Raw genomic sequence first — 70,701 nt, forward strand, 5'->3', positions numbered from 1 at the left:
CAGATTCCAGAACTTTCTGCCACAGAAATGTGAGGAACATGTGTTTTTTTAGCCAAATTTTGAGGTTTGCAAAGGATTCTGGGTAACAGAACCTGGTCCGAGCCCCGCAAGTCACCCCTCCTTGGATTCCCCTAGGTCTCTAGTTTTCAGAAATGCACAGGTTTGGTAGGTTTCCCTAGGTGCCGGCTGAGCTAGAGGCCAAAGTCTACAGGTAGGCACTTCGCAAAAAACACCTCTGTTTTTTTCCAAAATTTAGGATGTGTCCACGTTGCGCTTTGGGGTGTTTCCTGTCGCCGGCGCTAGGCCTACCCACGCAAGTGAGGTATCATTTTTATCGGGAGACTTGGGGGAATGCTGGGTGGAAGGAAATTTGTAGCTCCTCTCAGATTCCAGAACTTTCTGCCACAGAAATGTGAGGGACATGTGTTTTTTTAGCCAAATTTTGAGGTTTGCAAAGGATTCTGGGTAACAGAACCTGGTCCGAGCCCCGCAAGTCACCCCTCCTTGGATTCCCCTAGGTCTCTAGTTTTTAGAAATGCACAGGTTTGGTAGGTTTCCCTAGGTGCCGGCTGAGCTAGAGGCCAAAATCTACAGGTAGGCACTTCGCAAAAAACACCTCTGTTTTTTTCCAAAATTTAGGATGTGTCCACGTTGCGCTTTGGGGTGTTTCCTGTCGCCGGCGCTTGGCCTACCCACGCAAGTGAGGTATCATTTTTATCGGGAGACTTGGGGGAACGCTGGGTGGAAGGAAATTTGTAGCTCCTCTCAGATTCCAGAACTTTCTGCCACAGAAATGTGAGGAACATGTGTTTTTTTAGCCAAATTTTGAGGTTTGCAAAGGATTCTGGGTAACAGAACCTGGTCCGAGCCCCGCAAGTCACCCCTCCTTGGATTCCCCTAGGTCTCTAGTTTTCAGAAATGCACAGGTTTGGTAGGTTTCCCTAGGTGCCGGCTGAGCTAGAGGCCAAAGTCTACAGGTAGGCACTTCGCAAAAAACACCTCTGTTTTTTTCCAAAATTTAGGATGTGTCCACGTTGCGCTTTGGGGTGTTTCCTGTCGCCGGCGCTAGGCCTACCCACGCAAGTGAGGTATCATTTTTATCGGGAGACTTGGGGGAACGCTGGGTGGAAGGAAATTTGTAGCTCCTCTCAGATTCCAGAACTTTCTGCCACAGAAATGTGAGGGACATGTGTTTTTTTATCCAAATTTTGAGGTTTGCAAAGGATTCTGGGTAACAGAACCTGGTCCGAGCCCCGCAAGTCACCCCTCCCTGGATTCCCCTAGGTCTCTAGTTTTCAGAAATGCACAGGTTTGGTAGGTTTCCCTAGGTGCCGGCTGAGCTATAGGCCAAAATCTACAGGTAGGCACTTCGCAAAAAACACCTCTGTTTTTTTCCAAAATTTAGGATGTGTCCACGTTGCGCTTTGGGGTGTTTCCTGTCGCCGGCGCTAGGCCTACCCACGCAAGTGAGGTATCATTTTTATCGGGAGACTTGGGGGAACGCTGGGTGGAAGGAAATTTGTAGCTCCTCTCAGATTCCAGAACTTTCTGCCACAGAAATGTGAGGAACATGTGTATTTTTAGCCAAATTTTGAGGTTTGCAAAGGATTCTGGGTAACAGAACCTGGTCCGAGCCCCGCAAGTCATCCCTCCTTGGATTCCCCTAGGTCTCTAGTTTTCAGAAATGCACAGGTTTGGTAGGTTTCCTTAGGTGCCGGCTGAGCTAGAGGCCAAAATCTACGGGTAGGCACTTCGCAAAAAACACCTCTGTTTTTTTCCAAAATTTAGGATGTGTCCACGTTGCGCTTTGAGGTGTTTCCTGTCGCCGGCGCTAGGCCTACCCACGCAAGTGAGGTATCATTTTTATCGGGAGACTTGGGGGAACGCTGGGTGGAAGGAAATTTGTAGCTCCTCTCAGATTCCAGAACTTTCTGCCACAGAAATGTGAGGAACATGTGTTTTTTTAGCCAAATTTTGAGGTTTGCAAAGGATTCTGGGTAACAGAACCTGGTCCGAGCCCCGCAAGTCACCCCTCCTTGGATTCCCCTAGGTCTCTAGTTTTCAGAAATGCACAGGTTTGGTAGGTTTCCCTAGGTGCCGGCTGAGCTAGAGGCCAAAATCTACAGGTAGGCACTTCGCAAAAAACACCTCTGTTTTTTCCCAAAATTTAGGATGTGTCCACGTTGCGCTTTGGGGTGTTTCCTGTCGCCGGCGCTAGGCCTACCCACGCAAGTGAGGTATCATTTTTATCGGGAGACTTGGGGGAACGCTGGGTGGAAGGAAATTTGTAGCTCCTCTCAGATGCCAGAACTTTCTGCCACAGAAATGTGAGGAACATGTGTTTTTTTAGCCAAATTTTGAGGTTTGCAAAGGATTCTGGGTAACAGAACCTGGTCCGAGCCCCGCAAGTCACCCCTCCTTGGATTCCCCTAGGTCTCTAGTTTTCAGAAATGCACAGGTTTGGTAGGTTTCCCTAGGTGCCGGCTGAGCTAGAGGCCAAAATCTACAGGTAGGCACTTCGCAAAAAACACCTCTGTTTTTTTCCAAAATTTAGGATGTGTCCACGTTGCGCTTTGGGGTGTTTCCTGTCGCCGGCGCTAGGCCTACCCACGCAAGTGAGGTATCATTTTTATCGGGAGACTTGGGGGAACGCTGGGTGGAAGGAAATTTGTAGCTCCTCTCAGATTCCACAACTTTCTGCCACAGAAATGTGAGGAACATGTGTTTTTTTAGCCAAATTTTGAGGTTTGCAAAGGATTCTGGGTAACAGAACCTGGTCCGAGCCCCGCAAGTCACCCCTCCTTGGATTCCCCTAGGTCTCTAGTTTTCAGAAATGCACAGGGTTGGTAGGTTTCCCTAGGTGCCGGCTGAGCTAGAGGCCAAAATCTACAGGTAGGCACTTCGCAAAAAACACCTCTGTTTTTTTCCAAAATTTAGGATGTGTCCACGTTGCGCTTTGGGGTGTTTCCTGTCGCCGGCGCTAGGCCTACCCACGCAAGTGAGGTATCATTTTTATCGGGAGACTTGGGGGAACGCTGGGTGGAAGGAAATTTGTAGCTCCTCTCAGATTCCAAAACTTTCTGCCACAGAAATGTGAGGAACATGTGTTTTTTTAGCCAAATTTTGAGGTTTGCAAAGGATTCTGGGTAACAGAACCTGGTCCGAGCCCCGCAAGTCACCCCTCCTTGGATTCCCCTAGGTCTCTAGTTTTCAGAAATGCACAGGTTTGGTAGGTTTCCCTAGGTGCCGGCTGAGCTAGAGGCCAAAGTCTACAGGTAGGCACTTCGCAAAAAACACCTCTGTTTTTTTCCAAAATTTAGGATGTGTCCACGTTGCGCTTTGGGGTGTTTCCTGTCGCCGGCGCTAGGCCTACCCACGCAAGTGAGGTATCATTTTTATCGGGAGACTTGGGGGAACGCTGGGTGGAAGGAAATTTGTAGCTCCTCTCAGATTCCAGAACTTTCTGCCACAGAAATGTGAGGAACATGTGTTTTTTTAGCCAAATTTTGAGGTTTGCAAAGGATTCTGGGTAACAGAACCTGGTCCGAGCCCCGCAAGTCACCCCTCCTTGGATTCCCCTAGGTCTCTAGTTTTCAGAAATGCACAGGTTTGGTAGGTTTCCCTAGGTGCCGGCTGAGCTAGAGGCCAAAGTCTACAGGTAGGCACTTCGCAAAAAACACCTCTGTTTTTTTCCAAAATTTAGGATGTGTCCACGTTGCGCTTTGGGGTGTTTCCTGTCGCCGGCGCTAGGCCTACCCACGCAAGTGAGGTATCATTTTTATCGGGAGACTTGGGGGAACGCTGGGTGGAAGGAAATTTGTAGCTCCTCTCAGATTCCAGAACTTTCTGCCACAGAAATGTGAGGGACATGTGTTTTTTTATCCAAATTTTGAGGTTTGCAAAGGATTCTGGGTAACAGAACCTGGTCCAAGCCCCGCAAGTCACCCCTCCCTGGATTCCCCTAGGTCTCTAGTTTTCAGAAATGCACAGGTTTGGTAGGTTTCCCTAGGTGCCGGCTGAGCTATAGGCCAAAATCTACAGGTAGGCACTTCGCAAAAAACACCTCTGTTTTTTTCCAAAATTTAGGATGTGTCCACGTTGCGCTTTGGGGTGTTTCCTGTCGCCGGCGCTAGGCCTACCCACGCAAGTGAGGTATCATTTTTATCGGGAGACTTGGGGGAACGCTGGGTGGAAGGAAATTTTTAGCTCCTCTCAGATTCCAGAACTTTCTGCCACAGAAATGTGAGGAACATGTGTATTTTTAGCCAAATTTTGAGGTTTGCAAAGGATTCTGGGTAACAGAACCTGGTCCGAGCCCCGCAAGTCATCCCTCCTTGGATTCCCCTAGGTCTCTAGTTTTCAGAAATGCACAGGTTTGGTAGGTTTCCTTAGGTGCCGGCTGAGCTAGAGGCCAAAATCTACGGGTAGGCACTTCGCAAAAAACACCTCTGTTTTTTTCCAAAATTTAGGATGTGTCCACGTTGCGCTTTGAGGTGTTTCCTGTCGCCGGCGCTAGGCCTACCCACGCAAGTGAGGTATCATTTTTATCGGGAGACTTGGGGGAACGCTGGGTGGAAGGAAATTTGTAGCTCCTCTCAGATTCCAGAACTTTCTGCCACAGAAATGTGAGGAACATGTGTTTTTTTAGCCAAATTTTGAGGTTTGCAAAGGATTCTGGGTAACAGAACCTGGTCCGAGCCCCGCAAGTCACCCCTCCTTGGATTCCCCTAGGTCTCTAGTTTTCAGAAATGCACAGGTTTGGTAGGTTTCCCTAGGTGCCGGCTGAGCTAGAGGCCAAAATCTACAGGTAGGCACTTCGCAAAAAACACCTCTGTTTTTTCCCAAAATTTAGGATGTGTCCACGTTGCGCTTTGGGGTGTTTCCTGTCGCCGGCGCTAGGCCTACCCACGCAAGTGAGGTATCATTTTTATCGGGAGACTTGGGGGAACGCTGGGTGGAAGGAAATTTGTAGCTCCTCTCAGATGCCAGAACTTTCTGCCACAGAAATGTGAGGAACATGTGTTTTTTTAGCCAAATTTTGAGGTTTGCAAAGGATTCTGGGTAACAGAACCTGGTCCGAGCCCCGCAAGTCACCCCTCCTTGGATTCCCCTAGGTCTCTAGTTTTCAGAAATGCACAGGTTTGGTAGGTTTCCCTAGGTGCCGGCTGAGCTAGAGGCCAAAGTCTACAGGTAGGCACTTCGCAAAAAACACCTCTGTTTTTTTCCAAAATTTAGGATGTGTCCACGTTGCGCTTTGGGGTGTTTCCTGTCGCCGGCGCTAGGCCTACCCACGCAAGTGAGGTATCATTTTTATCGGGAGACTTGGGGGAACGCTGGGTGGAAGGAAATTTGTAGCTCCTCTCAGATTCCAGAACTTTCTGCCACAGAAATGTGAGGAACATGTGTTTTTTTAGCCAAATTTTGAGGTTTGCAAAGGATTCTGGGTAACAGAACCTGGTCCGAGCCCCGCAAGTCACCCCTCCTTGGATTCCCCTAGGTCTCTAGTTTTCAGAAATGCACAGGTTTGGTAGGTTTCCCTAGGTGCCGGCTGAGCTAGAGGCCAAAATCTACAGGTAGGCACTTCGCAAAAAACACCTCTGTTTTTTCCCAAAATTTAGGATGTGTCCACGTTGCGCTTTGGGGTGTTTCCTGTCGCCGGCGCTAGGCCTACCCACGCAAGTGAGGTATCATTTTTATCGGGAGACTTGGGGGAACGCTGGGTGGAAGGAAATTTGTAGCTCCTCTCAGATGCCAGAACTTTCTGCCACAGAAATGTGAGGAACATGTGTTTTTTTAGCCAAATTTTGAGGTTTGCAAAGGATTCTGGGTAACAGAACCTGGTCCGAGCCCCGCAAGTCACCCCTCCTTGGATTCCCCTAGGTCTCTAGTTTTCAGAAATGCACAGGGTTGGTAGGTTTCCCTAGGTGCCGGCTGAGCTAGAGGCCAAAATCTACAGGTAGGCACTTCGCAAAAAACACCTCTGTTTTTTTCCAAAATTTAGGATGTGTCCACGTTGCGCTTTGGGGTGTTTCCTGTCGCCGGCGCTATGCCTACCCACGCAAGTGAGGTATCATTTTTATCGGGAGACTTGGGGGAACGCTGGGTGGAAGGAAATTTGTAGCTCCTCTCAGATTCCACAACTTTCTGCCACAGAAATGTGAGGAACATGTGTTTTTTTAGCCAAATTTTGAGGTTTGCAAAGGATTCTGGGTAACAGAACCTGGTCCGAGCCCCGCAAGTCACCCCTCCTTGGATTCCCCTAGGTCTCTAGTTTTCAGAAATGCACAGGTTTGGTAGGTTTCCCTAGGTGCCGGCTGAGCTAGAGGCCAAAGTCTACAGGTAGGCACTTCTCAAAAAACACCTCTGTTTTTTTCCAAAATTTAGGATGTGTCCACGTTGCGCTTTGGGGTGTTTCCTGTCGCCGGCGCTAGGCCTACCCACGCAAGTGAGGTATCATTTTTATCGGGAGACTTGGGGGAACGCTGGGTGGAAGGAAATTTGTAGCTCCTCTCAGATGCCAGAACTTTCTGCCACAGAAATGTGAGGAACATGTGTTTTTTTAGCCAAATTTTGAGGTTTGCAAAGGATTCTGGGTAACAGAACCTGGTCCGAGCCCCGCAAGTCACCCCTCCTTGGATTCCCCTAGGTCTCTAGTTTTCAGAAATGCACAGGTTTGGTAGGTTTCCCTAGGTGCCGGCTGAGCTAGAGGCCAAAATCTACGGGTAGGCACTTCGCAAAAAACACCTCTGTTTTTTTCCAAAATTTAGGATGTGTCCACGTTGCGCTTTGAGGTGTTTCCTGTCGCCGGCGCTAGGCCTACCCACGCAAGTGAGGTATCATTTTTATCGGGAGACTTGGGGGAACGCTGGGTGGAAGGAAATTTGTAGCTCCTCTCAGATTCCAGAACTTTCTGCCACAGAAATGTGAGGAACATGTGTTTTTTTAGCCAAATTTTGAGGTTTGCAAAGGATTCTGGGTAACAGAACCTGGTCCGAGCCCCGCAAGTCACCCCTCCTTGGATTCCCCTAGGTCTCTAGTTTTCAGAAATGCACAGGTTTGGTAGGTTTCCCTAGGTGCCGGCTGAGCTAGAGGCCAAAGTCTACAGGTAGGCACTTCGCAAAAAACACCTCTGTTTTTTTCCAAAATTTAGGATGTGTCCACGTTGCGCTTTGGGGTGTTTCCTGTCGCCGGCGCTTGGCCTACCCACGCAAGTGAGGTATCATTTTTATCGGGAGACTTGGGGGAACGCTGGGTGGAAGGAAATTTGTAGCTCCTCTCAGATTCCAGAACTTTCTGCCACAGAAATGTGAGGAACATGTGTTTTTTTAGCCAAATTTTGAGGTTTGCAAAGGATTCTGGGTAACAGAACCTGGTCCGAGCCCCGCAAGTCACCCCTCCTTGGATTCCCCTAGGTCTCTAGTTTTCAGAAATGCACAGGTTTGGTAGGTTTCCCTAGGTGCCGGCTGAGCTAGAGGCCAAAGTCTACAGGTAGGCACTTCGCAAAAAACACCTCTGTTTTTTTCCAAAATTTAGGATGTGTCCACGTTGCGCTTTGGGGTGTTTCCTGTCGCCGGCGCTAGGCCTACCCACGCAAGTGAGGTATCATTTTTATCGGGAGACTTGGGGGAACGCTGGGTGGAAGGAAATTTGTAGCTCCTCTCAGATTCCAGAACTTTCTGCCACAGAAATGTGAGGGACATGTGTTTTTTTATCCAAATTTTGAGGTTTGCAAAGGATTCTGGGTAACAGAACCTGGTCCGAGCCCCGCAAGTCACCCCTCCCTGGATTCCCCTAGGTCTCTAGTTTTCAGAAATGCACAGGTTTGGTAGGTTTCCCTAGGTGCCGGCTGAGCTATAGGCCAAAATCTACAGGTAGGCACTTCGCAAAAAACACCTCTGTTTTTTTCCAAAATTTAGGATGTGTCCACGTTGCGCTTTGGGGTGTTTCCTGTCGCCGGCGCTAGGCCTACCCACGCAAGTGAGGTATCATTTTTATCGGGAGACTTGGGGGAACGCTGGGTGGAAGGAAATTTGTAGCTCCTCTCAGATTCCAGAACTTTCTGCCACAGAAATGTGAGGAACATGTGTATTTTTAGCCAAATTTTGAGGTTTGCAAAGGATTCTGGGTAACAGAACCTGGTCCGAGCCCCGCAAGTCATCCCTCCTTGGATTCCCCTAGGTCTCTAGTTTTCAGAAATGCACAGGTTTGGTAGGTTTCCTTAGGTGCCGGCTGAGCTAGAGGCCAAAATCTACGGGTAGGCACTTCGCAAAAAACACCTCTGTTTTTTTCCAAAATTTAGGATGTGTCCACGTTGCGCTTTGAGGTGTTTCCTGTCGCCGGCGCTAGGCCTACCCACGCAAGTGAGGTATCATTTTTATCGGGAGACTTGGGGGAACGCTGGGTGGAAGGAAATTTGTAGCTCCTCTCAGATTCCAGAACTTTCTGCCACAGAAATGTGAGGAACATGTGTTTTTTTAGCCAAATTTTGAGGTTTGCAAAGGATTCTGGGTAACAGAACCTGGTCCGAGCCCCGCAAGTCACCCCTCCTTGGATTCCCCTAGGTCTCTAGTTTTCAGAAATGCACAGGTTTGGTAGGTTTCCCTAGGTGCCGGCTGAGCTAGAGGCCAAAATCTACAGGTAGGCACTTCGCAAAAAACACCTCTGTTTTTTCCCAAAATTTAGGATGTGTCCACGTTGCGCTTTGGGGTGTTTCCTGTCGCCGGCGCTAGGCCTACCCACGCAAGTGAGGTATCATTTTTATCGGGAGACTTGGGGGAACGCTGGGTGGAAGGAAATTTGTAGCTCCTCTCAGATGCCAGAACTTTCTGCCACAGAAATGTGAGGAACATGTGTTTTTTTAGCCAAATTTTGAGGTTTGCAAAGGATTCTGGGTAACAGAACCTGGTCCGAGCCCCGCAAGTCACCCCTCCTTGGATTCCCCTAGGTCTCTAGTTTTCAGAAATGCACAGGTTTGGTAGGTTTCCCTAGGTGCCGGCTGAGCTAGAGGCCAAAATCTACAGGTAGGCACTTCGCAAAAAACACCTCTGTTTTTTTCCAAAATTTAGGATGTGTCCACGTTGCGCTTTGGGGTGTTTCCTGTCGCCGGCGCTAGGCCTACCCACGCAAGTGAGGTATCATTTTTATCGGGAGACTTGGGGGAACGCTGGGTGGAAGGAAATTTGTAGCTCCTCTCAGATTCCACAACTTTCTGCCACAGAAATGTGAGGAACATGTGTTTTTTTAGCCAAATTTTGAGGTTTGCAAAGGATTCTGGGTAACAGAACCTGGTCCGAGCCCCGCAAGTCACCCCTCCTTGGATTCCCCTAGGTCTCTAGTTTTCAGAAATGCACAGGGTTGGTAGGTTTCCCTAGGTGCCGGCTGAGCTAGAGGCCAAAATCTACAGGTAGGCACTTCGCAAAAAACACCTCTGTTTTTTTCCAAAATTTAGGATGTGTCCACGTTGCGCTTTGGGGTGTTTCCTGTCGCCGGCGCTAGGCCTACCCACGCAAGTGAGGTATCATTTTTATCGGGAGACTTGGGGGAACGCTGGGTGGAAGGAAATTTGTAGCTCCTCTCAGATTCCAAAACTTTCTGCCACAGAAATGTGAGGAACATGTGTTTTTTTAGCCAAATTTTGAGGTTTGCAAAGGATTCTGGGTAACAGAACCTGGTCCGAGCCCCGCAAGTCACCCCTCCTTGGATTCCCCTAGGTCTCTAGTTTTCAGAAATGCACAGGTTTGGTAGGTTTCCCTAGGTGCCGGCTGAGCTAGAGGCCAAAGTCTACAGGTAGGCACTTCGCAAAAAACACCTCTGTTTTTTTCCAAAATTTAGGATGTGTCCACGTTGCGCTTTGGGGTGTTTCCTGTCGCCGGCGCTAGGCCTACCCACGCAAGTGAGGTATCATTTTTATCGGGAGACTTGGGGGAACGCTGGGTGGAAGGAAATTTGTAGCTCCTCTCAGATTCCAGAACTTTCTGCCACAGAAATGTGAGGAACATGTGTTTTTTTAGCCAAATTTTGAGGTTTGCAAAGGATTCTGGGTAACAGAACCTGGTCCGAGCCCCGCAAGTCACCCCTCCTTGGATTCCCCTAGGTCTCTAGTTTTCAGAAATGCACAGGTTTGGTAGGTTTCCCTAGGTGCCGGCTGAGCTAGAGGCCAAAGTCTACAGGTAGGCACTTCGCAAAAAACACCTCTGTTTTTTTCCAAAATTTAGGATGTGTCCACGTTGCGCTTTGGGGTGTTTCCTGTCGCCGGCGCTAGGCCTACCCACGCAAGTGAGGTATCATTTTTATCGGGAGACTTGGGGGAACGCTGGGTGGAAGGAAATTTGTAGCTCCTCTCAGATTCCAGAACTTTCTGCCACAGAAATGTGAGGGACATGTGTTTTTTTATCCAAATTTTGAGGTTTGCAAAGGATTCTGGGTAACAGAACCTGGTCCAAGCCCCGCAAGTCACCCCTCCCTGGATTCCCCTAGGTCTCTAGTTTTCAGAAATGCACAGGTTTGGTAGGTTTCCCTAGGTGCCGGCTGAGCTATAGGCCAAAATCTACAGGTAGGCACTTCGCAAAAAACACCTCTGTTTTTTTCCAAAATTTAGGATGTGTCCACGTTGCGCTTTGGGGTGTTTCCTGTCGCCGGCGCTAGGCCTACCCACGCAAGTGAGGTATCATTTTTATCGGGAGACTTGGGGGAACGCTGGGTGGAAGGAAATTTGTAGCTCCTCTCAGATTCCAGAACTTTCTGCCACAGAAATGTGAGGAACATGTGTATTTTTAGCCAAATTTTGAGGTTTGCAAAGGATTCTGGGTAACAGAACCTGGTCCGAGCCCCGCAAGTCATCCCTCCTTGGATTCCCCTAGGTCTCTAGTTTTCAGAAATGCACAGGTTTGGTAGGTTTCCTTAGGTGCCGGCTGAGCTAGAGGCCAAAATCTACGGGTAGGCACTTCGCAAAAAACACCTCTGTTTTTTTCCAAAATTTAGGATGTGTCCACGTTGCGCTTTGAGGTGTTTCCTGTCGCCGGCGCTAGGCCTACCCACGCAAGTGAGGTATCATTTTTATCGGGAGACTTGGGGGAACGCTGGGTGGAAGGAAATTTGTAGCTCCTCTCAGATTCCAGAACTTTCTGCCACAGAAATGTGAGGAACATGTGTTTTTTTAGCCAAATTTTGAGGTTTGCAAAGGATTCTGGGTAACAGAACCTGGTCCGAGCCCCGCAAGTCACCCCTCCTTGGATTCCCCTAGGTCTCTAGTTTTCAGAAATGCACAGGTTTGGTAGGTTTCCCTAGGTGCCGGCTGAGCTAGAGGCCAAAATCTACAGGTAGGCACTTCGCAAAAAACACCTCTGTTTTTTCCCAAAATTTAGGATGTGTCCACGTTGCGCTTTGGGGTGTTTCCTGTCGCCGGCGCTAGGCCTACCCACGCAAGTGAGGTATCATTTTTATCGGGAGACTTGGGGGAACGCTGGGTGCAAGGAAATTTGTAGCTCCTCTCAGATGCCAGAACTTTCTGCCACAGAAATGTGAGGAACATGTGTTTTTTTAGCCAAATTTTGAGGTTTGCAAAGGATTCTGGGTAACAGAACCTGGTCCGAGCCCCGCAAGTCACCCCTCCTTGGATTCCCCTAGGTCTCTAGTTTTCAGAAATGCACAGGTTTGGTAGGTTTCCCTAGGTGCCGGCTGAGCTAGAGGCCAAAATCTACAGGTAGGCACTTCGCAAAAAACACCTCTGTTTTTTTCCAAAATTTAGGATGTGTCCACGTTGCGCTTTGGGGTGTTTCCTGTCGCCGGCGCTAGGCCTACCCACGCAAGTGAGGTATCATTTTTATCGGGAGACTTGGGGGAACGCTGGGTGGAAGGAAATTTGTAGCTCCTCTCAGATTCCACAACTTTCTGCCACAGAAATGTGAGGAACATGTGTTTTTTTAGCCAAATTTTGAGGTTTGCAAAGGATTCTGGGTAACAGAACCTGGTCCGAGCCCCGCAAGTCACCCCTCCTTGGATTCCCCTAGGTCTCTAGTTTTCAGAAATGCACAGGGTTGGTAGGTTTCCCTAGGTGCCGGCTGAGCTAGAGGCCAAAATCTACAGGTAGGCACTTCGCAAAAAACACCTCTGTTTTTTTCCAAAATTTAGGATGTGTCCACGTTGCGCTTTGGGGTGTTTCCTGTCGCCGGCGCTAGGCCTACCCACGCAAGTGAGGTATCATTTTTATCGGGAGACTTGGGGGAACGCTGGGTGGAAGGAAATTTGTAGCTCCTCTCAGATTCCAAAACTTTCTGCCACAGAAATGTGAGGAACATGTGTTTTTTTAGCCAAATTTTGAGGTTTGCAAAGGATTCTGGGTAACAGAACCTGGTCCGAGCCCCGCAAGTCACCCCTCCTTGGATTCCCCTAGGTCTCTAGTTTTCAGAAATGCACAGGTTTGGTAGGTTTCCCTAGGTGCCGGCTGAGCTAGAGGCCAAAATCTACAGGTAGGCACTTCGCAAAAAACACCTCTGTTTTTTCCCAAAATTTAGGATGTGTCCACGTTGCGCTTTGGGGTGTTTCCTGTCGCCGGCGCTAGGCCTACCCACGCAAGTGAGGTATCATTTTTATCGGGAGACTTGGGGGAACGCTGGGTGGAAGGAAATTTGTAGCTCCTCTCAGATGCCAGAACTTTCTGCCACAGAAATGTGAGGAACATGTGTTTTTTTAGCCAAATTTTGAGGTTTGCAAAGGATTCTGGGTAACAGAACCTGGTCCGAGCCCCGCAAGTCACCCCTCCTTGGATTCCCCTAGGTCTCTAGTTTTCAGAAATGCACAGGGTTGGTAGGTTTCCCTAGGTGCCGGCTGAGCTAGAGGCCAAAATCTACAGGTAGGCACTTCGCAAAAAACACCTCTGTTTTTTTCCAAAATTTAGGATGTGTCCACGTTGCGCTTTGGGGTGTTTCCTGTCGCCGGCGCTATGCCTACCCACGCAAGTGAGGTATCATTTTTATCGGGAGACTTGGGGGAACGCTGGGTGGAAGGAAATTTGTAGCTCCTCTCAGATTCCACAACTTTCTGCCACAGAAATGTGAGGAACATGTGTTTTTTTAGCCAAATTTTGAGGTTTGCAAAGGATTCTGGGTAACAGAACCTGGTCCGAGCCCCGCAAGTCACCCCTCCTTGGATTCCCCTAGGTCTCTAGTTTTCAGAAATGCACAGGTTTGGTAGGTTTCCCTAGGTGCCGGCTGAGCTAGAGGCCAAAGTCTACAGGTAGGCACTTCTCAAAAAACACCTCTGTTTTTTTCCAAAATTTAGGATGTGTCCACGTTGCGCTTTGGGGTGTTTCCTGTCGCCGGCGCTAGGCCTACCCACGCAAGTGAGGTATCATTTTTATCGGGAGACTTGGGGGAACGCTGGGTGGAAGGAAATTTGTAGCTCCTCTCAGATGCCAGAACTTTCTGCCACAGAAATGTGAGGAACATGTGTTTTTTTAGCCAAATTTTGAGGTTTGCAAAGGATTCTGGGTAACAGAACCTGGTCCGAGCCCCGCAAGTCACCCCTCCTTGGATTCCCCTAGGTCTCTAGTTTTCAGAAATGCACAGGTTTGGTAGGTTTCCCTAGGTGCCGGCTGAGCTAGAGGCCAAAATCTACGGGTAGGCACTTCGCAAAAAACACCTCTGTTTTTTTCCAAAATTTAGGATGTGTCCACGTTGCGCTTTGAGGTGTTTCCTGTCGCCGGCGCTAGGCCTACCCACGCAAGTGAGGTATCATTTTTATCGGGAGACTTGGGGGAACGCTGGGTGGAAGGAAATTTGTAGCTCCTCTCAGATTCCAGAACTTTCTGCCACAGAAATGTGAGGAACATGTGTTTTTTTAGCCAAATTTTGAGGTTTGCAAAGGATTCTGGGTAACAGAACCTGGTCCGAGCCCCGCAAGTCACCCCTCCTTGGATTCCCCTAGGTCTCTAGTTTTCAGAAATGCACAGGTTTGGTAGGTTTCCCTAGGTGCCGGCTGAGCTAGAGGCCAAAATCTACAGGTAGGCACTTCGCAAAAAACACCTCTGTTTTTTCCCAAAATTTAGGATGTGTCCACGTTGCGCTTTGGGGTGTTTCCTGTCGCCGGCGCTAGGCCTACCCACGCAAGTGAGGTATCATTTTTATCGGGAGACTTGGGGGAACGCTGGGTAGAAGGAAATTTGTAGCTCCTCTCAGATTCCAGAACTTTCTGCCACAGAAATGTGAGGAACATGTGTTTTTTTAGCCAAATTTTGAGGTTTGCAAAGGATTCTGGGTAACAGAACCTGGTCCGAGCCCCGCAAGTCACCCCTCCTTGGATTCCCCTAGGTTTCTAGTTTTCAGAAATGCACAGGTTCGGTAGGTTTCCCTAGGTGCCGGCTGAGCTAGAGGCCAAAATCTACAGGTAGGCACTTCGCAAAAAACACCTCTGTTTTTTTCCAAAATTTAGGATGTGTCCACGTTGCGCTTTGGGGTGTTTCCTGTCGCCGGCGCTAGGCCTACCCACGCAAGTGAGGTATCATTTTTATCGGGAGACTTGGGGGAACGCTGGGTGGAAGGAAATTTGTAGCTCCTCTCAGATTCCACAACTTTCTGCCACAGAAATGTGAGGAACATGTGTTTTTTTAGCCAAATTTTGAGGTTTGCAAAGGATTCTGGGTAACAGAACCTGGTCCGAGCCCCGCAAGTCACCCCTCCTTGGATTCCCCTAGGTCTCTAGTTTTCAGAAATGCACAGGTTTGGTAGGTTTCCCTAGGTGCCGGCTGAGCTAGAGGCCAAAATCTACAGGTAGGCACTTCTCAAAAAACACCTCTGTTTTTTTCCAAAATTTAGGATGTGTCCACGTTGCGCTTTGGGGTGTTTCCTGTCGCCGGCGCTAGGCCTACCCACGCAAGTGAGGTATCATTTTTATCGGGAGACTTGGGGGAACGCTGGGTGGAAGGAAATTTGTAGCTCCTCTCACATTCCACAACTTTCTGCCACAGAAATGTGAGGAACATGTGTTTTTTTAGCCAAATTTTGAGGTTTGCAAAGGATTCTGGGTAACAGAACCTGGTCCGAGCCCCGCAAGTCACCCCTCCTTGGATTCCCCTAGGTCTCTAGTTTTCAGAAATGCACAGGTTTGGTGGGTTTCCCTAGGTGCTGGCTGAGCTAGAGGCCAAAATCTACGGGTAGGCACTTCGCAAAAAACACCTCTGTTTTTTTCCAAAATTTAGGATGTGTCCACGTTGCGCTTTGAGGTGTTTCCTGTCGCCGGCGCTAGGCCTACCCACGCAAGTGAGGTATCATTTTTATCGGGAGACTTGGGGGAACGCTGGGTGGAAGGAAATTTGTAGCTCCTCTCAGATTCCAGAACTTTCTGCCACAGAAATGTGAGGAACATGTGTTTTTTTAGCCAAATTTTGAGGTTTGCAAAGGATTCTGGGTAACAGAACCTGGTCCGAGCCCCGCAAGTCACCCCTCCTTGGATTCCCCTAGGTCTCTAGTTTTCAGAAATGCACAGGTTTGGTAGGTTTCCCTAGGTGCTGGCTGAGCTAGAGGCCAAAATCTACGGGTAGGCACATCGCAAAAAACACCTCTGTTTTTTTCCAAAATTTAGGATGTGTCCACGTTGCGCTTTGAGGTGTTTCCTGTCGTCGGCGCTAGGCCTACCCACGCAAGTGAGGTATCATTTTTATCGGGAGACTTGGGGGAACGCTGGGTGGAAGGAAATTTGTAGCTCCTCTCAGATTCCAGAACTTTCTGCCACAGAAATGTGAGGAACATGTGTTTTTTTAGCCAAATTTTGAGGTTTGCAAAGGATTCTGGGTAACAGAACCTGGTCCGAGCCCCGCAAGTCACGTCCTCCTTGGATTCCCCTAGGTCTCTAGTTTTCAGAAATGCACAGGTTTGGTAGGTTTCCCTAGGTGCCGGCTGAGCTAGAGGCCAAAATCTACAGGTAGGCACTTCGCAAAAAACACCTCTGTTTTTTTCCAAAATTTAGGATGTGTCCACGTTGCGCTTTGGGGTGTTTCCTGTCGCCGGCGCTAGGCCTACCCACGCAAGTGAGGTATCATTTTTATCGGGAGACTTGGGGGAACGCTGGGTGGAAGGAAATTTGTAGCTCCTCTCAGATTCCACAACTTTCTGCCACAGAAATGTGAGGAACATGTGTTTTTTTAGCCAAATTTTGAGGTTTGCAAAGGATTCTGGGTAACAGAACCTGGTCCGAGCCCCGCAAGTCACCCCTCCTTGGATTCCCCTAGGTCTCTAGTTTTTAGAAATGCACAGGTTTGGTAGGTTTCCCTAGGTGCCGGCTGAGCTAGAGGCCAAAGTCTACAGGTAGGCACTTCGCAAAAAACACCTCTGTTTTTTTCCAAAATTTAGGATGTGTCCACGTTGCGCTTTGGGGTGTTTCCTGTCGCCGGCGCTAGGCCTACCCACGCAAGTGAGGTATCATTTTTATCGGGAGACTTGGGGGAACGCTGGGTGGAAGGAAATTTGTAGCTCCTCTCAGACTCCAGAACTTTCTGCCACAGAAATGTGAGGAACATGTGTTTTTTTAGCCAAATTTTGAGGTTTGCAAAGGATTCTGGGTAACAGAACCTGGTCCGAGCCCCGCAAGTCACCCCTCCTTGGATTCCCCTAGGTCTCTAGTTTTCAGAAATGCACAGGTTTGGTAGGTTTCCCTAGGTGCCGGCTGAGCTAGAGGCCAAAATCTACGGGTAGGCACTTCGCAAAAAACACCTCTGTTTTTTTCCAAAATTTAGGATGTGTCCACGTTGCGCTTTGAGGTGTTTCCTGTCGCCGGCGCTAGGCCTACCCACGCAAGTGAGGTATCATTTTTATCGGGAGACTTGGGGGAACGCTGGGTGGAAGGAAATTTGTAGCTCCTCTCAGATTCCAGAACACTCTGCCACAGAAATGTGAGGAACATGTGTTTTTTTAGCCAAATTTTGAGGTTTGCAAAGGATTCTGGGTAACAGAACCTGGTCCGAGCCCCGCAAGTCACCCCTCCTTGGATTCCCCTAGGTCTCTAGTTTTCAGAAATGCACAGGTTTGGGAGGTTTTCCTAGGTGCCGGCTGAGCTAGAGGCCAAAATCTACAGGTAGGCACTTCGCAAAAAACACCTCTGTTTTTTTCCAAAATTTAGGATGTGTCCACGTTGCGCTTTGGGGTGTTTCCTGTCGCCGGCGCTAGGCCTACCCACGCAAGTGAGGTATCATTTTTATCGGGAGACTTGGGGGAACGCTGGGAGGAAGGAAATTTGTAGCTCCTCTCAGATTCCAGAACTTTCTGCCACAGAAATGTGAGGAACATGTTTTTTTTAGCCAAATTTTGAGGTTTGCAAAGGATTCTGGGTAACAGAACCTGGTCCGAGCCCCGCAAGTCACGTCCTCCTTGGATTCCCCTAGGTCTCTAGTTTTCAGAAATGCACAGGTTTGGTAGGTTTCCCTAGGTGCCGGCTGAGCTAGAGGCCAAAATCTACAGGTAGGCACTTCTCAAAAAACACCTCTGTTTTTTTCCAAAATTTAGGATGTGTCCACGTTGCGCTTTGGGGAGTTTCCTGTCGCCGGCGCTAGGCCTACCCACGCAAGTGAGGTATCATTTTTATCGGGAGACTTGGGGGAACGCTGGGTGGAAGGAAATTTGTAGCTCCTCTCAGATTCCAGAACTTTCTGCCACAGAAATGTGAGGAACATGTGTATTTTTAGCCAAATTTTGAGGTTTGCAAAGGATTCTGGGTAACAGAACCTGGTCCGAGCCCCGCAAGTCACCCCTCCTTGGATTCCCCTAGGTCTCTAGTTTTCAGAAATGCACAGGTTTGGTAGGTTTCCTTAGGTGCCGGCTGAGCTAGAGGCCAAAATCTACGGGTAGGCACTTCGCAAAAAACACCTCTGTTTTTTTCCAAAATTTAGGATGTGTCCACGTTGCGCTTTGAGGTGTTTCCTGTCGCCGGCGCTAGGCCTACCCACGCAAGTGAGGTATCATTTTTATCGGGAGACTTGGGGGAACGCTGGGTGGAAGGAAATTTGTAGCTCCTCTCAGATTCCAGAACTTTCTGCCATAGAAATGTGAGGAACATGTGTTTTTTTAGCCAAATTTTGAGGTTTGCAAAGGATTCTGGGTAACAGAACCTGGTCCGAGCCCCGCAAGTCACCTCTCCTTGGATTCCCCTAGGTCTCTAGTTTTCAGAAATGCACAGGTTTGGTAGGTTTCCCTAGGTGCCGGCTGAGCTAGAGGCCAAAATCTACAGGTAGGCACTTCGCAAAAAACACCTCTGTTTTTTCCCAAAATTTAGGATGTGTCCACGTTGCGCTTTGGGGTGTTTCCTGTCGCCGGCGCTAGGCCTACCCACGCAAGTGAGGTATCATTTTTATCGGGAGACTTGGGGGAACGCTGGGTGGAAGGAAATTTGTAGCTCCTCTCAGATGCCAGAACTTTCTGCCACAGAAATGTGAGGAACATGTGTTTTTTTAGCCAAATTTTGAGGTTTGCAAAGGATTCTGGGTAACAGAACCTTGTCCGAGCCCCGCAAGTCACCCCTCCTTGGATTCCCCTAGGTCTCTAGTTTTCAGAAATGCACAGGTTTGGTAGGTTTCCCTAGGTGCCGGCTGAGCTAGAGGCCAAAATCTACAGGTAGGCACTTCGCAAAAAACACCTCTGTTTTTTTCCAAAATTTAGGATGTGTCCACGTTGCGCTTTGGGGTGTTTCCTGTCGCCGGCGCTAGGCCTACCCACGCAAGTGAGGTATCATTTTTATCGGGAGACTTGGGGGAACGCTGGGTGGAAGGACATTTGTAGCTCCTCTCAGATTCCAGAACTTTCTGCCACAGAAATGTGAGGAACATGTGTTTTTTTAGCCACATTTTGAGGTTTGCAAAGGATTCTGGGTAACAGAACCTGGTCCGAGCCCCGCAAGTCACCCCTCCTTGGATTCCCCTAGGTCTCTAGTTTTCAGAAATGCACAGGGTTGGTAGGTTTCCCTAGGTGCCGGCTGAGCTAGAGGCCAAAATCTACAGGTAGGCACTTCGCAAAAAACACCTCTGTTTTTTTCCAAAATTTAGGATGTGTCCACGTTGCGCTTTGGGGTGTTTCCTGTCGCCGGCGCTAGGCCTACCCACGCAAGTGAGGTATCATTTTTATCGGGAGACTTGGGGGAACGCTGGGTGGAAGGAAATTTGTAGCTCCTCTCAGATTCCACAACTTTCTGCCACAGAAATGTGAGGAACATGTGTTTTTTTAGCCAAATTTTGAGGTTTGCAAAGGATTCTGGGTAACAGAACCTGGTCCGAGCCCCGCAAGTCACCCCTCCTTGGATTCCCCTAGGTCTCTAGTTTTCAGAAATGCACAGGTTTGGTAGGTTTCCCTAGGTGCCGGCTGAGCTAGAGGCCAAAGTCTACAGGTAGGCACTTCTCAAAAAACACCTCTGTTTTTTTCCAAAATTTAGGATGTGTCCACGTTGCGCTTTGGGGTGTTTCCTGTCGCCGGCGCTAGGCCTACCCACGCAAGTGAGGTATCATTTTTATCGGGAGACTTGGGGGAACGCTGGGTGGAAGGAAATTTGTAGCTCCTCTCAGATTCCAGAACTTTCTGCCACAGAAATGTGAGGAACATGTGTTTTTTTAGCCAAATTTTGAGGTTTGCAAAGGATTCTGGGTAACAGAACCTGGTTCGAGCCCCGCAAGTCACCCCTCCTTGGATTCCCCTAGGTCTCTAGTTTTCAGAAATGCACAGGTTTGGTAGGTTTCCCTAGGTGCCGGCTGAGCTAGAGGCCAAAATCTACGGGTAGGCACTTCGCAAAAAACACCTCTGTTTTTTTCCAAAATTTAGGATGTGTCCACGTTGCGCTTTGAGGTGTTTCCTGTCGCCGGCGCTAGGCCTACCCATGCAAGTGAGGTATCATTTTTATCGGGAGACTTGGGGGAACGCTGGGTGGAAGGAAATTTGTAGCTCCTCTCAGATTCCAGAACTTTCTGCCACAGAAATGTAAGGAACATGTGTTTTTTTAGCCAATTTTGAGGTTTGCAAAGGATTCTGGGTAACAGAACCTGGTCCGAGCCCCGCAAGTCACCCCTCCTTGGATTCCCCTAGGTCTCTAGTTTTCAGAAATGCACAGGTTTGGTAGGTTTCCCTAGGTGCCGGCTGAGCTAGAGGCCAAAATCTACAGGTAGGCACTTCGCAAAAAACACCTCTGTTTTTTCCCAAAATTTAGGATGTGTCCACGTTGCGCTTTGGGGTGTTTCCTGTCGCCGGCGCTAGGCCTACCCACGCAAGTGAGGTATCATTTTTATCGGGAGACTTGGGGGAACGCTGGGTAGAAGGAAATTTGTAGCTCCTCTCAGATTCCACAACTTTCTGCCACAGAAATGTGAGGAACATGTGTTTTTTTAGCCAAATTTTGAGGTTTGCAAAGGATTCTGGGTAACAGAACCTGGTCCGAGCCCCGCAAGTCACCCCTCCTTGGATTCCCCTAGGTCTCTAGTTTTCAGAAATGCACAGGTTTGGTAGGTTTCCCTAGGTGCCGGCTGAGCTAGAGGCCAAAATCTACAGGTAGGCACTTCGCAAAAAACACCTCTGTTTTTTTCCAAAATTTAGGATGTGTCCACGTTGCGCTTTGGGGTGTTTCCTGTCGCCGGCGCTAGGCCTACCCACGCAAGTGAGGTATCATTTTTATCGGGAGACTTGGGGGAACGCTGGGTGGAAGGAAATTTGTAGCTCCTCTCAGATTCCACAACTTTCTGCCACAGAAATGTGAGGAACATGTGTTTTTTTAGCCAAATTTTGAGGTTTGCAAAGGATTCTGGGTAACAGAACCTGGTCCGAGCCCCGCAAGTCACCCCTCCTTGGATTCCCCTAGGTCTCTAGTTTTCAGAAATGCACAGGTTTGGTAGGTTTCCCTAGGTGCTGGCTGAGCTAGAGGCCAAAATCTACGGGTAGGCACTTCGCAAAAAACACCTCTGTTTTTTTCCAAAATTTAGGATGTGTCCACGTTGCGCTTTGAGGTGTTTCCTGTCGCCGGCGCTAGGCCTACCCACGCAAGTGAGGTATCATTTTTATCGGGAGACTTGGGGGAACGCTGGGTGGAAGGAAATTTGTAGCTCCTCTCAGATTCCAGAACTTTCTGCCACAGAAATGTGAGGAACATGTGTTTTTTTAGCCAAATTTTGAGGTTTGCAAAGGATTCTGGGTAACAGAACCTGGTCTGAGCCCCGCAAGTCACCCCTCCTTGGATTCCCCTAGGTCTCTAGTTTTCAGAAATGCACAGGTTTGGTAGGTTTCCCTAGGTGCCGGCTGAGCTAGAGGCCAAAATCTACGGGTAGGCACTTCGCAAAAAACACCTCTGTTTTTTTCCAAAATTTAGGATGTGTCCACGTTGCGCTTTGAGGTGTTTCCTGTCGCCGGCGCTAGGCCTACCCACGCAAGTGAGGTATCATTTTTATCGGGAGACTTGGGGGAACGCTGGGTGGAAGGAAATTTGTAGCTCCTCTCAGATTCCAGAACTTTCTGCCACAGAAATGTGAGGAACATGTGTTTTTTTAGCCAAATTTTGAGGTTTGCAAAGGATTCTGGGTAACAGAACCTGGTCCGAGCCCCGCAAGTCACCCCTCCTTGGATTCCCCTAGGTCTCTAGTTTTCAGAAATGCACAGGTTTGGTAGGTTTCCCTAGGTGCCGGCTGAGCTAGAGGCCAAAATCTACAGGTAGGCACTTCGCAAAAAACACCTCTGTTTTTTCCCAAAATTTAGGATGTGTCCACGTTGCGCTTTGGGGTGTTTCCTGTCGCCGGCGCTAGGCCTACCCACGCAAGTGAGGTATCATTTTTATCGGGAGACTTGGGGGAACGCTGGGTAGAAGGAAATTTGTAGCTCCTCTCAGATTCCAGAACTTTCTGCCACAGAAATGTGAGGAACATGTGTTTTTTTAGCCAAATTTTGAGGTTTGCAAAGGATTCTGGGTAACAGAACCTGGTCCGAGCCCCGCAAGTCACCCCTCCTTGGATTCCCCTAGGTTTCTAGTTTTCAGAAATGCACAGGTTTGGTAGGTTTCCCTAGGTGCCGGCTGAGCTAGAGGCCAAAATCTACAGGTAGGCACTTCGCAAAAAACACCTCTGTTTTTTTCCAAAATTTAGGATGTGTCCACGTTGCGCTTTGGGGTGTTTCCTGTCGCCGGCGCTAGGCCTACCCACGCAAGTGAGGTATCATTTTTATCGGGAGACTTGGGGGAACGCTGGGTGGAAGGAAATTTGTAGCTCCTCTCAGATTCCACAACTTTCTGCCACAGAAATGTGAGGAACATGTGTTTTTTTAGCCAAATTTTGAGGTTTGCAAAGGATTCTGGGTAACAGAACCTGGTCCGAGCCCCGCAAGTCACCCCTCCTTGGATTCCCCTAGGTCTCTAGTTTTCAGAAATGCACAGGTTTGGTAGGTTTCCCTAGGTGCCGGCTGAGCTAGAGGCCAAAATCTACAGGTAGGCACTTCTCAAAAAACACCTCTGTTTTTTTCCAAAATTTAGGATGTGTCCACGTTGCGCTTTGGGGTGTTTCCTGTCGCCGGCGCTAGGCCTACCCACGCAAGTGAGGTATCATTTTTATCGGGAGACTTGGGGGAACGCTGGGTGGAAGGAAATTTGTAGCTCCTCTCACATTCCACAACTTTCTGCCACAGAAATGTGAGGAACATGTGTTTTTTTAGCCAAATTTTGAGGTTTGCAAAGGATTCTGGGTAACAGAACCTGGTCCGAGCCCCGCAAGTCACCCCTCCTTGGATTCCCCTAGGTCTCTAGTTTTCAGAAATGCACAGGTTTGGTGGGTTTCCCTAGGTGCTGGCTGAGCTAGAGGCCAAAATCTACGGGTAGGCACTTCGCAAAAAACACCTCTGTTTTTTTCCAAAATTTAGGATGTGTCCACGTTGCGCTTTGAGGTGTTTCCTGTCGCCGGTGCTAGGCCTACCCACGCAAGTGAGGTATCATTTTTATCGGGAGACTTGGGGGAACGCTGGGTGGAAGGAAATTTGTAGCTCCTCTCAGATTCCAGAACTTTCTGCCACAGAAATGTGAGGAACATGTGTTTTTTTAGCCAAATTTTGAGGTTTGCAAAGGATTCTGGGTAACAGAACCTGGTCCGAGCCCCGCAAGTCACCCCTCCTTGGATTCCCCTAGGTCTCTAGTTTTCAGAAATGCACAGGTTTGGTAGGTTTCCCTAGGTGCTGGCTGAGCTAGAGGCCAAAATCTACGGGTAGGCACATCGCAAAAAACACCTCTGTTTTTTTCCAAAATTTAGGATGTGTCCACGTTGCGCTTTGAGGTGTTTCCTGTCGTCGGCGCTAGGCCTACCCACGCAAGTGAGGTATCATTTTTATCGGGAGACTTGGGGGAACGCTGGGTGGAAGGAAATTTGTAGCTCCTCTCAGATTCCAGAACTTTCTGCCACAGAAATGTGAGGAACATGTGTTTTTTTAGCCAAATTTTGAGGTTTGCAAAGGATTCTGGGTAACAGAACCTGGTCCGAGCCCCGCAAGTCACGTCCTCCTTGGATTCCCCTAGGTCTCTAGTTTTCAGAAATGCACAGGTTTGGTAGGTTTCCCTAGGTGCCGGCTGAGCTAGAGGCCAAAATCTACAGGTAGGCACTTCGCAAAAAACACCTCTGTTTTTTTCCAAAATTTAGGATGTGTCCACGTTGCGCTTTGGGGTGTTTCCTGTCGCCGGCGCTAGGCCTACCCACGCAAGTGAGGTATCATTTTTATCGGGAGACTTGGGGGAACGCTGGGTGGAAGGAAATTTGTAGCTCCTCTCAGATTCCACAACTTTCTGCCACAGAAATGTGAGGAACATGTGTTTTTTTAGCCAAATTTTGAGGTTTGCAAAGGATTCTGGGTAACAGAACCTGGTCCGAGCCCCGCAAGTCACCCCTCCTTGGATTCCCCTAGGTCTCTAGTTTTTAGAAATGCACAGGTTTGGTAGGTTTCCCTAGGTGCCGGCTGAGCTAGAGGCCAAAGTCTACAGGTAGGTACTTCGCAAAAAACACCTCTGTTTTTTTCCAAAATTTAGGATGTGTCCACGTTGCGCTTTGGGGTGTTTCCTGTCGCCGGCGCTAGGCCTACCCACGCAAGTGAGGTATCATTTTTATCGGGAGACTTGGGGGAACGCTGGGTGGAAGGAAATTTGTAGCTCCTCTCAGACTCCAGAACTTTCTGCCACAGAAATGTGAGGAACATGTGTTTTTTTAGCCAAATTTTGAGGTTTGCAAAGGATTCTGGGTAACAGAACCTGGTCCGAGCCCCGCAAGTCACCCCTCCTTGGATTCCCCTAGGTCTCTAGTTTTCAGAAATGCACAGGTTTGGTAGGTTTCCCTAGGTGCCGGCTGAGCTAGAGGCCAAAATCTACGGGTAGGCACTTCGCAAAAAACACCTCTGTTTTTTTCCAAAATTTAGGATGTGTCCACGTTGCGCTTTGAGGTGTTTCCTGTCGCCGGCGCTAGGCCTACCCACGCAAGTGAGGTATCATTTTTATCGGGAGACTTGGGGGAACGCTGGGTGGAAGGAAATTTGTAGCTCCTCTCAGATTCCAGAACACTCTGCCACAGAAATGTGAGGAACATGTGTTTTTTTAGCCAAATTTTGAGGTTTGCAAAGGATTCTGGGTAACAGAACCTGGTCCGAGCCCCGCAAGTCACCCCTCCTTGGATTCCCCTAGGTCTCTAGTTTTCAGAAATGCACAGGTTTGGGAGGTTTTCCTAGGTGCCGGCTGAGCTAGAGGCCAAAATCTACAGGTAGGCACTTCGCAAAAAACACCTCTGTTTTTTTCCAAAATTTAGGATGTGTCCACGTTGCGCTTTGGGGTGTTTCCTGTCGCCGGCGCTAGGCCTACCCACGCAAGTGAGGTATCATTTTTATCGGGAGACTTGGGGGAACGCTGGGAGGAAGGAAATTTGTAGCTCCTCTCAGATTCCAGAACTTTCTGCCACAGAAATGTGAGGAACATGTTTTTTTTAGCCAAATTTTGAGGTTTGCAAAGGATTCTGGGTAACAGAACCTGGTCCGAGCCCCGCAAGTCACGTCCTCCTTGGATTCCCCTAGGTCTCTAGTTTTCAGAAATGCACAGGTTTGGTAGGTTTCCCTAGGTGCCGGCTGAGCTAGAGGCCAAAATCTACAGGTAGGCACTTCTCAAAAAACACCTCTGTTTTTTTCCAAAATTTAGGATGTGTCCACGTTGCGCTTTGGGGAGTTTCCTGTCGCCGGCGCTAGGCCTACCCACGCAAGTGAGGTATCATTTTTATCGGGAGACTTGGGGGAACGCTGGGTGGAAGGAAATTTGTAGCTCCTCTCAGATTCCAGAACTTTCTGCCACAGAAATGTGAGGAACATGTGTTTTTTTAGCCAAATTTTGAGGTTTGCAAAGGATTCTGGGTAACAGAACCTGGTCCGAGCCCCGCAAGTCACCCCTCCTTGGATTCCCCTAGGTCTCCAGTTTTCAGAAATGCACAGGTTTGGTAGGTTTCCCTAGGTGCCGGCTGAGCTAGAGGCCAAAGTCTACAGGTAGGCACTTCGCAAAAAACACCTCTGTTTTTTTCCAAAATTTAGGATGTGTCCACGTTGCGCTTTGGGGTGTTTCCTGTCGCCGGCGCTAGGCCTACCCACGCAAGTGAGGTATCATTTTTATCGGGAGACTTGGGTGAACGCTGGGTGGAAGGAAATTTGTAGCTCCTCTCAGATTCCAGAACTTTCTGCCACAGAAATGTGAGGGACATGTGTTTTTTTATCCAAATTTTGAGGTTTGCAAAGGATTCTGGGTAACAGAACCTGGTCCGAGCCCCGCAAGTCACCCCTCCTTGGATTCCCCTAGGTCTCTAGTTTTCAGAAATGCACAGGTTTGGTAGGTTTCCCTAGGTGCCGGCTGAGCTAGAGGCCAAAATCTACAGGTAGGCACTTCGCAAAAAACACCTCTGTTTTTTTCCAAAATTTAGGATGTGTCCACGTTGCGCTTTGGGGTGTTTCCTGTCGCCGGCGCTAGGCCTACCCACGCAAGTGAGGTATCATTTTTATCGGGAGACTTGGGGGAACGCTGGGTGGAAGGAAATTTGTAGCTCCTCTCAGATTCCAGAACTTTCTGCCACAGAAATGTGAGGAACATGTGTATTTTTAGCCAAATTTTGAGGTTTGCAAAGGATTCTGGGTAACAGAACCTGGTCCGAGCCCCGCAAGTCACCCCTCCTTGGATTCCCCTAGGTCTCTAGTTTTCAGAAATGCACAGGTTTGGTAGGTTTCCTTAGGTGCCGGCTGAGCTAGAGGCCAAAATCTACGGGTAGGCACTTCGCAAAAAACACCTCTGTTTTTTTCCAAAATTTAGGATGTGTCCACGTTGCGCTTTGAGGTGTTTCCTGTCGCCGGCGCTAGGCCTACCCACGCAAGTGAGGTATCATTTTTATCGGGAGACTTGGGGGAACGCTGGGTGGAAGGAAATTTGTAGCTCCTCTCAGATTCCAGAACTTTCTGCCATAGAAATGTGAGGAACATGTGTTTTTTTAGCCAAATTTTGAGGTTTGCAAAGGATTCTGGGTAACAGAACCTGGTCCGAGCCCCGCAAGTCACCTCTCCTTGGATTCCCCTAGGTCTCTAGTTTTCAGAAATGCACAGGTTTGGTAGGTTTCCCTAGGTGCCGGCTGAGCTAGAGGCCAAAATCTACAGGTAGGCACTTCGCAAAAAACACCTCTGTTTTTTCCCAAAATTTAGGATGTGTCCACGTTGCGCTTTGGGGTGTTTCCTGTCGCCGGCGCTAGGCCTACCCACGCAAGTGAGGTATCATTTTTATCGGGAGACTTGGGGGAACGCTGGGTGGAAGGAAATTTGTAGCTCCTCTCAGATGCCAGAACTTTCTGCCACAGAAATGTGAGGAACATGTGTTTTTTTAGCCAAATTTTGAGGTTTGCAAAGGATTCTGGGTAACAGAACCTTGTCCGAGCCCCGCAAGTCACCCCTCCTTGGATTCCCCTAGGTCTCTAGTTTTCAGAAATGCACAGGTTTGGTAGGTTTCCCTAGGTGCCGGCTGAGCTAGAGGCCAAAATCTACAGGTAGGCACTTCGCAAAAAACACCTCTGTTTTTTTCCAAAATTTAGGATGTGTCCACGTTGCGCTTTGGGGTGTTTCCTGTCGCCGGCGCTAGGCCTACCCACGCAAGTGAGGTATCATTTTTATCGGGAGACTTGGGGGAACGCTGGGTGGAAGGACATTTGTAGCTCCTCTCAGATTCCAGAACTTTCTGCCACAGAAATGTGAGGAACATGTGTTTTTTTAGCCACATTTTGAGGTTTGCAAAGGATTCTGGGTAACAGAACCTGGTCCGATCCCCGCAAGTCACCCCTCCTTGGATTCCCCTAGGTCTCTAGTTTTCAGAAATGCACAGGGTTGGTAGGTTTCCCTAGGTGCCGGCTGAGCTAGAGGCCAAAATCTACAGGTAGGCACTTCGCAAAAAACACCTCTGTTTTTTTCCAAAATTTAGGATGTGTCCACGTTGCGCTTTGGGGTGTTTCCTGTCGCCGGCGCTAGGCCTACCCACGCAAGTGAGGTATCATTTTTATCGGGAGACTTGGGGGAACGCTGGGTGGAAGGAAATTTGTAGCTCCTCTCAGATTCCACAACTTTCTGCCACAGAAATGTGAGGAACATGTGTTTTTTTAGCCAAATTTTGAGGTTTGCAAAGGATTCTGGGTAACAGAACCTGGTCCGAGCCCCGCAAGTCACCCCTCCTTGGATTCCCCTAGGTCTCTAGTTTTCAGAAATGCACAGGTTTGGTAGGTTTCCCTAGGTGCCGGCTGAGCTAGAGGCCAAAGTCTACAGGTAGGCACTTCTCAAAAAACACCTCTGTTTTTTTCCAAAATTTAGGATGTGTCCACGTTGCGCTTTGGGGTGTTTCCTGTCGCCGGCGCTAGGCCTACCCACGCAAGTGAGGTATCATTTTTATCGGGAGACTTGGGGGAACGCTGGGTGGAAGGAAATTTGTAGCTCCTCTCAGATTCCAGAACTTTCTGCCACAGAAATGTGAGGAACATGTGTTTTTTTAGCCAAATTTTGAGGTTTGCAAAGGATTCTGGGTAACAGAACCTGGTTCGAGCCCCGCAAGTCACCCCTCCTTGGATTCCCCTAGGTCTCTAGTTTTCAGAAATGCACAGGTTTGGTAGGTTTCCCTAGGTGCCGGCTGAGCTAGAGGCCAAAATCTACGGGTAGGCACTTCGCAAAAAACACCTCTGTTTTTTTCCAAAATTTAGGATGTGTCCACGTTGCGCTTTGAGGTGTTTCCTGTCGCCGGCGCTAGGCCTACCCATGCAAGTGAGGTATCATTTTTATCGGGAGACTTGGGGGAACGCTGGGTGGAAGGAAATTTGTAGCTCCTCTCAGATTCCAGAACTTTCTGCCACAGAAATGTAAGGAACATGTGTTTTTTTAGCCAATTTTGAGGTTTGCAAAGGATTCTGGGTAACAGAACCTGGTCCGAGCCCCGCAAGTCACCCCTCCTTGGATTCCCCTAGGTCTCTAGTTTTCAGAAATGCACAGGTTTGGTAGGTTTCCCTAGGTGCCGGCTGAGCTAGAGGCCAAAATCTACAGGTAGCACTTCGCAAAAAACACCTCTGTTTTTTCCCAAAATTTAGGATGTGTCCACGTTGCGCTTTGGGGTGTTTCCTGTCGCCGGCGCTAGGCCTACCCACGCAAGTGAGGTATCATTTTTATCGGGAGACTTGGGGGAACGCTGGGTAGAAGGAAATTTGTAGCTCCTCTCAGATTCCACAACTTTCTGCCACAGAAATGTGAGGAACATGTGTTTTTTTAGCCAAATTTTGAGGTTTGCAAAGGATTCTGGGTAACAGAACCTGGTCCGAGCCCCGCAAGTCACCCCTCCTTGGATTCCCCTAGGTCTCTAGTTTTCAGAAATGCACAGGTTTGGTAGGTTTCCCTAGGTGCCGGCTGAGCTAGAGGCCAAAATCTACAGGTAGGCACTTCGCAAAAAACACCTCTGTTTTTTTCCAAAATTTAGGATGTGTCCACGTTGCGCTTTGGGGTGTTTCCTGTCGCCGGCGCTAGGCCTACCCACGCAAGTGAGGTATCATTTTTATCGGGAGACTTGGGGGAACGCTGGGTGGAAGGAAATTTGTAGCTCCTCTCAGATTCCACAACTTTCTGCCACAGAAATGTGAGGAACATGTGTTTTTTTAGCCAAATTTTGAGGTTTGCAAAGGATTCTGGGTAACAGAACCTGGTCCGAGCCCCGCAAGTCACCCCTCCTTGGATTCCCCTAGGTCTCTAGTTTTCAGAAATGCACAGGTTTGGTAGGTTTCCCTAGGTGCTGGCTGAGCTAGAGGCCAAAATCTACGGGTAGGCACTTCGCAAAAAACACCTCTGTTTTTTTCCAAAATTTAGGATGTGTCCACGTTGCGCTTTGAGGTGTTTCCTGTCGCCGGCGCTAGGCCTACCCACGCAAGTGAGGTATCATTTTTATCGGGAGACTTGGGGGAACGCTGGGTGGAAGGAAATTTGTAGCTCCTCTCAGATTCCAGAACTTTCTGCCACAGAAATGTGAGGAACATGTGTTTTTTTAGCCAAATTTTGAGGTTTGCAAAGGATTCTGGGTAACAGAACCTGGTCTGAGCCCCGCAAGTCACCCCTCCTTGGATTCCCCTAGGTCTCTAGTTTTCAGAAATGCACAGGTTTGGTAGGTTTCCCTAGGTGCCGGCTGAGCTAGAGGCCAAAATCTACGGGTAGGTACTTCGCAAAAAACACCTCTGTTTTTTTCCAAAATTTAGGATGTGTCCACGTTGCGCTTTGAGGTGTTTCCTGTCGCCGGCGCTAGGCCTACCCACGCAAGTGAGGTATCATTTTTATCGGGAGACTTGGGGGAACGCTGGGTGGAAGGAAATTTGTAGCTCCTCTCAGATTCCAGAACTTTCTGCCACAGAAATGTGAGGAACATGTGTTTTTTTAGCCAAATTTTGAGGTTTGCAAAGGATTCTGGGTAACAGAACCTGGTCCGAGCCCCGCAAGTCACGTCCTCCTTGGATTCCCCTAGGTCTCTAGTTTTCAGAAATGCACAGGTTTGGTAGGTTTCCCTAGGTGCCGGCTGAGCTAGAGGCCAAAATCTACAGGTAGGCACTTCGCAAAAAACACCTCTGTTTTTTTCCAAAATTTAGGATGTGTCCACGTTGCACTTTGGGGTGTTTCCTGTCGCCGGCGCTAGGCCTACCCACGCAAGTGAGGTATCATTTTTATCGGGAGACTTGGGGGAACGCTGGGTGGAAGGAAATTTGTAGCTCCTCTCAGATTCCAGAACTTTCTGCCACAGAAATGTGAGGAACATGTGTTTTTTTAGCCAAATTTTGAGGTTTGCAAAGGATTCTGGGTAACAGAACCTGGTCCGAGCCCCGCAAGTCACCCCTCCTTGGATTCCCCTAGGTCTCTAGTTTTCAGAAATGCACAGGTTTGGTAGGTTTCCCTAGGTGCCGGCTGAGCTAGAGGCCAAAGTCTACAGGTAGGCACTTCGCAAAAAACACCTCTGTTTTTTTCCAAAATTTAGGATGTGTCCACGTTGCGCTTTGGGGTGTTTCCTGTCGCCGGCGCTAGGCCTACCCACGCAAGTGAGGTATCATTTTTATCGGGAGACTTGGGGGAACGCTGGGTGGAAGGAAATTTGTAGCTCCTCTCAGATTCCAGAACTTTCTGCCACAGAAATGTGAGGAACCTGTGTTTTTTTAGCCAAATTTTGAGGTTTGCAAAGGATTCTGGGTAACAGAACCTGGTCCGAGCCCCGCAAGTCACCCCTCCTTGGATTCCCCTAGGTCTCTAGTTTTCAGAAATGCACAGGTTTGGTAGGTTTCCCTAGGTGCCGGCTGAGCTAGAGGCCAAAATCTACGGGTAGGCACTTCGCAAAAAACACCTCTGTTTTTTTCCAAAATTTAGGATGTGTCCACGTTGCGCTTTGAGGTGTTTCCTGTCGCCGGCGCTAGGCCTACCCACGCAAGTGAGGTATCATTTTTATCGGGAGACTTGGGGGAACGCTGGGTGGAAGGAAATTTGTAGCTCCTCTCAGATTCCAGAACTTTCTGCCACAGAAATGTGAGGAACATGTGTTTTTTTAGCCAAATTTTGAGGTTTGCAAAGGATTCTGGGTAACAGAACCTGGTCCGAGCCCCGCAAGTCACCCCTCCTTGGATTCCCCTAGGTCTCTAGTTTTCAGAAATGCACAGGTTTGGTAGGTTTCCCTAGGTGCCGGCTGAGCTAGAGGCCAAAATATACAGGTAGGCACTTCGCAAAAAACACCTCTGTTTTTTTCCAAAATTTAGGATGTGTCCACGTTGCGCTTTGGGGTGTTTCCTGTCGCCGGCGCTAGGCCTACCCACGCAAGTGAGGTATCATTTTTATCGGGAGACTTGGGGGAACGCTGGGAGGAAGGAAATTTGTAGCTCCTCTCAGATTCCAGAACTTTCTGCCACAGAAATGTGAGGAACATGTTTTTTTTAGCCAAATTTTGAGGTTTGCAAAGGATTCTGGGTAACAGAACCTGGTCCGAGCCCCGCAAGTCACGTCCTCCTTGGATTCCCCTAGGTCTCTAGTTTTCAGAAATGCACAGGTTTGGTAGGTTTCCCTAGGTGCCGGCTGAGCTAGAGGCCAAAATCTACAGGTAGGCACTTCTCAAAAAACACCTCTGTTTTTTTCCAAAATTTAGGATGTGTCCACGTTGCGCTTTGGGGTGTTTCCTGTCGCCGGCGCTAGGCCTACCCACGCAAGTGAGGTATCATTTTTATCGGGAGACTTGGGGGAACGCTGGGAGGAAGGAAATTTGTAGCTCCTCTCAGATTCCAGAACTTTCTGCCACAGAAATGTGAGGAACATGTTTTTTTTAGCCAAATTTTGAGGTTTGCAAAGGATTCTGGGTAACAGAACCTGGTCCGAGCCCCGCAAGTCACCCCTCCTTGGATTCCCCTAGGTCTCTAGTTTTCAGAAATGCACAGGTTTGGTAGGTTTCCCTAGGTGCCGGCTGAGCTAGAGGCCAAAGTCTACAGGTAGGCACTTCTCAAAAAACACCTCTGTTTTTTTCCAAAATTTAGGATGTGTCCACGTTGCGCTTTGGGGTGTTTCCTGTCGCCGGCGCTAGGCCTACCCACGCAAGTGAGGTATCATTTTTATCGGGAGACTTGGGGGAACGCTGGGTGGAAGGAAATTTGTAGCTCCTCTCAGATTCCAGAACTTTCTGCCACAGAAATGTGAGGAACATGTGTTTTTTTAGCCAAATTTTGAGGTTTGCAAAGGATTCTGGGTAACAGAACCTGGTTCGAGCCCCGTAAGTCACCCCTCCTTGGATTCCCCTAGGTCTCTAGTTTTCAGAAATGCACAGGTTTGGTAGGTTTCCCTAGGTGCCGGCTGAGCTAGAGGCCAAAATCTACGGGTAGGCACTTCGCAAAAAACACCTCTGTTTTTTTCCAAAATTTAGGATGTGTCCACGTTGCGCTTTGAGGTGTTTCCTGTCGCCGGCGCTAGGCCTACCCATGCAAGTGAGGTATCATTTTTATCGGGAGACTTGGGGGAACGCTGGGTGGAAGGAAATTTGTAGCTCCTCTCAGATTCCAGAACTTTCTGCCACAGAAATGTGAGGAACATGTGTTTTTTTAGCCAATTTTGAGGTTTGCAAAGGATTCTGGGTAACAGGACCTGGTCCGAGCCCCGCATGTCACCCCTCCTTGGATTCCCCTAGGTCTCTAGTTTTCAGAAATGCACAGGTTTGGTAGGTTTCCCTAGGTGCCGGCTGAGCTAGAGGCCAAAATCTACAGGTAGGCACTTCGCAAAAAACACCTCTGTTTTTTCCCAAAATTTAGGATGTGTCCACGTTGCGCTTTGGGGTGTTTCCTGTCGCCGGCGCTAGGCCTACCCACGCAAGTGAGGTATCATTTTTATCGGGAGACTTGGGGGAACGCTGGGTAGAAGGAAATTTGTAGCTCCTCTCAGATTCCACAACTTTCTGCCACAGAAATGTGAGGAACATGTGTTTTTTTAGCCAAATTTTGAGGTTTGCAAAGGATTCTGGGTAACAGAACCTGGTCCGAGCCCCGCAAGTCACCCCTCCTTGGATTCCCCTAGGTCTCTAGTTTTCAGAAATGCACAGGTTTGGTAGGTTTCCCTAGGTGCCGGCTGAGCTAGAGGCCAAAATCTACAGGTAGGCACTTCGCAAAAAACACCTCTGTTTTTTTCCAAAATTTAGGATGTGTCCACGTTGCGCTTTGGGGTGTTTCCTGTCGCCGGCGCTAGGCCTACCCACGCAAGTGAGGTATCATTTTTATCGGGAGACTTGGGGGAACGCTGGGTGGAAGGAAATTTGTAGCTCCTCTCAGATTCCACAACTTTCTGCCACAGAAATGTGAGGAACATGTGTTTTTTTTAGCCAAATTTTGAGGTTTGCAAAGGATTCTGGGTAACAGAACCTGGTCCGAGCCCCGCAAGTCACCCCTCCTTGGATTCCCCTAGGTCTCTAGTTTTCAGAAATGCACAGGTTTGGTAGGTTTCCCTAGGTGCTGGCTGAGCTAGAGGCCAAAATCTACGGGTAGGCACTTCGCAAAAAACACCTCTGTTTTTTTCCAAAATTTAGGATGTGTCCACGTTGCGCTTTGAGGTGTTTCCTGTCGCCGGCGCTAGGCCTACCCACGCAAGTGAGGTATCATTTTTATCGGGAGACTTGGGGGAACGCTGGGTGGAAGGAAATTTGTAGCTCCTCTCAGATTCCAGAACTTTCTGCCACAGAAATGTGAGGAACATGTGTTTTTTTAGCCAAATTTTGAGGTTTGCAAAGGATTCTGGGTAACAGAACCTGGTCCGAGCCCCGCAAGTCACCCCTCCTTGGATTCCCCTAGGTCTCTAGTTTTCAGAAATGCACAGGTTTGGTAGGTTTCCCTAGGTGCCGGCTGAGCTAGAGGCCAAAATCTACGGGTAGGCACTTCGCAAAAAACACCTCTGTTTTTTTCCAAAATTTAGGATGTGTCCACGTTGCGCTTTGAGGTGTTTCCTGTCGCCGGCGCTAGGCCTACCCACGCAAGTGAGGTATCATTTTTATCGGGAGACTTGGGGGAACGCTGGGTGGAAGGAAATTTGTAGCTCCTCTCAGATTCCAGAACTTTCTGCCACAGAAATGTGAGGAACATGTGTTTTTTTAGCCAAATTTTGAGGTTTGCAAAGGATTCTGGGTAACAGAACCTGGTCCGAGCCCCGCAAGTCACGTCCTCCTTGGATTCCCCTAGGTCTCTAGTTTTCAGAAATGCACAGGTTTGGTAGGTTTCCCTAGGTGCCGGCTGAGCTAGAGGCCAAAATCTACAGGTAGGCACTTCGCAAAAAACACCTCTGTTTTTTTCCAAAATTTAGGATGTGTCCACGTTGCACTTTGGGGTGTTTCCTGTCGCCGGCGCTAGGCCTACCCACGCAAGTGAGGTATCATTTTTATCGGGAGACTTGGGGGAACGCTGGGTGGAAGGAAATTTGTAGCTCCTCTCAGATTCCAGAACTTTCTGCCACAGAAATGTGAGGAACATGTGTTTTTTTAGCCAAATTTTGAGGTTTGCAAAGGATTCTGGGTAACAGAACCTGGTCCGAGCCCCGCAAGTCACCCCTCCTTGGATTCCCCTAGGTCTCTAGTTTTCAGAAATGCACAGGTTTGGTAGGTTTCCCTAGGTGCCGGCTGAGCTAGAGGCCAAAGTCTACAGGTAGGCACTTCGCAAAAAACACCTCTGTTTTTTTCCAAAATTTAGGATGTGTCCACGTTGCGCTTTGGGGTGTTTCCTGTCGCCGGCGCTAGGCCTACCCACGCAAGTGAGGTATCATTTTTATCGGGAGACTTGGGGGAACGCTGGGTGGAAGGAAATTTGTAGCTCCTCTCAGATTCCAGAACTTTCTGCCACAGAAATGTGAGGAACATGTGTTTTTTTTAGCCAAATTTTGAGGTTTGCAAAGGATTCTGGGTAACAGAACCTGGTCCGAGCCCCGCAAGTCACCCCTCCTTGGATTCCCCTAGGTCTCTAGTTTTCAGAAATGCACAGGGTTGGTAGGTTTCCCTAGGTGCCGGCTGAGCTAGAGGCCAAAATCTACGGGTAGGCACTTCGCAAAAAACACCTCTGTTTTTTTCCAAAATTTAGGATGTGTCCACGTTGCGCTTTGAGGTGTTTCCTGTCGCCGGCGCTAGGCCTACCCACGCAAGTGAGGTATCATTTTTATCGGGAGACTTGGGGGAACGCTGGGTGGAAGGAAATTTGTAGCTCCTCTCAGATTCCAGAACTTTCTGCCACAGAAATGTGAGGAACATGTGTTTTTTTAGCCAAATTTTGAGGTTTGCAAAGGATTCTGGGTAACAGAACCTGGTCCGAGCCCCGCAAGTCACCCCTCCTTGGATTCCCCTAGGTCTCTAGTTTTCAGAAATGCACAGGTTTGGTAGGTTTCCCTAGGTGCCGGCTGAGCTAGAGGCCAAAATATACAGGTAGGCACTTCGCAAAAAACACCTCTGTTTTTTTCCAAAATTTAGGATGTGTCCACGTTGCGCTTTGGGGTGTTTCCTGTCGCCGGCGCTAGGCCTACCCACGCAAGTGAGGTATCATTTTTATCGGGAGACTTGGGGGAACGCTGGGAGGAAGGAAATTTGTAGCTCCTCTCAGATTCCAGAACTTTCTGCCACAGAAATGTGAGGAACATGTTTTTTTTAGCCAAATTTTGAGGTTTGCAAAGGATTCTGGGTAACAGAACCTGGTCCGAGCCCCGCAAGTCACGTCCTCCTTGGATTCCCCTAGGTCTCTAGTTTTCAGAAATGCACAGGTTTGGTAGGTTTCCCTAGGTGCCGGCTGAGCTAGAGGCCAAAATCTACAGGTAGGCACTTCTCAAAAAACACCTCTGTTTTTTTCCAAAATTTAGGATGTGTCCACGTTGCGCTTTGGGGTGTTTCCTGTCGCCGGCGCTAGGCCTACCCACGCAAGTGAGGTATCATTTTTATCGGGAGACTTGGGGGAACGCTGGGTGGAAGGAAATTTGTAGCTCCTCTCAGATTCCAGAACTTTCTGCCACAGAAATGTGAGGAACATGTGTTTTTTTAGCCAAATTTTGAGGTTTGCAAAGGATTCTGGGTAACAGAACCTGGTCCGAGCCCCGCAAGTCACCCCTCCTTGGATTCCCCTAGGTCTCCAGTTTTCAGAAATGCACAGGTTTGGTAGGTTTCCCTAGGTGCCGGCTGAGCTAGAGGCCAAAGTCTACAGGTAGGCACTTCGCAAAAAACACCTCTGTTTTTTTCCAAAATTTAGGATGTGTCCACGTTGCGCTTTGGGGTGTTTCCTGTCGCCGGCGCTAGGCCTACCCACGCAAGTGAGGTATCATTTTTATCGGGAGACTTGGGGGAACGCTGGGTGGAAGGAAATTTGTAGCTCCTCTCAGATTCCACAACTTTCTGCCACAGAAATGTGAGGAACATGTGTTTTTTTAGCCAAATTTTGAGGTTTGCAAAGGATTCTGGGTAACAGAACCTGGTCCGAGCCACGCAAGTCACCCCTCCTTGGATTCCCCTAGGTCTCTAGTTTTCAGAAATGCACAGGTTTGGTAGGTTTCCCTAGGTGCCGGCTGAGCTAGAGGCCAAAATCTACGGGTAGGCACTTCGCAAAAAACACCTCTGTTTTTTTCCAAAATTTAGGATGTGTCCACGTTGCGCTTTGAGGTGTTTCCTGTCGCCGGCGCTAGGCCTACCCACGCAAGTGAGGTATCATTTTTATCGGGAGACTTGGGGGAACGCTGGGTGGAAGGAAATTTGTAGCTCCTCTCAGATTCCAGAACTTTCTGCCACAGAAATGTGAGGAACATGTGTTTTTTTAGCCAAATTTTGAGGTTTGCAAAGGATTCTGGGTAACAGAACCTGGTCCGAGCCCCGCAAGTCACCCCTCCTTGGATTCCCCTAGGTCTCTAGTTTTCAGAAATGCACAGGTTTGGTAGGTTTCCCTAGGTGCCGGCTGAGCTAGAGACCAAAATCTACAGGTAGGCACTTCGCAAAAACACCTCTGTTTTTTTCCAAAATTTAGGATGTGTCCACGTTGCGCTTTGGGGTGTTTCCTGTCGCCGGCGCTAGGCCTACCCACGCAAGTGAGGTATCATTTTTATCGGGAGACTTGGGGGAACGCTGGGTGGAAGGAAATTTGTAGCTCCTCTCAGATTCCACAACTTTCTGCCACAGAAATGTGAGGAACATGTGTTTTTTTAGCCAAATTTTGAGGTTTGCAAAGGATTCTGGGTAACAGAACCTGGTCCGAGCCCCGCAAGTCACCCCTCCTTGGATTCCCCTAGGTCTCTAGTTTTCAGAAATGCACAGGTTTGGTAGGTTTCCCTAGGTGCCGGCTGAGCTAGAGGCCAATGTCTACAGGTAGGCACTTCACAAAAAACACCTCTGTTTTTTTCCAAAATTTAGGATGTGTCCACGTTGCGCTTTGGGGTGTTTCCTGTCGCCGGCGCTAGGCCTACCCACGCAAGTGAGGTATCATTTTTATCGGGAGACTTGGGGGAACGCTGGGTGGAAGGAAATTTGTAGCTCCTCTCAGATTCCAGAACTTTCTGCCACAGAAATGTGAGGAACATGTGTTTTTTTAGCCAAATTTTGAGGTTTGCAAAGGATTCTGGGTAACAGAACCTGATCCGAGCCCCGCAAGTCACCCCTCCTTGGATTCCCCTAGGTCTCTAGTTTTCAGAAATGCACAGGTTTGGTAGGTTTCCCTAGGTGCCGGCTGAGCTAGAGGCCAAAATCTACGGGTAGGCACTTCGCAAAAAACACCTCTGTTTTTTTCCAAAATTTAGGATGTGTCCACGTTGCGCTTTGAGGTGTTTCCTGTCGCCGGCCCTTGGCCTACCCACGCAAGTGAGGTATCATTTTTATCGGAAGACTTGGGGGAACGCTGGGTGGAAGGAAATTTGTAGCTCCTCTCAGATTCCAGAACTTTCTGCCACAGAAATGTGAGGAACATGTGTTTTTTTAGCCAAATTTTGAGGTTTGCAAAGGATTCTGGGTAACAGAACCTGGTCCGAGCCCCGCAAGTCACCCCTCCTTGGATTCCCCTAGGTCTCTAGTTTTCAGAAATGCACAGGTTTGGTAGGTTTCCCTAGGTGCCGGCTGAGCTAGAGACCAAAATCTACAGGTAGGAACTTCGCAAAAAACACCTCTGTTTTTTTCCAAAATTTAGGATGTGTCCACGTTGCGCTTTGGGGTGTTTCCTGTCGCCGGCGCTAGGCCTACCCACGCAAGTGAGGTATCATTTTTATCAGGAGACTTGGGGGAACGCTGGGTGGAAGGAAATTTGTAGCTCCTCTCAGATTCCACAACTTTCTGCCACAGAAATGTGAGGAACATGTGTTTTTTTAGCCAAATTTTGAGGTTTGCAAAGGATTCTGGGTAACAGAACCTGGTCCGAGCCCCGCAAGTCACCCCTCCTTGGATTCCCCTAGGTCTCTAGTTTTCAGAAATGCACAGGTTTGGTAGGTTTCCCTAGGTGCCGGCTGAGCTAGAGGCCAAAATCTACGGGTAGGCACTTCGCAAAAAACACCTCTGTTTTTTTCCAAAATCTAGGATGTGTCCACGTTGCGCTTTGAGGTGTTTCCTTTCGCCGGCGCTAGGCCTACCCACGCAAGTGAGGTATCATTTTTATCGGGAGACTTGGGGGAACGCTGGGTGGAAGGAAATTTGTAGCTCCTCTCAGATTCCAGAACTTTCTGCCACAGAAATGTGAGGAACATGTGTTTTTTTAGCCAAATTTTGAGGTTTGCAAAGGATTCTGGGTAACAGAACCTGGTCCGAGCCCCGCAAGTCACCCCTCCTTGGATTCCCCTAGGTCTCTAGTTTTCAGAAATGCACAGGTTTGGTAGGTTTCCCTAGGTGCCGGCTGAGCTAGAGGCCAAAATCTACAGGTAGGCACTTCGCAAAAAACACCTCTGTTTTTTTCCAAAATTTAGGATGTGTCCACGTTGCGCTTTGGGGTGTTTCCTGTCGCCGGCGCTAGGCCTACCCACGCAAGTGAGGTATCATTTTTATCGGGAGACTTGGGGGAACGCTGGGTGGAAGGAAATTTGTAGCTCCTCTCAGATTCCACAACTTTCTGCCACAGAAATGTGAGGAACATGTGTTTTTTTAGCCAAATTTTGAGGTTTGCAAAGGATTCTGGGTAACAGAACCTGGTCCGAGCCCCGCAAGTCACCCCTCCTTGGATTCCCCTAGGTCTCTAGTTTTCAGAAATGCACAGGTTTGGTAGGTTTCCCTAGGTGCCGGCTGAGCTAGAGGCCAAAGTCTACAGGTAGGCACTTCGCAAAAAACACCTCTGTTTTTTTCCAAAATTTAGGATGTGTCCACGTTGCGCTTTGGGGTGTTTCCTGTCGCCGGCGCTAGGCCTACCCACGCAAGTGAGGTATCATTTTTATCGGGAGACTTGGGGGAATGCTGGGTGGAAGGAAATTTGTAGCTCCTCTCAGATTCCACAACTTTCTGCCACAGAAATGTGAGGAACATGTGTTTTTTTAGCCAAATTTTGAGGTTTGCAAAGGATTCTGGGTAACAGAACCTGGTCCGAGCCCCGCAAGTCACCCCTCCTTGGATTCCCCTAGGTCTCTAGTTTTCAGAAATGCACAGGTTTGGTAGGTTTCCCTAGGTGCCGGCTGAGCTAGAGTCCAAAGTCTACAGGTAGGCACTTCGCAAAAAACACCTCTGTTTTTTTCCAAAATTTAGGATGTGTCCACGTTGCACTTTGGGGTGTTTCCTGTCGCCGGCGCTAGGCCTACCCACGCAAGTGAGGTATCATTTTTATCGGGAGACTTGGGGGAACGCTGGGTGGAAGGAAATTTGTAGCTCCTCTCAGATTCCAGAACTTTCTGCCACAGAAATGTGAGGAACATGTGTTTTTTTAGCCAAATTTTGAGGTTTGCAAAGGATTCTGGGTAACAGAACCTGGTCCGAGCCCCGCAAGTCACCCCTCCTTGGATTCCCCTAGGTCTCTAGTTTTCAGAAATGCACAGGTTTGGTAGGTTTCCCTAGGTGCCGGCTGAGCTAGAGGCCAAAATCTACGGGTAGGCACTTCGCAAAAAACACCTCTGTTTTTTTCCAAAATTTAGGATGTGTCCACGTTGCGCTTTGAGGTGTTTCCTGTCGCCGGCGCTAGGCCTACCCACGCAAGTGAGGTATCATTTTTATCGGGAGACTTGGGGGAACGCTGGGTGGAAGGAAATTTGTAGCTCCTCTCAGATTCCAGAACTTTCTGCCACAGAAATGTGAGGAACATGTGTTTTTTTAGCCAAATTTTGAGGTTTGCAAAGGATTCTGGGTAACAGAACCTGGTCCGAGCCCCGCAAGTCACCCCTCCTTGGATTCCCCTAGGTCTCTAGTTTTCAGAAATGCACAGGTTTGGTAGGTTTCCCTAGGTGCCGGCTGAGCTAGAGACCAAAATCTACAGGTAGGCACTTCGCAAAAAACACCTCTGTTTTTTTCCAAAATTTAGGATGTGTCCACGTTGCGCTTTGGGGTGTTTCCTGTCGCCGGCGCTAGGCCTACCCACGCAAGTGAGGTATCATTTTTATCGGGAGACTTGGGGGAACGCTGGGTGGAAGGAAATTTGTAGCTCCTCTCAGATTCCACAACTTTCTGCCACAGAAATGTGAGGAACATGTGTTTTTTTAGCCAAATTTTGAGGTTTGCAAAGGATTCTGGGTAACAGAACCTGGTCCGAGCCCCGCAAGTCACCCCTCCTTGGATTCCCCTAGGTCTCTAGTTTTCAGAAATGCACAGGTTTGGTAGGTTTCCCTAGGTGCCGGCTGAGCTAGAGGCCAAAATCTACGGGTAGGCACTTCGCAAAAAACACCTCTGTTTTTTTCCAAAATCTAGGATGTGTCCACGTTGCGCTTTGAGGTGTTTCCTGTCGCCGGCGCTAGGCCTACCCACGCAAGTGAGGTATCATTTTTATCGGGAGACTTGGGGGAACGCTGGGTGGAAGGAAATTTGTAGCTCCTCTCAGATTCCAGAACTTTCTGCCACAGAAATGTGAGGAACATGTGTTTTTTTAGCCAAATTTTGAGGTTTGCAAAGGATTCTGGGTAACAGAACCTGGTCCGAGCCCCGCAAGTCACCCCTCCTTGGATTCCCCTAGGTCTCTAGTTTTCAGAAATGCACAGGTTTGGTAGGTTTCCCTAGGTGCCGGCTGAGCTAGAGACCAAAATCTACAGGTAGGCACTTCGCAAAAAACACCTCTGTTTTTTTCCAAAATTTAGGATGTGTCCACGTTGCGCTTTGGGGTGTTTCCTGTCGCCGGCGCTAGGCCTACCCACGCAAGTGAGGTATCATTTTTATCGGGAGACTTGGGGGAACGCTGGGTGGAAGGAAATTTGTAGCTCCTCTCAGATTCCACAACTTTCTGCCACAGAAATGTGAGGAACATGTGTTTTTTTAGCCAAATTTTGAGGTTTGCAAAGGATTCTGGGTAACAGAACCTGGTCCGAGCCCCGCAAGTCACCCCTCCTTGGATTCCCCTAGGTCTCTAGTTTTCAGAAATGCACAGGTTTGGTAGGTTTCCCTAGGTGCCGGCTGAGCTAGAGGCCAAAATCTACGGGTAGGCACTTCGCAAAAAACACCTCTGTTTTTTTCCAAAATCTAGGATGTGTCCACGTTGCGCTTTGAGGTGTTTCCTGTCGCCGGCGCTAGGCCTACCCACGCAAGTGAGGTATCATTTTTATCGGGAGACTTGGGGGAACGCTGGGTGGAAGGAAATTTGTAGCTCCTCTCAGATTCCAGAACTTTCTGCCACAGAAATGTGAGGAACATGTGTTTTTTTAGCCAAATTTTGAGGTTTGCAAAGGATTCTGGGTAACAGAACCTGGTCCGAGCCCCGCAAGTCACCCCTCCTTGGATTCCCCTAGGTCTCTAGTTTTCAGAAATGCACAGGTTTGGTAGGTTTCCCTAGGTGCCGGCTGAGCTAGAGGCCAAAATCTACAGGTAGGCACTTCGCAAAAAACACCTCTGTTTTTTTCCAAAATTTAGGATGTGTCCACGTTGCGCTTTGGGGTGTTTCCTGTCGCCGGCGCTAGGCCTACCCACGCAAGTGAGGTATCATTTTTATCGGGAGACTTGGGGGAACGCTGGGTGGAAGGAAATTTGTAGCTCCTCTCAGATTCCACAACTTTCTGCCACAGAAATGTGAGGAACATGTGTTTTTTTAGCCAAATTTTGAGGTTTGCAAAGGATTCTGGGTAACAGAACCTAGTCCGAGCCCCGCAAGTCACCCCTCCTTGGATTCCCCTAGGTCTCTAGTTTTCAGAAATGCACAGGTTTGGTAGGTTTCCCTAGGTGCCGGCTGAGCTAGAGGCCAAAGTCTACAGGTAGGCACTTCGCAAAAAACACCTCTGTTTTTTTCCAAAATTTAGGATGTGTCCACGTTGCGCTTTGGGGTTTTTCCTGTCGCCGGCGCTAGGCCTACCCACGCAAGTGAGGTATCATTTTTATCGGGAGACTTGGGGGAACGCTGGGTGGAAGGAAATTTGTAGCTCCTCTCAGATTCCACAACTTTCTGCCACAGAAATGTGAGGAACATGTGTTTTTTTAGCCAAATTTTGAGGTTTGCAAAGGATTCTGGGTAACAGAACCTGGTCCGAGCCCCGCAAGTCACCCCTCCTTGGATTCCCCTAGGTCTCTAGTTTTCAGAAATGCACAGGTTTGGTAGGTTTCCCTAGGTGCCGGCTGAGCTAGAGTCCAAAGTCTACAGGTAGGCACTTCGCAAAAAACACCTCTGTTTTTTTCCAAAATTTAGGATGTGTCCACGTTGCGCTTTGGGGTGTTTCCTGTCGCCGGCGCTAGGCCTACCCACGCAAGTGAGGTATCATTTTTATCGGGAGACTTGGGGGAACGCTGGGTGGAAGGAAATTTGTAGCTCCTCTCAGATTCCAGAACTTTCTGCCACAGAAATGTGAGGAACATGTGTTTTTTTAGCCAAATTTTGAGGTTTGCAAAGGATTCTGGGTAACAGAACCTGGTCCGAGCCCCGCAAGTCACCCCTCCTTGGATTCCCCTAGGTCTCCAGTTTTCAGAAATGCACAGGTTTGGTAGGTTTCCCTAGGTGCCGGCTGAGCTAGAGGCCAAAGTCTACAGGTAGGCACTTCGCAAAAAACACCTCTGTTTTTTTCCAAAATTTAGGATGTGTCCACGTTGCGCTTTGGGGTGTTTCCTGTCGCCGGCGCTAGGCCTACCCACGCAAGTGAGGTATCATTTTTATCGGGAGACTTGGGGGAACGCTGGGTGGAAGGAAATTTGTAGCTCCTCTCAGATTCCACAACTTTCTGCCACAGAAATGTGAGGAACATGTGTTTTTTTTAGCCAAATTTTGAGGTTTGCAAAGGATTCTGGGTAACAGAACCTGGTCCGAGCCCCGCAAGTCACCCCTCCTTGGATTCCCCTAGGTCTCTAGTTTTCAGAAATGCACAGGTTTGGTAGGTTTCCCTAGGTGCCGGCTGAGCTAGAGGCCAAAATCTACGGGTAGGCACTTCGCAAAAAACACCTCTGTTTTTTTCCAAAATTTAGGATGTGTCCACGTTGCGCTTTGGGGTGTTTCCTGTCGCCGGCGCTAGGCCTACCCACGCAAGTGAGGTATCATTTTTATCGGGAGACTTGGGGGAACGCTGGGTGGAAGGAAATTTGTAGCTCCTCTCAGATTCCACAACTTTCTGCCACAGAAATGTGAGGAACATGTGTTTTTTTAGCCAAATTTTGAGGTTTGCAAAGGATTCTGGGTAACAGAACCTGGTCCGAGCCCCGCAAGTCACCCCTCCTTGGATTCCCCTAGGTCTCTAGTTTTCAGAAATGCACAGGTTTGGTAGGTTTCCCTAGGTGCCGGCTGAGCTAGAGGCCAAAATCTACGGGTAGGCACTTCGCAAAAAACACCTCTGTTTTTTTCCAAAATCTAGGATGTGTCCACGTTGCGCTTTGAGGTGTTTCCTGTCGCCGGCGCTAGGCCTACCCACGCAAGTGAGGTATCATTTTTATCGGGAGACTTGGGGGAACGCTGGGTGGAAGGAAATTTGTAGCTCCTCTCAGATTCCAGAACTTTCTGCCACAGAAATGTGAGGAACATGTGTTTTTTTAGCCAAATTTTGAGGTTTGCAAAGGATTCTGGGTAACAGAACCTGGTCCGAGCCCCGCAAGTCACCCCTCCTTGGATTCCCCTAGGTCTCTAGTTTTCAGAAATGCACAGGTTTGGTAGGTTTCCCTAGGTGCCGGCTGAGCTAGAGGCCAAAATCTACAGGTAGGCACTTCGCAAAAAACACCTCTGTTTTTTTCCAAAATTTAGGATGTGTCCACGTTGCGCTTTGGGGTGTTTCCTGTCGCCGGCGCTAGGCCTACCCACGCAAGTGAGGTATCATTTTTATCGGGAGACTTGGGGGAACGCTGGGTGGAAGGAAATTTGTAGCTCCTCTCAGATTCCACAACTTTCTGCCACAGAAATGTGAGGAACATGTGTTTTTTTAGCCAAATTTTGAGGTTTGCAAAGGATTCTGGGTAACAGAACCTGGTCCGAGCCCCGCAAGTCACCCCTCCTTGGATTCCCCTAGGTCTCTAGTTTTCAGAAATGCACAGGTTTGGTAGGTTTCCCTAGGTGCCGGCTGAGCTAGAGGCCAAAGTCTACAGGTAGGCACTTCGCAAAAAACACCTCTGTTTTTTTCCAAAATTTAGGATGTGTCCACGTTGCGCTTTGGGGTGTTTCCTGTCGCCGGCGCTAGGCCTACCCACGCAAGTGAGGTATCATTTTTATCGGGAGACTTGGGGGAACGCTGGGTGGAAGGAAATTTGTAGCTCCTCTCAGATTCCACAACTTTCTGCCACAGAAATGTGAGGAACATGTGTTTTTTTAGCCAAATTTTGAGGTTTGCAAAGGATTCTGGGTAACAGAACCTGGTCCGAGCCCCGCAAGTCACCCCTCCTTGGATTCCCCTAGGTCTCTAGTTTTCAGAAATGCACAGGTTTGGTAGGTTTCCCTAGGTGCCGGCTGAGCTAGAGTCCAAAGTCTACAGGTAGGCACTTCGCAAAAAACACCTCTGTTTTTTTCCAAAATTTAGGATGTGTCCACGTTGCGCTTTGGGGTGTTTCCTGTCGCCGGCGCTAGGCCTACCCACGCAAGTGAGGTATCATTTTTATCGGGAGACTTGGGGGAACGCTGGGTGGAAGGAAATTTGTAGCTCCTCTCAGATTCCACAACTTTCTGCCACAGAAATGTGAGGAACATGTGTTTTTTTAGCCAAATTTTGAGGTTTGCAAAGGATTCTGGGTAACAGAACCTGGTCCGAGCCCCGCAAGTCACCCCTCCTTGGATTCCCCTAGGTCTCCAGTTTTCAGAAATGCACAGGTTTGGTAGGTTTCCCTAGGTGCCGGCTGAGCTAGAGGCCAAAGTCTACAGGTAGGCACTTCGCAAAAAACACCTCTGTTTTTTTCCAAAATTTAGGATGTGTCCACGTTGCGCTTTGGGGTGTTTCCTGTCGCCGGCGCTAGGCCTACCCACGCAAGTGAGGTATCATTTTTATCGGGAGACTTGGGGGAACGCTGGGTGGAAGGAAATTTGTAGCTCCTCTCAGATTCCACAACTTTCTGCCACAGAAATGTGAGGAACATGTGTTTTTTTAGCCAAATTTTGAGGTTTGCAAAGGATTCTGGGTAACAGAACCTGGTCCGAGCCCCGCAAGTCACCCCTCCTTGGATTCCCCTAGGTCTCTAGTTTTCAGAAATGCACAGGTTTGGTAGGTTTCCCTAGGTGCCGGCTGAGCTAGAGGCCAAAATCTACGGGTAGGCACTTCGCAAAAAACACCTCTGTTTTTTTCCAAAATTTAGGATGTGTCCACGTTGCGCTTTGAGGTGTTTCCTGTCGCCGGCGCTAGGCCTACCCACGCAAGTGAGGTATCATTTTTATCGGGAGACTTGGGGGAACGCTGGGTGGAAGGAAATTTGTAGCTCCTCTCAGATTCCAGAACTTTCTGCCACAGAAATGTGAGGAACATGTGTTTTTTTAGCCAAATTTTGAGGTTTGCAAAGGATTCTGGGTAACAGAACCTGGTCCGAGCCCCGCAAGTCACCCCTCCTTGGATTCCCCTAGGTCTCTAGTTTTCAGAAATGCACAGGTTTGGTAGGTTTCCCTAGGTGCCGGCTGAGCTAGAGACCAAAATCTACAGGTAGGAACTTCGCAAAAAACACCTCTGTTTTTTTCCAAAATTTAGGATGTGTCCACGTTGCGCTTTGGGGTGTTTCCTGTCGCCGGCGCTAGGCCTACCCACGCAAGTGAGGTATCATTTTTATCAGGAGACTTGGGGGAACGCTGGGTGGAAGGAAATTTGTAGCTCCTCTCAGATTCCACAACTTTCTGCCACAGAAATGTGAGGAACATGTGTTTTTTTAGCCAAATTTTGAGGTTTGCAAAGGATTCTGGGTAACAGAACCTGGTCCGAGCCCCGCAAGTCACCCCTCCTTGGATTCCCCTAGGTCTCTAGTTTTCAGAAATGCACAGGTTTGGTAGGTTTCCCTAGGTGCCGGCTGAGCTAGAGGCCAAAGTCTACAGGTAGGCACTTCGCAAAAAACACCTCTGTTTTTTTCCAAAATTTAGGATGTGTCCACGTTGCGCTTTGGGGTGTTTCCTGTCGCCGGCGCTAGGCCTACCCACGCAATTGAGGTATCATTTTTATCGGGAGACTTGGGGGAACGCTGGGTAGAAGGAAATTTGTAGCTCCTCTCAGATTACAGAACTTTCTGCCACAGAAATGTGAGGAACATGTGTTTTTTTAGCCAAATTTTGAGGTTTGCAAAGGATTCTGGGTAACAGAACCTGGTCCGAGCCCCGCAAGTCACCCCTCCTTGGATTCCCCTAGGTCTCTAGTTTTCAGAAATGCACAGGTTTGGTAGGTTTCCCTAGGTGCCGGCTGAGCTAGAGGCCAAAATCTACGGGTAGGCACTTCGCAAAAAACACCTCTGTTTTTTTCCAAAATCTAGGATGTGTCCACGTTGCGCTTTGAGGTGTTTCCTGTCGCCGGCGCTAGGCCTACCCACGCAAGTGAGGTATCATTTTTATCGGGAGACTTGGGGGAACGCTGGGTGGAAGGAAATTTGTAGCTCCTCTCAGATTCCAGAACTTTCTGCCACAGAAATGTGAGGAACATGTGTTTTTTTAGCCAAATTTTGAGGTTTGCAAAGGATTCTGGGTAACAGAACCTGGTCCGAGCCCCGCAAGTCACCCCTCCTTGGATTCCCCTAGGTCTCTAGTTTTCAGAAATGCACAGGTTTGGTAGGTTTCCCTAGGTGCCGGCTGAGCTAGAGGCCAAAATCTACAGGTAGGCACTTCGCAAAAAACACCTCTGTTTTTTTCCAAAATTTAGGATGTGTCCACGTTGCGCTTTGGGGTGTTTCCTGTCGCCGGCGCTAGGCCTACCCACGCAAGTGAGGTATCATTTTTATCGGGAGACTTGGGGGAACGCTGGGTGGAAGGAAATTTGTAGCACCTCTCAGATTCCACAACTTTCTGCCACAGAAATGTGAGGAACATGTGTTTTTTTAGCCAAATTTTGAGGTTTGCAAAGGATTCTGGGTAACAGAACCTGGTCCGAGCCCCGCAAGTCACCCCTCCTTGGATTCCCCTAGGTCTCTAGTTTTCAGAAATGCACAGGTTTGGTAGGTTTCCCTAGGTGCCGGCTGAGCTAGAGGCCAAAGTCTACAGGTAGGCACTTCGCAAAAAACACCTCTGTTTTTTTCCAAAATTTAGGATGTGTCCACGTTGCGCTTTGGGGTGTTTCCTGTCGCCGGCGCTAGGCCTACCCACGCAAGTGAGGTATCATTTTTATCGGGAGACTTGGGGGAATGCTGGGTGGAAGGAAATTTGTAGCTCCTCTCAGATTCCACAACTTTCTGCCACAGAAATGTGAGGAACATGTGTTTTTTTAGCCAAATTTTGAGGTTTGCAAAGGATTCTGGGTAACAGAACCTGGTCCGAGCCCCGCAAGTCACCCCTCCTTGGATTCCCCTAGGTCTCTAGTTTTCAGAAATGCACAGGTTTGGTAGGTTTCCCTAGGTGCCGGCTGAGCTAGAGTCCAAAGTCTACAGGTAGGCACTTCGCAAAAAACACCTCTGTTTTTTTCCAAAATTTAGGATGTGTCCACGTTGCACTTTGGGGTGTTTCCTGTCGCCGGCGCTAGGCCTACCCACGCAAGTGAGGTATCATTTTTATCGGGAGACTTGGGGGAACGCTGGGTGGAAGGAAATTTGTAGCTCCTCTCAGATTCCAGAACTTTCTGCCACAGAAATGTGAGGAACATGTGTTTTTTTAGCCAAATTTTGAGGTTTGCAAAGGATTCTGGGTAACAGAACCTGGTCCGAGCCCCGCAAGTCACCCCTCCTTGGATTCCCCTAGGTCTCTAGTTTTCAGAAATGCACAGGTTTGGTAGGTTTCCCTAGGTGCCGGCTGAGCTAGAGGCCAAAATCTACGGGTAGGCACTTCGCAAAAAACACCTCTGTTTTTTTCCAAAATTTAGGATGTGTCCACGTTGCGCTTTGAGGTGTTTCCTGTCGCCGGCGCTAGGCCTACCCACGCAAGTGAGGTATCATTTTTATCGGGAGACTTGGGGGAACGCTGGGTGGAAGGAAATTTGTAGCTCCTCTCAGATTCCAGAACTTTCTGCCACAGAAATGTGAGGAACATGTGTTTTTTTAGCCAAATTTTGAGGTTTGCAAAGGATTCTGGGTAACAGAACCTGGTCCGAGCCCCGCAAGTCACCCCTCCTTGGATTCCCCTAGGTCTCTAGTTTTCAGAAATGCACAGGTTTGGTAGGTTTCCCTAGGTGCCGGCTGAGCTAGAGGCCAAAATCTACGGGTAGGCACTTCGCAAAAAACACCTCTGTTTTTTTCCAAAATCTAGGATGTGTCCACGTTGCGCTTTGAGGTGTTTCCTGTCGCCGGCGCTAGGCCTACCCACGCAAGTGAGGTATCATTTTTATCGGGAGACTTGGGGGAACGCTGGGTGGAAGGAAATTTGTAGCTCCTCTCAGATTCCAGAACTTTCTGCCACAGAAATGTGAGAAACATGTGTTTTTTTAGCCAAATTTTGAGGTTTGCAAAGGATTCTGGGTAACAGAACCTGGTCCGAGCCCCGCAAGTCACCCCTCCTTGGATTCCCCTAGGTCTCTAGTTTTCAGAAATGCACAGGTTTGGTAGGTTTCCCTAGGTGCCGGCTGAGCTAGAGACCAAAATCTACAGGTAGGCACTTCGCAAAAAACACCTCTGTTTTTTTCCAAAATTTAGGATGTGTCCACGTTGCGCTTTGGGGTGTTTCCTGTCGCCGGCGCTAAGCCTACCCACGCAAGTGAGGTATCATTTTTATCGGGAGACTTGGGGGAACGCTGGGTGGAAGGAAATTTGTAGCTCCTCTCAGATTCCAGAACTTTCTGCCACAGAAATGTGAGGAACATGTGTTTTTTTAGCCAAATTTTGAGGTTTGCAAAGGATTCTGGGTAACAGAACCTGGTCCGAGCCCCGCAAGTCACCCCTCCTTGGATTCCCCTAGGTCTCTAGTTTTCAGAAATGCACAGGTTTGGTAGGTTTCCCTAGGTGCCGGCTGAGCTAGAGGCCAAAATCTACGGGTAGGCACTTCGCAAAAAACACCTCTGTTTTTTTCCAAAATTTAGGATGTGTCCACGTTGCGCTTTGAGGTGTTTCCTGTCGCCGGCGCTAGGCCTACCCACGCAAGTGAGGTATCATTTTTATCGGGAGACTTGGGGGAACGCTGGGTGGAAGGAAATTTGTAGCTCCTCTCAGATTCCAGAACTTTCTGCCACAGAAATGTGAGGAACATGTGTTTTTTTAGCCAAATTTTGAGGTTTGCAAAGGATTCTGGGTAACAGAACCTGGTCCGAGCCCCGCAAGTCACCCCTCCTTGGATTCCCCTAGGTCTCTAGTTTTCAGAAATGCACAGGTTTGGTAGGTTTCCCTAGGTGCCGGCTGAGCTAGAGGCCAAAATCTACAGGTAGGCACTTCGCAAAAAACACCTCTGTTTTTTTCCAAAATTTAGGATGTGTCCACGTTGCGCTTTGGGGTGTTTCCTGTCGCCGGCGCTAGGCCTACCCACGCAAGTGAGGTATCATTTTTATCGGGAGACTTGGGGGAACGCTGGGTGGAAGGAAATTTGTAGCTCCTCTCAGATTCCACAACTTTCTGCCACAGAAATGTGAGGAACATGTGTTTTTTTAGCCAAATTTTGAGGTTTGCAAAGTATTCTGGGTAGCAGAACCTGGTCCGAGCCCCGCAAGTCACCCCTCCTTGGATTCCCCTAGGTCTCTAGTTTTCAGAAATGCACAGGTTTGGTAGGTTTCCCTAGGTGCCGGCTGAGCTAGAGGCCAAAGTCTACAGGTAGGCACTTCGCAAAAAACACCTCTGTTTTTTTCCAAAATTTAGGATGTGTCCACGTTGCGCTTTGGGGTGTTTCCTGTCGCCGGCGCTAGGCCTACCCACGCAAGTGAGGTATCATTTTTATCGGGAGACTTGGGGGAACGCTGGGTGGAAGGAAATTTGTAGCTCCTCTCAGATTCCACAACTTTCTGCCACAGAAATGTGAGGAACATGTGTTTTTTTAGCCAAATTTTGAGGTTTGCAAAGGATTCTGGGTAACAGAACCTGGTCCGAGCCCCGCAAGTCACCCCTCCTTGGATTCCCCTAGGTCTCTAGTTTTCAGAAATGCACAGGTTTGGTAGGTTTCCCTAGGTGCCGGCTGAGCTAGAGGCCAAAATCTACGGGTAGGCACTTCGCAAAAAACACCTCTGTTTTTTTCCAAAATTTAGGATGTGTCCACGTTGCGCTTTGAGGTGTTTCCTGTCGCCGGCGCTAGGCCTACCCACGCAAGTGAGGTATCATTTTTATCGGGAGACTTGGGGGAACGCTGGGTGGAAGGAAATTTGTAGCTCCTCTCAGATTCCAGAACTTTCTGCCACAGAAATGTGAGGAACATGTGTTTTTTTAGCCAAATTTTGAGGTTTGCAAAGGATTCTGGGTAACAGAACCTGGTCCGAGCCCCGCAAGTCACCCCTCCTTGGATTCCCCTAGGTCTCTAGTTTTCAGAAATGCACAGGTTTGGTAGGTTTCCCTAGGTGCCGGCTGAGCTAGAGACCAAAATCTACAGGTAGGCACTTCGCAAAAAACACCTCTGTTTTTTTTCCAAAATTTAGGATGTGTCCACGTTGCGCTTTGGGGTGTTTCCTGTCGCCGGCGCTAGGCCTACCCACGCAAGTGAGGTATCATTTTTATCGGGAGACTTGGGGGAACGCTGGGTGGAAGGAAATTTGTAGCTCCTCTCAGATTCCAGAACTTTCTGCCACAGAAATGTGAGGAACATGTGTTTTTTTAGCCAAATTTTGAGGTTTGCAAAGGATTCTGGGTAACAGAACCTGGTCCGAGCCCCGCAAGTCACCCCTCCTTGGATTCCCCTAGGTCTCTAGTTTTCAGAAATGCACAGGTTTGGTAGGTTTCCCTAGGTGCCGGCTGAGCTAGAGACCAAAATCTACAGGTAGGCACTTCGCAAAAAACACCTCTGTTTTTTTCCAAAATTTAGGATGTGTCCACGTTGCGCTTTGGGGTGTTTCCTGTCGCCGGCGCTAGGCCTACCCACGCAAGTGAGGTATCATTTTTATCGGGAGACTTGGGGGAACGCTGGGTGGAAGGAAATTTGTAGCTCCTCTCAGATTCCAGAACTTTCTGCCACAGAAATGTGAGGAACATGTGTTTTTTTAGCCAAATTTTGAGGTTTGCAAAGGATTCTGGGTAACAGAACCTGGTCCGAGCCCCGCAAGTCACCCCTCCTTGGATTCCCCTAGGTCTCTAGTTTTCAGAAATGCACAGGTTTGGTAGGTTTCCCTAGGTGCCGGCTGAGCTAGAGTCCAAAGTCTACAGGTAGGCACTTCGCAAAAAACACCTCTGTTTTTTTCCAAAATTTAGGATGTGTCCACGTTGCGCTTTGGGGTGTTTCCTGTCGCCGGCGCTAGGCCTACCCACGCAAGTGAGGTATCATTTTTATCGGGAGACTTGGGGGAACGCTGGGTGGAAGGAAATTTGTAGCTCCTCTCAGATTCCAGAACTTTCTGCCACAGAAATGTGAGGAACATGTGTTTTTTTAGCCAAATTTTGAGGTTTGCAAAGGATTCTGGGTAACAGAACCTGGTCCGAGCCCCGCAAGTCACCCCTCCTTGGATTCCCCTAGGTCTCTAGTTTTCAGAAATGCACAGGTTTGGTAGGTTTCCCTAGGTGCCGGCTGAGCTAGAGGCCAAAATCTACGGGTAGGCACTTCGCAAAAAACACCTCTGTTTTTTTCAAAAATTTAGGATGTGTCCACGTTGCGCTTTGAGGTGTTTCCTGTCGCCGGCGCTAGGCCTACCCACGCAAGTGAGGTATCATTTTTATCGGGAGACTTGGGGGAACGCTGGGTGGAAGGAAATTTGTAGCTCCTCTCAGATTCCAGAACTTTCTGCCACAGAAATGTGAGAAACATGTGTTTTTTTAGCCAAATTTTGAGGTTTGCAAAGGATTCTGGGTAACAGAACCTGGTCCGAGCCCCGCAAGTCACCCCTCCTTGGATTCCCCTAGGTCTCTAGTTTTCAGAAATGCACAGGTTTGGTAGGTTTCCCTAGGTGCCGGCTGAGCTAGAGACCAAAATCTACAGGTAGGCACTTCGCAAAAAACACCTCTGTTTTTTTCCAAAATTTAGGATGTGTCCACGTTGCGCTTTGGGGTGTTTCCTGTCGCCGGCGCTAGGCCTACCCACGCAAGTGAGGTATCATTTTTATCGGGAGACTTGGGGGAACGCTGGGTGGAAGGAAATTTGTAGCTCCTCTCAGATTCCAGAACTTTCTGCCACAGAAATGTGAGGAACATGTGTTTTTTTAGCCAAATTTTGAGGTTTGCAAAGGATTCTGGGTAACAGAACCTGGTCCGAGCCCCGCAAGTCACCCCTCCTTGGATTCCCCTAGGTCTCTAGTTTTCAGAAATGCACAGGTTTGGTAGGTTTCCCTAGGTGCCGGCTGAGCTAGAGGCCAAAATCTACGGGTAGGCACTTCGCAAAAAACACCTCTGTTTTTTTCCAAAATTTAGGATGTGTCCACGTTGCGCTTTGAGGTGTTTCCTGTCGCCGGCGCTAGGCCTACCCACGCAAGTGAGGTATCATTTTTATCGGGAGACTTGGGGGAACGCTGGGTGGAAGGAAATTTGTAGCTCCTCTCAGATTCCACAACTTTCTGCCACAGAAATGTGAGGAACATGTGTTTTTTTAGCCAAATTTTGAGGTTTGCAAAGGATTCTGGGTAACAGAACCTGGTCCGAGCCCCGCAAGTCACCCCTCCTTGGATTCCCCTAGGTCTCTAGTTTTCAGAAATGCACAGGTTTGGTAGGTTTCCCTAGGTGCCGGCTGAGCTAGAGGCCAAAATCTACAGGTAGGCACTTCGCAAAAAACACCTCTGTTTTTTTCCAAAATTTAGGATGTGTCCACGTTGCGCTTTGGGGTGTTTCCTGTCGCCGGCGCTAGGCCTACCCACGCAAGTGAGGTATCATTTTTATCGGGAGACTTGGGGGAACGCTGGGTGGAAGGAAATTTGTAGCTCCTCTCAGATTCCACAACTTTCTGCCACAGAAATGTGAGGAACATGTGTTTTTTTTAGCCAAATTTTGAGGTTTGCAAAGTATTCTGGGTAGCAGAACCTGGTCCGAGCCCCGCAAGTCACCCCTCCTTGGATTCCCCTAGGTCTCTAGTTTTCAGAAATGCACAGGTTTGGTAGGTTTCCCTAGGTGCCGGCTGAGCTAGAGGCCAAAGTCTACAGGTAGGCACTTCGCAAAAAACACCTCTGTTTTTTTCCAAAATTTAGGATGTGTCCACGTTGCGCTTTGGGGTGTTTCCTGTCGCCGGCGCTAGGCCTACCCACGCAAGTGAGGTATCATTTTTATCGGGAGACTTGGGGGAACGCTGGGTGGAAGGAAATTTGTAGCTCCTCTCAGATTCCACAACTTTCTGCCACAGAAATGTGAGGAACATGTGTTTTTTTAGCCAAATTTTGAGGTTTGCAAAGGATTCTGGGTAACAGAACCTGGTCCGAGCCCCGCAAGTCACCCCTCCTTGGATTCCCCTAGGTCTCTAGTTTTCAGAAATGCACAGGTTTGGTAGGTTTCCCTAGGTGCCGGCTGAGCTAGAGGCCAAAATCTACGGGTAGGCACTTCGCAAAAAACACCTCTGTTTTTTTCCAAAATTTAGGATGTGTCCACGTTGCGCTTTGAGGTGTTTCCTGTCGCCGGCGCTAGGCCTACCCACGCAAGTGAGGTATCATTTTTATCGGGAGACTTGGGGGAACGCTGGGTGGAAGGAAATTTGTAGCTCCTCTCAGATTCCAGAACTTTCTGCCACAGAAATGTGAGGAACATGTGTTTTTTTAGCCAAATTTTGAGGTTTGCAAAGGATTCTGGGTAACAGAACCTGGTCCGAGCCCCGCAAGTCACCCCTCCTTGGATTCCCCTAGGTCTCTAGTTTTCAGAAATGCACAGGTTTGGTAGGTTTCCCTAGGTGCCGGCTGAGCTAGAGACCAAAATCTACAGGTAGGCACTTCGCAAAAAACACCTCTGTTTTTTTCCAAAATTTAGGATGTGTCCACGTTGCGCTTTGGGGTGTTTCCTGTCGCCGGCGCTAGGCCTACCCACGCAAGTGAGGTATCATTTTTATCGGGAGACTTGGGGGAACGCTGGGTGGAAGGAAATTTGTAGCTCCTCTCAGATTCCACAACTTTCTGCCACAGAAATGTGAGGAACATGTGTTTTTTTAGCCAAATTTTGAGGTTTGCAAAGGATTCTGGGTAACAGAACCTGGTCCGAGCCCCGCAAGTCACCCCTCCTTGGATTCCCCTAGGTCTCTAGTTTTCAGAAATGCACAGGTTTGGTAGGTTTCCCTAGGTGCCGGCTGAGCTAGAGGCCAAAATCTACGGGTAGGCACTTCGCAAAAAACACCTCTGTTTTTTTCCAAAATCTAGGATGTGTCCACGTTGCGCTTTGAGGTGTTTCCTGTCGCCGGCGCTAGGCCTACCCACGCAAGTGAGGTATCATTTTTATCGGGAGACTTGGGGGAACGCTGGGTGGAAGGAAATTTGTAGCTCCTCTCAGATTCCACAACTTTCTGCCACAGAAATGTGAGGAACATGTGTTTTTTTAGCCAAATTTTGAGGTTTGCAAAGGATTCTGGGTAACAGAACCTGGTCCGAGCCCCGCAAGTCACCCCTCCTTGGATTCCCCTAGGTCTCTAGTTTTCAGAAATGCACAGGTTTGGTAGGTTTCCCTAGGTGCCGGCTGAGCTAAAGGCCAAAGTCTACAGGTAGGCACTTCGCAAAAAACACCTCTGTTTTTTTCCAAAATTTAGGATGTGTCCACGTTGCGCTTTGGGGTGTTTCCTGTCGCCGGCGCTAGGCCTACCCACGCAAGTGAGGTATCATTTTTATCGGGAGACTTGGGGGAACGCTGGGTGGAAGGAAATTTGTAGCTCCTCTCAGATTCCAGAACTTTCTGCCACAGAAATGTGAGGAACATGTGTTTTTTTAGCCAAATTTTGAGGTTTGCAAAGGATTCTGGGTAACAGAACCTGGTCCGAGCCCCGCAAGTCACCCCTCCTTGGATTCCCCTAGGTCTCTAGTTTTCAGAAATGCACAGGTTTGGTAGGTTTCCCTAGGTGCCGGCTGAGCTAGAGACCAAAATCTACAGGTAGGCACTTCGCAAAAAACACCTCTGTTTTTTTCCAAAATTTAGGATGTGTCCACGTTGCGCTTTGGGGTGTTTCCTGTCGCCGGCGCTAGGCCTACCCACGCAAGTGAGGTATCATTTTTATCGGGAGACTTGGGGGAACGCTGGGTGGAAGGAAATTTGTAGCTCCTCTCAGATTCCAGAACTTTCTGCCACAGAAATGTGAGGAACATGTGTTTTTTTAGCCAAATTTTGAGGTTTGCAAAGGATTCTGGGTAACAGAACCTGGTCCGAGCCCCGCAAGTCACCCCTCCTTGGATTCCCCTAGGTCTCTAGTTTTCAGAAATGCACAGGTTTGGTAGGTTTCCCTAGGTGCCGGCTGAGCTAGAGGCCAAAATCTACGGGTAGGCACTTCGCAAAAAACACCTCTGTTTTTTTCCAAAATTTAGGATGTGTCCACGTTGCGCTTTGGGGTGTTTCCTGTCGCCGGCGCTAGGCCTACCCACGCAAGTGAGGTATCATTTTTATCGGGAGACTTGGGGGAACGCTGGGTGGAAGGAAATTTGTAGCTCCTCTCAGATTCCACAACTTTCTGCCACAGAAATGTGAGGAACATGTGTTTTTTTAGCCAAATTTTGAGGTTTGCAAAGGATTCTGGGTAACAGAACCTGGTCCGAGCCCCGCAAGTCACCCCTCCTTGGATTCCCCTAGGTCTCTAGTTTTCAGAAATGCACAGGTTTGGTAGGTTTCCCTAGGTGCCGGCTGAGCTAGAGTCCAAAGTCTACAGGTAGGCACTTCGCAAAAAACACCTCTGTTTTTTTCCAAAATTTAGGATGTGTCCACGTTGCGCTTTGGGGTGTTTCCTGTCGCCGGCGCTAGGCCTACCCACGCAAGTGAGGTATCATTTTTATCGGGAGACTTGGGGGAACGCTGGGTGGAAGGAAATTTGTAGCTCCTCTCAGATTCCAGAACTTTCTGCCACAGAAATGTGAGGAACATGTGTTTTTTTAGCCAAATTTTGAGGTTTGCAAAGTATTCTGGGTAGCAGAACCTGGTCCGAGCCCCGCAAGTCACCCCTCCTTGGATTCCCCTAGGTCTCTAGTTTTCAGAAATGCACAGGTTTGGTAGGTTTCCCTAGGTGCCGGCTGAGCTAGAGGCCAAAGTCTACAGGTAGGCACTTCGCAAAAAACACCTCTGTTTTTTTCCAAAATTTAGGATGTGTCCACGTTGCGCTTTGGGGTGTTTCCTGTCGCCGGCGCTAGGCCTACCCACGCAAGTGAGGTATCATTTTTATCGGGAGACTTGGGGGAACGCTGGGTGGAAGGAAATTTGTAGCTCCTCTCAGATTCCACAACTTTCTGCCACAGAAATGTGAGGAACATGTGTTTTTTTAGCCAAATTTTGAGGTTTGCAAAGGATTCTGGGTAACAGAACCTGGTCCGAGCCCCGCAAGTCACCCCTCCTTGGATTCCCCTAGGTCTCTAGTTTTCAGAAATGCACAGGTTTGGTAGGTTTCCCTAGGTGCCGGCTGAGCTAGAGGCCAAAATCTACGGGTAGGCACTTCGCAAAAAACACCTCTGTTTTTTTCCAAAATTTAGGATGTGTCCACGTTGCGCTTTGGGGTGTTTCCTGTCGCCGGCGCTAGGCCTACCCACGCAAGTGAGGTATCATTTTTATCGGGAGACTTGGGGGAACGCTGGGTGGAAGGAAATTTGTAGCTCCTCTCAGATTCCAGAACTTTCTGCCACAGAAATGTGAGGAACATGTGTTTTTTTAGCCAAATTTTGAGGTTTGCAAAGGATTCTGGGTAACAGAACCTGGACCGAGCCCCGCAAGTCACCCCTCCTTGGATTCCCCTAGGTCTCTAGTTTTCAGAAATGCACAGGTTTGGTAGGTTTCCCTAGGTGCCGGCTGAGCTAGAGACCAAAATCTACAGGTAGGCACTTCGCAAAAAACACCTCTGTTTTTTTCCAAAATTTAGGATGTGTCCACGTTGCGCTTTGGGGTGTTTCCTGTCGCCGGCGCTAGGCCTACCCACGCAAGTGAGGTATCATTTTTATCGGGAGACTTGGGGGAACGCTGGGTGGAAGGAAATTTGTAGCTCCTCTCAGATTCCAGAACTTTCTGCCACAGAAATGTGAGGAACATGTGTTTTTTTAGCCAAATTTTGAGGTTTGCAAAGGATTCTGGGTAACAGAACCTGGTCCGAGCCCCGCAAGTCACCCCTCCTTGGATTCCCCTAGGTCTCTAGTTTTCAGAAATGCACAGGTTTGGTAGGTTTCCCTAGGTGCCGGCTGAGCTAGAGGCCAAAATCTACGGGTAGGCACTTCGCAAAAAACACCTCTGTTTTTTTCCAAAATTTAGGATGTGTCCACGTTGCGCTTTGAGGTGTTTCCTGTCGCCGGCGCTAGGCCTACCCACGCAAGTGAGGTATCATTTTTATCGGGAGACTTGGGGGAACGCTGGGTGGAAGGAAATTTGTAGCTCCTCTCAGATTCCACAACTTTCTGCCACAGAAATGTGAGGAACATGTGTTTTTTTAGCCAAATTTTGAGGTTTGCAAAGGATTCTGGGTAACAGAACCTGGTCCGAGCCCCGCAAGTCACCCCTCCTTGGATTCCCCTAGGTCTCTAGTTTTCAGAAATGCACAGGTTTGGTAGGTTTCCCTAGGTGCCGGCTGAGCTAGAGGCCAAAATCTACAGGTAGGCACTTCGCAAAAAACACCTCTGTTTTTTTCCAAAATTTAGGATGTGTCCACGTTGCGCTTTGGGGTGTTTCCTGTCGCCGGCGCTAGGCCTACCCACGCAAGTGAGGTATCATTTTTATCGGGAGACTTGGGGGAACGCTGGGTGGAAGGAAATTTGTAGCTCCTCTCAGATTCCACAACTTTCTGCCACAGAAATGTGAGGAACATGTGTTTTTTTAGCCAAATTTTGAGGTTTGCAAAGTATTCTGGGTAGCAGAACCTGGTCCGAGCCCCGCAAGTCACCCCTCCTTGGATTCCCCTAGGTCTCTAGTTTTCAGAAATGCACAGGTTTGGTAGGTTTCCCTAGGTGCCGGCTGAGCTAGAGGCCAAAATCTACGGGTAGGCACTTCGCAAAAAACACCTCTGTTTTTTTCCAAAATTTAGGATGTGTCCACGTTGCGCTTTGAGGTGTTTCCTGTCGCCGGCGCTAGGCCTACCCACGCAAGTGAGGTATCATTTTTATCGGGAGACTTGGGGGAACGCTGGGTGGAAGGAAATTTGTAGCTCCTCTCAGATTCCAGAACTTTCTGCCACAGAAATGTGAGGAACATGTGTTTTTTTAGCCAAATTTTGAGGTTTGCAAAGGATTCTGGGTAACAGAACCTGGTCCGAGCCCCGCAAGTCACCCCTCCTTGGATTCCCCTAGGTCTCTAGTTTTCAGAAATGCACAGGTTTGGTAGGTTTCCCTAGGTGCCGGCTGAGCTAGAGGCCAAAATCTACAGGTAGGCACTTCGCAAAAAACACCTCTGTTTTTTTCCAAAATTTAGGATGTGTCCACGTTGCGCTTTGGGGTGTTTCCTGTCGCCGGCGCTAGGCCTACCCACGCAAGTGAGGTATCATTTTTATCGGGAGACTTGGGGGAACGCTGGGTGGAAGGAAATTTGTAGCTCCTCTCAGATTCCACAACTTTCTGCCACAGAAATGTGAGGAACATGTGTTTTTTTAGCCAAATTTTGAGGTTTGCAAAGGATTCTGGGTAACAGAACCTGGTCCGAGCCCCGCAAGTCACCCCTCCTTGGATTCCCCTAGGTCTCTAGTTTTCAGAAATGCACAGGTTTGGTAGGTTTCCCTAGGTGCCGGCTGAGCTAGAGGCCAAAGTCTACAGGTAGGCACTTCGCAAAAAACACCTCTGTTTTTTTCCAAAATTTAGGATGTGTCCACGTTGCGCTTTGGGGTGTTTCCTGTCGCCGGCGCTAGGCCTACCCACGCAAGTGAGGTATCATTTTTATCGGGAGTCTTGGGGGAACGCTGGGTGGAAGGAAATTTGTAGCTCCTCTCAGATTCCAGAACTTTCTGCCACAGAAATGTGAGGGACATGTGTTTTTTTATCCAAATTTTGAGGTTTGCAAAGGATTCTGGGTAACAGAACCTGGTCCGAGCCCCGCAAGTCACCCCACCTTGGATTTCCCTAGGTCTCTAGTTTTCAGAAATGCACAGGTTTGGTAGGTTTCCCTAGGTGCCGGCTGAGCTAGAGGCCAAAATCTAGAGGTAGGCACTTCGCAAAAAACACTACTACACAAAGAACTACTGATCCCATAACGCTAACAAAAGTAGCCAATGAGGAACAAAAGGTAGTTCAATGTAATGGACCAATCACTAACAATACGTACTAATAATACCTATCTTGACTGGGAACATCCCTCTTTTCTTGTGCGAGATTAAACAGTAATGAACAATGGAATAATGAAACCACAAATACAAATAGCCAGGCAAAGAGCTAAAAGTTCATGTAAAGGGAAAATCAGTCTTTGAACAAACTCCGAAAGGGTATTTTGATCCAACGGTTGAGAGATCGTGGATCCTTAAGAAGCCGACTGTTGTCCTGATGAAGATGCTGAAAGGGAGGGTGACAAAATAACTGTGTTAATCTTTGTAGCGGCGGGATAATACTCGCCTCTGTGTCTTTAATAAAATTAAGACTTTCCTTCATAATTTATTAGGAAAATCTAAATTTTATGGCAAGACCAGAGGCTCCTATTATGCTATTTTAAAGCGTATTAATCACATTAAAAGAGGCATGTTGAATCGGTTTACAATAGAAAACCTTAAAAACATTGTCATAGGACCAGTCAGCCGAACTGAGAATATCCTCCAAGCGAGAACCGGCCCAAAAAGCTTTGGTTGCCAGGGCTTCCCTAGCCGAATGGGCCCCAAAGGCAGAGACATCAATGCCAGCTAAGGACATAACCCAACGGACTAAGCGTGCTAAGGTTGGAGAGGACACAGGTTTGAAAGGTTTCCTGAAATAAATCAGGAGCTGGGTAGAGGAGGAATTCCTCAGACCAGCTGTCTGTTGTTCGTAGATTTTTAAGCATTGTCCTACACAAAGCTTAGGGTGATCTGGAAAAAAGGGATAAAAAACTGAAGAAAGGTTAGTTTTAGTACGCCTAAACACATTAAACATAACACCAGAGGGAGTAAAATGGCGAGCAGTAACATCTAGAGCTCTAACGTCAGATAAACGCTTGAAAGACATTAAACATAACAGCATGGTAAGTTTAGCAGAAAGCTGTTTTAATGATAACAAAGTATTGTCTGGCCAAGACACAAACAGTATTAGCACAGCGTTAACATCCCATAACTAACTATATTTAGGTATTGGATGATTAGAAAATTTTACTCCCTTTAAAAGACGGCAGATCAAGGGGTGTTATCCAATAGGTTTTCCCTGGAAAAAAGAATGTGAGGAAGAAATAGCAGATCTATACAGGTTAATAGTACGGAATTATTTCCCTTTGCAGGCTTCCGCCGCCAGAAAATTAATAATCGTTGTTACATTTGCTGTAAAGGGATCAACTTGTTTTCCCACACACGAGCTATGCCAGAGAGACCAAGCTGATCTATAAGCTTTCCTTGTTCCTGGAGCTCTTGCCAGGACCATGAAGTTTGAAGCTTCTACCGAAATAGAAGTGCCAGGCTGGGATTCCCTGAAATTTCCAGGCTGAGAGGGTGAGGACATTCTGAAGTATTAAGTTGTGGCAGAGACCTTGGGGATTGGTTAAGAGATCTGGGAACTAGGGGATTAAGAACAGAGGTTCTATTGACAGTTCCAGGAGGGAGGGAAACCACACCTGGGAGTGCCAGAAGGGGACTATGAGTGCTATAGAGGCCTGCTGCCGCCTGACCTGTGCCAGTACTCTGGAAATCAAAATGAAGGAAGGAAAAGCATAATTGAGGGAGGATGACCAGTCTTCAGAGAAAGCATCGAATGCGAGAGCTAGACGATCTGGATGCCAACTGAAGAACTTCGGGAGCTGTGTGTTGAGACGTGATGCAAAAAGATCTATGTCCAAGGGGCCCCATTTGTGGAGAATGTTGTTGAAAACCTGCACGTTGAGCATCCAGTCACTGGAGTCCTGGAAATGGTGAGAGTACCAATCCACTATGAAGTTGAGATTGCCTGGTAAGTACTCCGCTTGGACGGAGATCCTGTTTTGGAGACAGAATTCCCAGAACCCTTTCACCAATTCCGCTAAAGGTTTTGATTTTGTGCCTCCCAAACGGTTGATGTAACGATCCACGGAGATATTGTCCATTCTGAGAAGAACTGAACAGGAAACTCTGGCGGTCATTCTGACCGCGGCGGGCGGCGGTCGCCGCCGAATGACCGCCCCGCGGTCAAAACACTGCGGTGGCCATTCCAACTTTCCCGCTGGGCCGGCGGGCGCCCTCCAAAAGAGCGCCCGCCGGCCCAGCGGGAAAGCCCCTGCAACAATGAAGCCGGCTCCGAATGGAGCCGGCAGAGTTGCAGGGGTGCGACGGGTGCAGTGGCACCCGTCGCGATTTTCACTGTCTGCTAAGCAGACAGTGAAAATCTTTGTGGGGCCCTGTTAGGGGGACCCACGACACCCGTTCCCGCCAGCCTGGTTCTGGCGGTGAAAACCGACAGAAACAGGCTGGCGGGAAGGGGGTCAGAATCCCCATGGCGGCGCTGCAAGCAGCACCGCCATGGAGGATTCCCTGGGCCAGGGGAAAACCGGCGGGAAACTGCCGGTTCCCCTTTTCTGACCGCGGCTTTACCGCCGCGGTCAGAATAGCCCAGGAAGCACCGCCAGCCTGTTGGCGGTGCTTCCGCTGCCCTCCGCCCTGGCGGTCAAAGACCGCCAGGGTTGGAATGAGGGCCTCTGTCTCTTTCGAGGCTTCTGATTGCAAAGGAGCCGGCAAGCATCTCTAAACAGTTTATGTGCAGTTTTGACTCCTCTCAAGACCATAAGCCTCCAGTTGAGATTGGACCACACTGGGCCCCCCAACCCAGAAGACTTGCATCTGATTCTAATACAAGATCTGAGGCTGATGCGAAGATAGTCCTGCCCGTTCCAGGCATCTAAATGGTCGATCCACCATTGCAGTTCTGATCGAGAGTCCTGGTCGAGAGCTATGGAATCTGAATAGGCCAGCCCTCTTTGGAGATGACAAATTTTTAGTCTCTGCAAGGCTCGGTAGTGAAGAGGACCTGGAAAGATAGCTTGGATTGAAGAGGAGAGGAAGACCTACGACTCTTGCAAGGGATCTGAGGGAAAGTCGAGAGTTGCGTAAAAATGAGCAGAATTTCTGACTTGATAGATTTGATCTTTGAAGATGGAAGAAGAGTAGCTGAAACTGAATCTACCAGGAAACCTAAGAATTCGATCTTTTGGATCGGATCTAAGGAAGATTTTTCATAGTTTATGATAAAGCCTAGATCTGAAAGAAGATTGCACACCAAGTGCACCTGAGAAAGAAGAGAAGGGCGATTTTGATTCATGATCAGAATATCATCCAGATAGATGATTAACCTGACGCCTTGAGCCCTGAGAAAGGCTGCTACTGGTATCATTAGTTTCGTGAAACACCATGGGGCAGAAGACAGACTGAAAGGAAGGGAAGTGAAACGGAATGTCTGACCGGCCCATTGGAATTGAAGAAATTTTTGGGAATCCAGGTGTATCGGTACCGTAAGGTATGCGTCTTGCAGGTCTAACCTTACCATCCAATCTCCTTGGAGAAAGGTATCCCTGAGATGCAAAATGGTTTCCATCTTGAAGTGACGATAAAGAACAAACTAGTTGAATTGCCTTAGGTTGATAACTGGGCACATTTTCTTGTTCTTTTTCTGGACCAGAAAAACTGAACTGAGGAAACCTGAAGGATCTAGAGAACAACGAGTTATCGCCTGTTTTTGTAAAAGGGATTGAATTTCTGAGGAAATTAAGTCTGTCATTTGGAGAGAGAAGCGAGGGGGGGAGGAAAAATTACTTGAAAAGGCTCTGAAAAGAGCTCTATAACATATCCCTGAACGGTATTTAGGACCCAGGGATCTACAATGAGTTCCTTCCATTTTGACAGGCATATTGAAATACGACCCCCTAGAATAGGTGAAATAACCTGATGACTTACCGGCTTGTGTAGAGAATCTGGAATTACGGTTCCCCTTGTTCCTGAATCCCCTGCTCCTTTGGGGGTAGAATTGTGGTCTGTAATCTTGTGTTGTGTTGTTACCATAGTAGCCGAGGGAAACTTGATTGGCATAGGAGCAGCCGGCAAAGCGGTTCCTGCCTCTGCCGGCCCTGGCAAAAACACGTGCTGAAAACATCTTTTTTAAAGATTGCTGCGCTTTGTCAAGGGATGAAAAAGGTGCCACATGCTTGCTCAACTCCTTAATAAAGGAGTCACCAAAAAGCAGACCCTCTGCTTTGACACCAGGATCTGTGCCTGCCAGGTTGACCAGTTTCGGGTCTAGTTTAAGGAGGAGACCCTTCCTACGCTCGTGCTTGATGGAGGAGTTCGCATTTCCTAATAAACAAATGGCCCGTTAGGCCCACAAGGACATTTCAGCTGGGTCCACCGAAGCTTGTTCCAAACGAGCAGTCTCTGCTAAGTCAAAAATGCAGGTTAGGGGTCCTACTATGTCCAACAGCTTATCTTGGTAAGAAGACCAAGCTTTGTCGACACCCTTCCGCGGGTCCTTCACATATTTGGTGAAGAAGGTAATAAGGGAAGTGTCAATAGACGGAGTTGCCGTGATTTTAGAGGAAAGGGCGGCACGGGCATTTAGATTTGAGCTTCGCTCGCACCTGTTTATCTAAGGGAGTGCGCAGCCTGGCTGTGACATATTCGGCTACGTGGTCCGTAGGGAACCACCCAGTTGAATTTGGATGCTGGGTGTAAGCCGGATCGAACATAGGCACTCCTTCAGCATCCAGTATTGTGCAAGAACCTGCAAGGTCTTGAGACCCAACTTTAACTTTTTTGAGAGGAGGAGGGGAGATCATTTCTCCAACATCTTTGTCGGAAATATTTGAGTCCGAGTTAGGGTCTTGCACCTCGTCATCCGTGTCCATACTTTTTTATATAGCTATAGGTGAAGAGATATGTTTGGATTTTACCATGCATTTTTTTGACGGTCTAGCAGTAAACACCTCCTTAAAAGGAGGCCTTTGAGGAACCAAGTCCTCCGCCACATGTGAACTTTTGTCACTCACTAATAGCGTCACCTTAGTATTTTTTAATGGATTCTGACGCTTTCTGCCTTCCCTCACAGATTGGGCCAGCATGGTTTTTGACACTAGATTGACGACAGAATTTTCCAAATTGTTTGATAATTTCTGCCAAGAAACTGCTATGGCTTGTTCCACAGAAGACTGGATAAAGTCATTAAGGTTGTCTTTGAGGACGTCTTCCTCCTCCTCCTCCTGTGTCAAAAGTGGGTGTGCAGAGCTGTCCATGGTGCCAGCAGTCAAATAATAAACGAAAACAGCAAAAACAGAGAGGAAAGGGTTACAAAATCTCACCGAAGTGAGAATAAGGAAATGGCCCCGCCTCTGGGTGGACTGAAATGGAATAGGAAGTGAAACCGGAAACCTCCACAGAAACGCAGAGTCCGGCACTGGCAGGATGCAGGAGAGACTGCTTGAAGCGGTGAGTAATAAAAAGAAATGATGCGTGTCTCAAAGCACGCTGAGAAAATCTATTTGTTTGCGGAGTATAAGAGAGCGTGTTGCACAGCATGTCAAACAGCTGAGCGAGCAGCGGAAAATGCTGCTACCGCTCGAGGAGACGCGTCTGACAAAGCGTTCTTGCTCGGCACTGAAAATTCTCCTCAGGGGGCGGCCGAAGGGAAACGACGCGCGCTGAGGAGAACAACGTATAAATAACGGAAAAGAGCGGCGCGCGCCACAAGCCGACTGATAGACTAACAACGAGCGATGCTAAGAAAGAGCAAATATCACAACCAATAATATATATATATAAGACACATACAAATGCTATAAACGTTATAAATATAAAGTGAACCTAAGAGGAAATAGTACTTATCTTGACTGCGAGCAGCAAGAAAAGAGGGCTGTTCCCAGTCAAGATAGGTATTATTAGTACGTATTGTAAGTGATTGGTCCATTACTATGAACTACCTTTTTATCCTCATTGGCTACTTTTGTTAGCCTTATGGGATCAGTAGTTTTGTTCTTGACTGCAGCTGCAGTTAAAAATAAAGAAAAGACTAAAGCATAATAGGAGCCTCCGGTCTTGCCATAAAATGAGAATGACGCAGTAGCTGATTCAAGTGCAAGAGTAGCTGTCCATGCCTCCCAAATCATAGCCAATAATCATGGTATGCTGAGCCCAAGAAGGAGAGAGAGAGAGGGGTGAAAGAGATGGCCAGAGTACAAGAGTGGGTCTCTCTGCCCCCTGATTCCTTCATAAACCATAACCGGCATGTGCACCAACCGAGAATAAGGAGAAGCAGACATCATGGCTGTGGCCTCAAAGACAGCCCTCAGTGTTCTGTACTGACTCTGCCAGTGAGCAGGAGATTGCTGCAGACCAAATAAATTTTGGAGGTGGGGTTTGGAATCCTCACTTTTTTGGGAGCGGTGCTTTTGCTACATGCCTATTTCCCCTCTGGAGCCTAGAACTGCACCCGCTGACCAATCATGGTTTTCATGGAGCTCCTGAACAACATAAGTTGTTGTACATGCACTCTAGAGTGCTGGGAACCTCACTACTGCTATCCTCAGATAACTGCCGCACCTGTGAACCTGTGCTTCCCAGACATTGGGAATCTTGTTGCTTTAGGAAAAGCTATATTGGGTTTGCCAGTGACTGGGACATTAAGGACTGACCTACAGCCTACCCCCTACAGTAGTCTGCTTACGATATTCACTGTGAGCCTTTTCCTGTGAGATTATTTTAAGCATGAAACGTTTATGCCTGTTTTCCCTGTTGCACATATAACTGTATGATGTGCTCATGGGCATCTTATCTTGTGTTATATTTGATTTTGGTATAATAAACTACTTCCCTTTTATATAAAAAAAAGGACTGTATTGGACAACCACTATTGTATGCTATTTGCTGTTGAGCTCTGCATCACAACTCCCACACTACCTCCTGACAATCCTTGGAATGCTCGACTCACAACCCTGGTCACATGCTGAAATATGTATGTGGTGTTTAATTGTAGTGCCATATTAAGCCAGGCCTAGGAGAGCAGCAGCCAAACGCCTCAACCTCTGTGATTGTCACCGCTGCTTGGCACGGCCCTGTGGCAACCAGTAGGCAAGTTATACTCTTAGACGTCAACGTTACTGCACTGTTTGCACAACACTATTTGAGAGCAAATGCTACTGCTTGTGATCACTAGTTAATTGTGATCTGTGGGAAAATGAAGAGAACACATAATATACTGATTGGAACGTGTGGCTCCACTTTCAGGGGTCAGGTTCTGGTACTTGAACTGTCAACCAGAGTTATAATCCAGATGTGGAACCACCAGTACAATTGGAGATTAAGGATTTGGCTGACAAGCAAGCCAGCTCTGTACCGGAAACAGCAAGGCAGGTTCCAGAGACACCCATGTCTGGCTTGGGGACACTTCATCTGGCATAAAGACCACTGACGGTGGTGATAGGCCTGTGTTCAGTGCCCACATCACACAGAGGATGGTTTTCACAGAAAAGTGTAAGGTCCCACAAGGGGGCTACTCACACCTTGTATGGTGAGAGATAGTGTCAGGTTTGGGGTTTATTGGCTAATTGTCTCTGGACCCCATTTCACTAGTCTACTCGTGTAAAATCACCCATAAAATCACTCGTATTGGGCTTGAATTGATTTCACACAATAATTTAGTTTATTATTTCATATAAAGGGACTTCACAATTTATCTTAAGAAACGTTTCTAAATTGGTCGTGAGCACTGGAAGAATAAGGCATAAAGCATCCTCAGAAAGATCAAACATACAGCTGCCAAACATAATTTTTGCAAAAACAAAAGCATGCAAAAACACAAAGCCAACGAGACCTTTCCTACAATCCTCATAAATTACTTTATTTGATAAAAACCAACTGAAGGAGAAAAATATCACCAACAACCAAAGTGAGAGGTATAAGTCGATAACAGCCAACCCTATATGAGTACACACTAAAATGCTTTCCACATGATACAAGTTGTAAGCTTAACAATTCTTCCAATCAAGCACTCCCTAATGGGTAGCATGCAATCTATCTGCTAATGCACTTCTGAGCCTTGCCAACAGTATGAATGTCCATACATCCAACCACCGTACCATACATTACAGACACGATTGGTATGAACAATACTAAAGTGATGCAAACCCAGAGCAAAATGGGATTGTGCGGGGATCTACTTTACAACGCAAATAAAGATTTGATTAGGAAAGTTGTCTAAAGTAATGAAAAGTAGCACCATCTGTTTCTTTGCGTAAAGGCGATGTTCTATGGGTGATACAAGACATTTCCACACAAACACCTGTCGGTTTTAAACTGAATACCTATTTATTAATAACTGTAGACACAGATTTGTTCCAAAACCTTACGCCTCATCTAGACTGGCATAACAAATGAAAAATGTTTTAATTTCTCCATACTTTTCTAACTTTTCCATTCCATGTTTTTTTGCAGTTTTATATACTGCATACTTCACCCTAAGGTTTTGGAGTGCTTTACATGATCACCAGTTAAATTGCACAAGGTCATAATTTATATTTTTGGCACAGGGAGTTTAAAGGATTTGCCAGAAGAACACAGGATATTGAACCGAGACTGGTCCACAACTTTCAAAGTTGGATGCTCTGACCATAACTCCACATTCTTTCCCATAGTGTGCCACATTGTACACCACACATGCAAAGTGGGGAAAGTACTAAAAGCACAGGTATGTACTTGAAGAGCCCCCTTCCAGAACAAAACCAGTGCGTGACAGAACGTACATACCTTTTCACTATACTGCAGGGGGGGGGGTGTTGCCTCATGGCAAACTAAAGTGCACCATTGCTGGTCCCTTTGATGCAATGCAGTGCAGCTACTTTGGTGGCTGCGACATATTGCATGAGCAAATAGTGAATTTTCCCCTAGTGTGATATCCTGTTTTTTTAGTCGGCATTAAATAATTTGCATCTCTGCACTCGGTTGAATGAATAATGATCAAATCCGGCTAGGAATGCCGAGTACCACATTGTGTTTTGATAGTTAAACCCCTAGAGTGTCACATCCTGTGGAAACTTCAGGTTTACGACACCAAATATTCCCACACGGATTAACCACATCACTTGCGGTCACAGCACTTAATCACTGGTTCAATTACTGGAGTTTTTATTGGATTTGAAAGCTAAACAGAAAGGATTGTTTCAAGATCTACATTTTTGTAAGCACTATGAGTAAAACATATATACATGTAAATCAAAAACTTGAACACGGCGAACTTGCTCCAAAGTCTGAGAACCCCAAAGAGTGATATTATGCGAGTGCCAAGATGAGAAAGAAAACGCGTCATGGCAAACTCAGCAATGCTGCTGTTTTGCTATTGATTTTGTTTTTAAATCACAATCAAGCGATCCATAGAACTTAAAAAAAGCACGTAGTGCCAAACTATCTTTTTCAAAGAAGCTACCGAAAAATGAATATACACTTTGGCCTCTCACGAATGATACTGCACTCCTAAAACAGACGATTGATAGCTCCAAACTGCAGCACTCCATTGGTGACCACAGAAACAGGTTATTTTTAGAACAGTCTCTGATTTTGTGACAGAACTGGCATCATGGCTGACTGCACAAAACAGATAAGTTTTATTTGGGGTCTGAAAACATTGGCCACTTTTTCTTACACATGCGATTTAACCCGCAGACATTTTTTTCATTTGTGATACACTAATATAAGGTTGTTCTTTCCTAACAGAAGTGCAAGAATACTTGAGGAAAAAATATACGAGTGAGAAGCTTTGATGGGTCTAACTGTGCATAACATTGCTAACATTTTTATCTTGTTAGTGGCAGGGTTGGGATTGTAGTCATGATTTAGTAGTATTCATCAAAGCCCGTATAATAAATGGTCAGGTAAAAAAATGCATGGTGATAACAGATGCAGTATTACTGATAACACTCGGTATTACCTCAACTTTCAGATACCATTACTAGATGAATATATGGAATAGGGAATAACATGCATGAACATCATGGCGCTGATTACGAGTTGCTCACTAAATTCAGACCCATCCGTAAACTCATAATTATTGGATACGTTAAATAACTCAACATTACTTAAATTTCAGGTCAAATTTGCTGAACTTTAACAGGGAAAAGCATGTAATATTTACTGTATCACAGAGATTATGGTGCATTAAACACCAACATCCACATTATTACCCAGAAACTTGTAATAGGTGCTATTTATCACACCTGTGGGCACGCTGTGCCAGGAAGAATTTCTCCCCACTTATGGTTCATAAACCACAAACGCGTATGTGAGACACCATCACTCTCCTCACCTATTGAGGTCGACTAGATCCCTGAAATGGGCCCCCATACATGGCACAGGGTGTAATGGCCATGCCTAGGGGACCCTGGTCCCCTGTCCTGGCCATTGGGGTGATGGGCATGACTCTTGTTTTTTCTAAAACAGGAGTCATGTGGTATGGAAGGTTTTGCATCAGAAAATGACACTGAGCAGGTTAGAGTCATTTTTGTTTTACTCTAACCTGCCTAACGTGACTTTTTGGCGCAAACCCCCCTTCTTCCATACTGCCAACTCCACCCGACTAATGTCATTTTTTTACACTACCCTACCCTTTGCACCGGCTTGCACCATTCCATAAATATGGTGCCCGGCTGGTGCACAGAAATGCTGTTTTGCACCAAAAAGTATAAATCAGGGACTTATTGTCAGCTTTTGATTGCGGCCTAAATATACAAAGCTGTCCTACATGTTGCCAATCTAAAGCTAAGCGTCCTTGT

This window comes from Pleurodeles waltl, chromosome 9, assembly GCF_031143425.1.
Source record: "Pleurodeles waltl isolate 20211129_DDA chromosome 9, aPleWal1.hap1.20221129, whole genome shotgun sequence".
In the NCBI taxonomy this organism is placed as follows: domain Eukaryota; kingdom Metazoa; phylum Chordata; class Amphibia; order Caudata; family Salamandridae; genus Pleurodeles; species Pleurodeles waltl.